The following is a 71,844-nucleotide window of genomic DNA, read 5'->3' on the forward strand; positions in this document are numbered from 1 at the left end:
GTTGACGATTTTTGTTGTAAATGACTCTGCGGCAAAAAAATTGTTGCTTAACCACTTTTTTACTATTGTAGATACATGATTTTTTGTTGTAATCATTTGTGATTTTTGTAAAAATCATTTGTATTTTTTGTTGTTAATCAATTTTGTGACAAAAAAATGTTCTTTAGCTACATTTATTGTAGCATTATTGTTTTACTGGCCTGAGCCACTTTAACAACATCTATCTATGTACACTTAGAAGTCAAATTTTCCTGTGTACAGTTAGAAGTAGCTCACTTTTCGTTTTTTTGCTAATGTATACGAGTTACCTATGTAGAGTCTTGGATAGCAATGGGTATTTTACTACCACGCCGGACCAGCTAGGCAGGTAGCAACAACTAGCATGCATGTCTACGGGCAGGAGATTCACATGCTTGCATGCAAAGGAGAGGTCAGCAGCACCAGTGGCAGCATGGTTGCGGGGTCCACCCACTTGGCCAACGGCAGCACAGCATGGTGGAAGGCAGTCTAACCTCAAGTGGTCCCGCCTGAGTAGTGCAACAGTGTGATGTGACGCGAGTACGTTTTATAACCGTGTGATGCCGATCCGACGGACACAGTACGACCGATTTTAGCTCAGGAATCCGCCGACCGACGCCTAGCACGTCCCTTTGTTGAAACTGACCAAACGGTCGTAGCTGTCAAGTTTTGTCCGCCGCCGCGCGAAGCAAGGAAATGGCACGTACCGGTGAACCAAGTGCAGGGCGCGCGGTGGACTCTCCGTACGCGGGGGCAGTGTAACTGACCGGTCAACGAAACTCTCCTGCTCCGCTCCGAGCGATCCAAGGAAATGATGGGCGCACGCGAGTACTGTAGCACGCGGCACGCCCTTCCCTTCCATTAATCTCACCTCCAGGCAAAATCGCACGCGTTCCCTTCAATTATCCTACCAGGTGAGAAAAAAAAAAAGCATCTCTTTATCGAAAAAACAAAATATCGCTACCATCTGCGCGGGCACGCGGACGGTTCGCTTTGCTGCTTAATTACACCAACTTGCGCGCACATATGAATATGTCATACGGTGGTGGATTGAATCTGCCCATTTCATCTAATCAAATACACCTACGTTGCCAAACTTGATGGCTCCTTCCTTGCGCTCTCTCGACTTAATTAATACTTCATATATTTTGGGGTTCGACATAAATTCATATGACCCATTATAACACAAAGACACAATAAAGTCACATCGAATCATCCTGTTCGACGAATATATAGGGGTGGATGGTGAGGGTCCCACGGAACAAGATTTTGCCTCGTATTGCGTGGTGAAGGGTTAAAACTCCTCCTCTCTTGCACGGGGTCTTGATATGGATATTTAGTGGTGGTGTAAATAAGAAAAGGCATAAAGTGGTACCACCTACCCAAACAAGAGTAGCCCACATGAAGTTTTTTGGAATTAACATAAGAAATTGAAATATTTTTTGGTCCTTTCATATTTCTATGACCTATTGTACCATGAAAAATAGGAACTCACACATGGTATCAGCACTTCCGATAGAAATCCTTGTGTAGTCATCGAACAGGGTTTCGCCTGAAATTGTGCGAGCAAGGGTTAAAAATCTTCCTTTCTTGCATGGGTTGTTGGTGTAAGCAGGAAAAACCAATAAACCACTTCAAAATGACACCAACTTCATAAATATGAGTATTTATGAAGGTTTTGCCTCAAATTGCGCAAGGAGGGGTCAAAACTCTTCCCGTTTTGAATGGCTCCTCATATTGGTATTGAAGGGTAGTGTAAACATAGAAAAATATTGCACAAAACTTTAAAGTGTTACCTGCTTCATAAACATGACTATCCCGCACTAAGATTGTAGACTTACAATGCGAAACCCCCACTTCAAAGAGAGTGATAACTTATAAAAGTAATCGGCCTCTTTTGTGGTTTGTCATGTTCCTATCGCCAATTATAACACCAAGAAAAAAGAAAGACACATAAAATCACCACTTTCGATGAAAATTTAAGGCCGGGGCCTACAGAATAGAGGAATAAATTAAATCTTCATAGAGAGCCTGGTGAGAACACGCAGTTCACTCAAAAGAAGCTAAAAATATGTATTAAATTTTTTAGTCAAAAGTTAAACTCACCATAGTATGTCTCTTACTTGTCGAGTTCCTTCCTGCAAATACATGAGATGTAGAGCCTAAGGCACGTGGTTGCATGGATCAAAACGAGCCAGGCAGGCTTCGCAACGATGGCTACCATTAGACATAGATATCAATATTGTGACCACCGCCGCAACAACTCGAGGTGACCCTGGCGCACAAGACTAACAACAATCACAACAAAGATGTACGGCCTTGCTAGTGGCGATGAAGAATGGGGTCGATTAGGGGCATCTAGCGGCTAGGGTTCAAGACGCCATGGTGTTGCCTAGGAGGACAAGAGAGCGAGTCTTTCAAAATGGAGAATCCATAATGTGCAGATCTCTTCATAGGGAGCCTCATGGGAACCTAAATTTTAGTCAAAAGTAACTGAAAAATATGAATTATAAGTTTTAGTCAAATGGTATACTCATCATTTTGTGTCTTTACTTCGCCGAGTTCCTCCCCTGGCATGCACCTGCAAGACCTTCTCGTGCAAGGTCGGTATGGATAAAAATATATAATTGGTGGGGAAGAAGGATTTTATACATAGAGAATTCACATGAAAAACCATACTGTATATGCGTAGTGCACGGATAAGTACTTGAAGCCTATAGGTTGGCGGCTAGTCCCGTATTAATTAAGCAAACTATATAACAAAGTACATGTGTCCGCGTTGAGGGCAACCCGATCTTTTCGATAAAGGGAATATATTAATATCGATAAATACCAATTACACCTAACCTTGAGGCAACGCATACCCTAATAGTAGTACGGATGCACAGAACAAAAAAAACAAAAACTAAGAAAAGAAAATTCCCGCTACGGTATTCTAGCTCTAGTAGCAACAATACATCCACCACCAAGACAACACCCGAACTCCAGACTCTCCAAAAGAGACGCCTCAAACAAAGGAACTGTGCACAAGCGCCGTCGTCGCCCGATCAAAGATCTTAGGTTTTCATTCTGAAGATAGTCCTCGCTCTCAAAACAATGCCTTCAGCAAGATCATTGTCAGGCACAACCAATTAAGGTCAGATCTTGGATTTTCACCCCGAAAGGTAAGACTCTAAACTTCACATGTACTGCCACCCCCCATTTGCATACTGCTCTTGCGAAACTCGGAACACCAAGAAAGTTCCTCAACAGCACAGAGACTCGAACCTCCATTACTAGTCCTCTAATTTGTCCTTCATGATATTCTTCGCCTCTGATTTCGCCATGGACCCTAATGGCAATACAGAACAGAGCTTCGCGCCGCTCCCTCCAGAACCAAACAGTCGTAATAAAAGCATGGGTGCGCACGACCGAATACCACCCGAACAAGCAAACTCTAGGCATAAGGTGCACTGTTACATTCGCCGATGGAGCCTTTCAGAACTCAACACTTCGGCTAGATTAAGAAGGACCGGTCTCAGGAAAGTCTCCATCTTCTCATAAGAGGAACCACATGACAACCACCTTTATTGAAAACCGCACCAGCAGCTCCGATGCCACCGGTCGGCGGACGAGGAGGAGACGAGACGATAAAAAAGCCGAACAACGAGCGCCCAACCGCCAGACAAAGCAGATCATCGGCAGGAGGAGGCACGACCCAAAACCAGAGCCCAGCCGCGCCACCGCCACCAGGGTTCTACCCGTAGATCGAGAAGCATGTGCGCCGCCCCAGGATCCCGATGCCCAGCGCCGCCATGCCTCGTGGCCAGCCCGGAACGAATCCACCCGCGCAGACGTCGCCGGCGCCCCTCCTAGCCGCACCACCGCGCCGCCACGGTCGCTCCACGTCGCACCCCCTCCTACGCCGCGAGTGCACGCACTGATGACGCCACCCCAACGCCCCCAAACCTCCGCCCTCCGCGCGAAGGACTAGCCACCGAGCGCCCCTCTCCTCCTGCCCAACTTCAACGGTGGGCGCCGCCAGCACCAACGATGGTGACGGCCAAGACATCAGGTGAAGGACGGCGGCAATTAGGGTTGGAGCCTCCGGAGTTGCCCGCGCCATGGTGGTGATCTCACCGTGATCATAGAGTAATGGGATCGCTATGCTCAATGTCAAAAGTAAAGCTGCACTAAATTGGTCGATATACACGTCCATGTGAAGACAGTCATGCATGCATTATGCCATGCGAACCATGTACTAGCTGATAGAAAAACGAGATCCATTCTCTCCGCGATTGGAGCAGATGAATTAAAGCGAATCAATGTATATCAATGCTAATCAATGAAGATCTGCAACTACCTAATCCCGTGTGTATGTCCCCAATTCCTCCCTATCCAATCCAATGGCTGATGGCTCGCCTCGCGCTCTGTCACACGGATCAGTCTCCCATCCGTCGTCTCTCCACGTTCCCCGCTCCTCCTCTCCGCTCGCCGCTGCCCATGCTCGTTCTCTATAAATTCCCTACATCGCTCTGGTCTTCTCCTCAATTGACGCCCCATCCTTCCTCAGCCTTCACCACAAGGCACCGTCGCCATCACCGTATGAATGTCATGAAGTATCTTCCATGCATGGTTCCGGCGAGCAGTCCTGCCGGCGAGACGTGTCGGCGTGGGCTGGACAGTACAGTCGGCCACGGAAGGTTGTTCATGGTGAGGCAATAATGGGCGCACGCCATTGTTGTGTCTGTGTAATTGGAAGTTGGAAGTATATATCTGGCGGCTACCTGTTAAAAATGCTCGTCTCAAGCGCCCTAAAAACTCATTCTTCATCTAACCTGAGCACAGTTGTGGTGTTTTCAATTTACAGTCAGACTTGTTTTGCTATGGTTAATTACCGCCTTGTGTTCCAGCGGTGGGAGATATGGTGATTGCTGCAGGGGTGGAAACGAAGATGCCTGATGCAGGTTCATGTGCCTAGTCTTTGCCTTCTTATTCTCTCCTTATCTCAATACTCATCTTTCAGTAATTATGCTTTCTTGGATAGAGCTCCGTTCTCTATTATTTTTATATGTCTCTTAATTTTTCTCAGTTGACTTGATTGGATTTTGAGGTTCAGCTATGTAGCAGATGAGATTGCATCGATATGTTTGAGGGATCTTGATGAGGCATCAGTAAACAAATAGAAATAAGATGAAAAATTGTACTCCGTAGTACTCCACATCAAACTGAACTTTGATCGCTGAACTTTTAACTCAGTAACCACGATGTCTCGATTTGTAAAGTAGTAATTACATACTCACTTTTCAACTCAAATTAAGTTCCCATGTTGGAAATGGTGGCCAAAAAAAGCATTGCAGCCAAACTATTCTATCGTGCTTTATGATCCAGCTTTTAACTGTATACGATTACAATCCGTGTATCCTCAAATTTTAAACTGGACTAGTTCTGTTCCTTTTTTAAGGCGGGTGAGATGAGTACGCAGCTAACTCACACCCTGTAACATTGGCTAGATGTACAGCAAACTGAACTTTGTAGCTCTGAAACCTGGTTGTCTATCTTTTTAAAGTAGTAAATACACAATTAGTTTTCAATAGCAAATAAGTACTCCAGCAAATTTTTCAGGCCAACCAATTTACAACTCATCAGCTTTTAATCTCTACACGACTACAGTTGTGTGTCCATCAATTTAATTCTCATACTGCATAAAGTCATGTTCCTTTGTAACCCTTGCAAATCTGTAACATGGGTGAGATGTACTGAACTTCAATATATGATGAATCTCCAGTTTTTTTCTGTAGCATAGGTGAGATGTACTGAACTTCAATATATGATGAATCTCCAGTTTTTTTTTCCTTTCTGGAAAGGCCGAATCTCTGAACTTCGTAGAAAAAAGGAATCCAGGAATCCGAAGTTAAAAAAATACGCAGCACAGGTGTTGAATCCGCGATTTGTCCGGCCACTTGATTTTTCTTTCTCTCCTGAAAATAAAGGCGTGTTATTTTTATCAATTTTCTAGAAATGAAGCTCTGATTTTTATTATGTCTCCGTCACCTAATCAGCCAATAGATTAGTTGTTTTATGCTTTTACCTGTCGAGCATCCTTCTTTCCACGGGCATACATGTTGCAGGCTATTATTTTTTTAGCCGTGTGGGCTGCCATACTGCTTTTGCTGTGGGCTGCTCGCTTTGCTTGTTGGCCATTGTAGCATGTGGATTCTTTTGGGATTTGAAAAGGAAAGATAATTGCATTGAAATTATTATCATGGCTGGGGATTATGTCCGATTCGTGCTAGGGTAGCAAGTTGCAAATTGGTTGTAGCTGAGATTTTTCCAGTTGCATGTGGGTTGCAACTGAGATTTTCCAGCTGCATCTGAGATATTTCCAATTCTACGTGGTGTGTAACGGATTTTTTTTTTTCAATTGCACATGGGTTGCAACTGAAATCTTTTCAGTTGCACGTGGGTTGCAACTGAGTCTTTTCCGGTTGCACCTTCATTGCAACTAAGATTTTTCTTGTTGTTTAGAGCAAAGGACCAACCCCGATTTAATTAATCAAACCAAACTAAGATTTTTCTAGTGTCATACATGGTAGCACCAGCATTTTTCTAGGGAAAAAAGCCAGTATGAAGCTTCGCTGTTATTCCTTTATACTCTCTATGCTGACGTTAACATTTCATACTAATGTACATCTCTTCATGCCAGGCAGTCAGCTCTCCGCAGGGCATGCAAGCAAGGCAGTTGCGATCAATGCTTCGGACGCTGCACGCAGATTTTAGAGCAACACACAAGCAAGCAATATTGGTCAGATGCAGACTGACGCGACTACTTACTTCAGCCACCGAGCAACCAATCCACGATGGGTTAATAAGGTACTGATGGCAGTGAATTTCAGTTGACTGATTTCCATACGCTCCTTATATTTTTCATAACGAATATTGAGTTTGCTACAAAAATTTATTAATATGGAGTTTGCTACAAGAATTTATTGGGCTAACAATCCAGAGGTAATATAGGGCCAACCTGGGCCATATCCGGCCCACTTGGAAAGCAAAAACGTCATCCACAATGGTACGAATTCTCCTCCCATCTCAGTTATCTGTTCGGTTCTTCAAAAAAAAAAAAAAAAAACTCAGTCTCCAGATTTCTCTCGCGATTCAGCATCCGCCGCCGCCCGGCCTGGCCGGCGCGTCAAACTCCGCCGCCGTCTTGCCTCCCCCAGCCCCATACCTTCTCGCTTCCGCCACTCATGCGTCAGATCGGCGCCTCCGCCACAGCCTCTCCGATGGGAGAGGCAGCGCGCCCAGGAGCCATGCCGTCGCGGCGGCTTGTTCGACGGCGTGCGCGTGCACCGTTAAGATGGTGCGCGGTGCCCCGTCGAACTCGCTGCGCGCGTCGCGCACATGTCCGATGTTGTGCGGTAGGGTTCTGCAGGCCGGCGAGGGGGCGCCGTCCTACAGGACGCGAGCCACTGAGGGCCATCGTCTGCCACGCGCTAGCTGCAAGGAGGAGCCGGCGTGGCGAGTGGAGACTGTCTCCTCCTCGAACCCGTCGGACCTAGCTAGGTGCCTTCTCCCGTGTTCCTCTCAGTAGCGCCGGTCTTCGTTGAACCTGTGATATTGGTGTGTTCTTCCTGCAGGTGATGTCGCGGTCAATTCTTTGATTGCATCAGATAAGGGGATTGGTTCAATCATGCTCATTTTTTCATTAGCTATGGACCCGACAAATGGGCTGCTATGGGAGCTTTAATCATAGCCTGAATTTCTTATGTTTGACTCTATCAGAGATAGCCAAACTGATTGGAGTTTTGAACCAGCTGGCTGGCTGGCTGGAGTTCTCTGATTTTGTCGCCAGCATGCCACTCGCCGCCATGCTCGCTACGGGGTGCTACCTGCACTAGGGAGTGGATGCAAGTAGTAATCCTTTGAGTTGTGAATTTCCTCCACCGTCACGCGTGAACCAAGTTGTTCTTGCTTGTTTGCAAACTTTTTACTGATTCATATTTACATCAGAGTGCACCCTATTGTATCATGAGATCTATTTCCAAAAATGTTTTCTTTTTTTACAATTGGTCCACACTGTTAAATCTGTTAATTGCATTGCTACAGATCTAAGGCATTTCATGCTTCTGCCCTTCTCTAGGAGTACGTGATCAATCTTTGACTTTCGAACATGTATTGTAGAGTTATATCTATTTTTGCAAGGGAAGTTTCTGAACATTACAAGTTCCTAATTTACTACCTTGGATCCTTGTGTGCGTCTGTCAGCCAGGTGGCATCACTGGCAATTGTAGAGAAGAATTCTTGCGTTGAAGCATTAAAATTACAATTTATAAATATACTTGTTAAATTTATTTCAACTTAATTTTTACACTAAACCCAAATTTCTTATTTTGTCTGCTTTGACTTTCAGGTAAAGAAGAAATGGCCAGGCCATGTGCTCCATTGGCACACCGACATATCTTGTGCAGCCTGGCTTATCTAGACGTCTCTCTCTCTCTCTCTCTCTCTCTCTCTCTCTCTCTCTCTTGAGTATACACGCTAGGTGCTCAGGAAAATTCCCAGCGTCTGTGAAACCAAGTCAATGGCTCCAGCATGCTACGGATGATGATGCCAATGGATGTGGCTTCGCCTCCCCCACATGCCCCGCTTGGCATCTTGATCTGTGCTGGACTATAATTGGGAGGCCGATGATTTCTCCCCTCTCCGCACCAATACCATGGTGAGCGACAAGGAGTTAAAGAATTTAGAAATGAACCTGATCGTTACTCTCTCTCGGTTTTGCTGCACATCAAATGGAGTTGGTTCATGCTGAACTTGTCCTTGTTAATTGTGGATGCACCTGTTCCTTTTCTTTCCGCGATGGTGTTGATGCAGTACATGATGGCCTTGCTGTGCCTATCGATGGTGGGAGCCTCTGCATTTCGGTGCATCCTGAAGAAGAGTCCCATCTAGACTGAAACACTAAAGCACCAAACCGGCTTGAACGAGCTACATATAATGCAAGTCATCGACTAGTCGATCTACACTATAAGGCTCTAATATAGTGCTTTTCGTATTTTTCTTAATGATGCTTTGATTTTGAAAACCTCTGTTTTCTGCTGTCTGCTGAAATAATTTATTGCAGCCCAATGCAGCTGGTGTTTGGTTTTGGTTTTCTTGTCAGCACTAGGTGTATATATTCAGTCCAACTCTGTTTTATTTGGATGCACAACTATGCTTAATTAGACTAATAGAAAGATTTTGGTGTTTGGTAATTAAACCTAACGCTTGATTTGTACCTAAATAGTTGATATGCCTTACATATTTACAGTGTTAGCTCATGAAGTCTACTCTCCTTTGTTCTCTAATATTTGCTCACAAACCAGGGAGCAAATATTAAAAGGAAAGTAGACTCGATGAGTTATGTTTTCCTTCCAGGACCTTGAATGAATCAGATGTACATGTTTATGTCCAGCCAGGATTCTCTTCATTAATAATTTTATTTTCCTATGCAATTGAAATGAAGCACTAGTATTTTGTAAAGTGTGTGTGAAATGATGACCTGTAAAGAGATGGGAGTGTTCTTATCTACAATTTCTCTATTTTTATTGAGCCCTATTGGAGGGTCAAATTCTTCATTTAGGATTTATTTCTTTCCAGATCATATTTTTACTATCCTGGAATGACTCTCTGAGGTGACTGACTACTTCTTTCCTCTTTTCATTGGCTAATTGAGAATCTTTTTCGGCTTTGTCTCTCTAGGTTGCATGATAAGGTCCCTATGGTTGAGAAAATGCTATCAAGAAAAGGTTGTCGATTGATGCCACTGCCTTAGCCTCACCGATGAGGCTTTGCTTGCAAATGTTCTTGCTTTGATCATAACCTTGTGTTTTTTTTCTTCTGGGTTGCAATACCATCCGTGTGTGCCACTTTTTGTCTTTCTTTGAGTTATTGTTTGTGACTTTGCTTGCTCTTTTTAGTACTCTAGTCGGTTCACATTATTCTAATATTTTCCTGATATGATTGGCCTCAGAAATAGTTGTCACATATTGATAGGAACCTGATTATTGTGATTAAGTTCCGTCTTGTTAATGCATAGCTAATTTATTTGAAGTTGATTTGATACTCGGAAAAGATGGCAATGATGATAAATTTAAGGCTTGTTTCTCAAAATATTCTGAGTTGTTGCCTAAGAGCTTTCACTGCCAGGCTTGAGAGCTAATGCTGCTTATTCCTTCCTTGTATGTGTTAGCATTTTTTATTCTCCCTAGTTCGTATTGTCTGTTCTAGATAAAAAAATTGTAGTCTTCATAGTATGTTCAATCGGCCCTTGCATTGCAAATGAAGATGAAATCACTCAAAACGTTCGCAGTTGTCGCATCGTGGTTGAAAAGGTAGTCAGATTTAGTCCCTGCTTGAGTTATATGCATGTAGAACTTCTGACTGATCTTTACAAGCAAGTATTATTTATCTTTACCAAGTTGCATAATGACATGGTGTTAACTTGTTGCAGGATTATCTACTGAATGCATAGAAGCTTCGGTTCCTGTTCATCTACATTAATTCTACTTAGATGACTATACTCATGAGGTATGAACGCAAATTTACTGATTCTATTGTGTGCTTCATTCATCGAGTACAAAGTTGTGTATATGTGCCGCGCCCGTGTAATAAACCCGCTCATACATTAGCTACAATTGGTAAGGCTGTGGTGCAAAATGACCACCACTAGTGGTTTCAGCAATGAAAAAGAAAATCCAAGATTAATGGGATGCCAGTGTTCAATTCAATGAAAAAAAATCCAGCAGCTGTATCTTATTTCACTCCCAATGTATGTTGACTAACATCCTCATCTTGGTAGAGTTAGATTATTAATTTTCAAATTCTTAAATCAGAGAAGTACAGATATAAGCCAAAAAATCCCATCGGCTGTGATGATTCTAGTACATTATTGTTGTTACTCGCCCATTTTATGTCCCTGCTACAGATGTATGCATGTTCTTTTGATTGGCCTTTACCTCCAAGTATTGTTAAACTTTGCCAAGTTGTATAATGACACAATATTCTATTGCATTACTGTTTTTACTCACCCATTTTAAGTCCCTGCTTGAGACATATGCATGTTCTTTTGATTGACCTTTATCTACCTACAAGTATTATTAAACTTTCCCAAGTTTTCTAATGGCACAGTATTTAAGTTGCTGCAGGATATGTACTGAGTAATGAGTACGCATAGATAGCTTCGGTTCCTGGCCATCTACATTCTACTTAGAAGACTATAACTCACAAGGTATGCACATGCCCAATGTATGTTGACTGGTAGAGTGAGATTAATTTATTTCATATTGTGAAATCAGAGAACTACAGATATAAGGAAAAAAAACCGAAATCCCAGTAGTATTGATTGACGGTCATTACTGGTTTTTCCTCCTATTGCTCCCTTGGGTGCAAAGACAAGTTTTGAGCATCTCCATAGTCAAACCTTGAATCTTTTGTAGAGCATAAACCAAACCTCAATTGTTAGTACTGGTTGTTTATCTTGATTTCATAAGTAAATTGGAAAAAACCATGTCCTATGTATTCATGTCTATTGTACCTTATAATGAACGATTTGCTGACTGATCTTATTCTGTAAATCGTCACATAATCATGTGTTGAGTTGAACTTATCTATATAGCCAGTCCTTCATCTCTCGTTGTTTTTAGCACACCTAGATGTGATTTTTAACACACTCCTCTCATAGGTCGCACCTATCATCACTCATCACTTTATACACAGTTCATGTCATCCTTCCATGATTTTGTTGTCATGTATTGTAGCAGAGAAGGTGGCCATTTTGCATTTCAGTTTTATTATGTAAAGTTGTTGGTAAGTCATTTGGTGGATAGCAAACCTTGTTTTCTTGGATCTAGTGGTGTTGCTAATCATTTGGTGGTGTTAGCAACTCTGTTTTCTAGCTGGCAAAATGGTGTCTTTGCCATGCCATATATTGTGATCTCGGTTACAATGAACCGTCTTTCTTGTGTATAGCGGTATGCTACTCATTTATGCAATGTCCCATGCAGTGGCTTTTAAGCACTAGGAATCGGAGGTCCCATATTTGTCACTGAAACCTCTTATTTATTAATATACATCCCTCAGGATTTATTTGTTTCTAGATATGATCTTTATAACTTTTTTTTGTAGAAAACACTTTGCGTTTCATTTTATTGAAAAGATAGAAGTTATTACACGCCTCCTAAGATGTTTACACAGAATTTATTACGGATTGGGGAGTGCAGTCAACATCCCAGGATGTTGGCAAGACACCGCTTAGCCCTTTTGCGCCTGCAGTAACCCATGTTTTTTGCTTCCTCTTTGATCTTGGCACACAGGTCTCGAGTTGAAGGTTGCACTCCCTCTAAGACACAGTCATTGCGATGCTTCCAAAATCATCCATGACACCAGCAGCGTCGCAGTCGCCAGCCCCTTGTGCATCGACTTCGGGGTGTGTTGTCTTGCGGCATGCCACCAATCAAAGAGGTTGGCTTCGTCTCTGAAATGATTCGATGTGGTGAAGGATTACTTTCCTCTTTCCTTGTTTCATGGTTTAACTGAGATTTTGTTTCTGCTATGTGTGTTCAGGTTGCAAGATAAGGTCCTCCGGTATCTGAGAGCGTGAGGGCGACCATGCTGGGCATCCTTTGCTTGGCCAAAACGTGGGGTGGCCACAGATGCCTCGGTAGAGCGAGGAGGTATCCATGCTCAGAAATTAAGGTATGCACAGTTCTTGATTTCCCTTTCTACTGTTGTTTTGGCCGTAGGCATCATATACATCTCGCTATATCAAAAAAATGATGTCAATATATGTTTGTCTTTGATGGATTACTCATAGACACTTTTGATGCCAAAGTGTGATAAACTAGGCTATGATATTTGTACCCCACTGGTATCTATCCAACGGTTCCTTTTGGCTTTGTTTCCATTGGCCTACAAACAGGAAGTTGCATGTAGTTACCTGCTAGCCTTGCTGGAGCAATTTGGCATGAACGAATGGATTGCCAGATTTTGCATGTGTGCTTGAACTTGAGTCCTCGTATAGGCACCAAGCGAATCCTGAATATGTCTGTCTTTAGTTATAATCTATTATTGCGTCTCCTGAAATCTGAGATGGTCAACGAAATATTATCTACCATAATACTCCACGGAGTACATGCAATCATGTGGCTTGTTCCTTGCATCTATAGATTTGTTGCTCATATTGTGTTTTTTATAAATATGTACTGCTTGATGAAAGCTTTTCGATTCGCTTCCTAACAATAAACTGAAGCGTAGGATTTTGTATACTAAAATTCGTTATTTTTAAATGTATAGGTCTGCAGAAGCCTTTATATAATGCATCGTAGCAGGTACTCTGAGATATGTTACAAGAGAAACTTATTTGTTGGGTATTCTCAGATTTATCTTTTGTATTGTCAGTTCACTTGTGTTTCCTCCTCCAACTAGGACTAGCATCATAGCTGATAAATTTACTTCAGTTTTTCAATCATGGACATGTACATTTCACATTCTGTACCACGTTACGTTTTGGAGGAAGGAAAAGGGGCGGGTGGCTAGAGATGGTCATCTCGTCATGTGACAAGGACTTCTTCCTACTCGCCATCTCTCTGCAACCAGGACCTCGGGTGCGGTCTCATCCCTTTCACGACTTCAGGTTGTCATTGCTCGTTGCTATTGGTGAGATTCCCCCGTCCCTGCTATTCCCATGTCTTCCTACTACATGCGTGTTGCCAAGTGATTGGAATTTCCTTACTTATATTCTTTACAATGTTAGGTTTCCTCTCGTTTGATAGTTGGATGATGCTCCATCCCTTGATCTAATATGTAGTCTGCGTTGCAGAGCGTTGCTACCTGCATATATTATATTTCTCTACTAAAAGAATTATAATTCGGTGTTTGATCCTTTAATATATTGGTAGGGTGTGGACCTACATACACACAATTATCATCGACAATGTTGTTGCACTACCTTAGTTGATGCTACATGATAATCCCCCTGTCAAGTGCTTAGGGAAGCTTTTCTTTGGTCGAGACAAAGTACTATTGAGTTGGTTTATCCATTGAGTTGGTTTAGATTTTAGTGGTAGTGGGATGGTTTCTAGGACATGGTGATGACATGATCTTGCTATTCAGCTGCCTAATGTTCTGGCTCTATAGTAGTCTCTGGAGCTAAATTACCCATACTAAATAATTGCCTAAGTTCGGTATTTTATTATTCTAATTTGGATGGTCATGATTAGAATTTGAAACTCTGTTATTATTATCTATCACTCTCTTCCAATGTTTGGAATGATCTGTATTATATTCTTGCAGCCATCACATGTTACTAGTACATGAAGTCATGAGTACCTATTACTATTCTTTCTTGAATAAGTAGTTGTGTTGGTACAGAAATCAAGTTCAAGTAAGATCATAGAGTGACAAGCCCTCTGCTATATGCACACATTATCTTGCTGGTCCAATTCATAGGCATGTGGTTGAATTATGCTGCTTGTTCCAGAAACAGAAAACAGAAGCAGCTTCTGATGGGGTGCCTTGTTCATTTTCCAGATTACATGTTTTTCCCCAATGGGTGCTTCCTCCACGAAGACATGCCTAAGGAGTTGAGGTGCAACATGAACCACTAGGTGGCTATTTATATCACCATACAACAGACATGTATGTTGTAGTTTCTGCATCTTGCCAATTTTCATTTGAGCATTCGTTTTCCTTTCAGTTGAAGACTGTAAAGCAGATAGCCTTTTCTTGGGCCTACATATTCCAGCATGTGTCGTTAAGCACAGACACCTAATTTTTCAGGAATTGTTAGTTGGAAATTAAACCACTGCATTAGCTGAACTAAAACATTGTCACTATCACATGTTTGGACTCCTGTACGCAAGATGAAAAGGACTTGCAACCCTCGATTGCTCGAGATGATGATCAAGGTTAGAAGATGTGGAGACTCAACCAGTGAATGGTACCCTAGAAGCATTGCTAATACCTGCTAGTGCTTTCCCACAGTGTCATCTATCACCTACTGTTCACAGCTTTTCCCACAACATGTATGCCTTGCTGACATATTGAATAGTGGACCGATAAGTTCCTCTAAGGTATCATTCAAGGAGAGGAGTGGAATGAGCTTGAGTTATCCGCTCGTGGCAGGAGCGTGATGAGTTGACAAGCAGATGTCGAGAGATGCATAGGGTGGGAAGCCCACTACCGGGAGTCTGATGATGGAGACCACAACCTGGATACTGAACAATGGTTGATCACTTCCATGTTTCGCCTGATGATGGAGAAGGCACTACATGGAGCTTGAAGTTGTTTGTACTAGTTAAATGTTTTAAGGTTTGCATCTTTGCTGGGCACTCCGTAGCTCTATTTAGTAGTTTGCAATCTGGTGAATTTTCCCCTGGAGTGGGTTGCTCTGTAGTAGTAGAGAAGGGAGTGAGCATATGTGTCACTAGCTAGGAGTTGGTGTGTGTAGGGACCTGGGTGTGTATGCCACAGTTTGAGAAATGAAATCAAACTGCTACTTAATTCAAGAAAACAACATCTACTGGTATATGTTTGTTTCCAATCATTGGTATCTAACTTTCAGTCGCTGACGTCAATTGCAATGTTTTTGATGTATTTATTTGAGAGAATGTGCTGCTATTTTTTGAGAGCGTTTTGTAGCTCTATATGGTATATGTTTGTTTCCAATCACTGAAATGGCCCAACTTTCATTCGTCGATGTCAAGTGCAATGTTTGTGATATATTCATTTGAGAGAATAGGCTGCTATGTTTGGAGAGCGTTCTGTACCTCTAATTGGTAGCTTGCAATTTGCTGTGCTTTCCCCTGGAGTGGGTCGCAATGTAGTAGTAGTAGTAGAAGAAGAAGAATACGAAGTTAATAGCTGAGTTGTGTGTATGGAACCTGGGTATATAAGCCACCGTTTGAAAATCAAAATTAACTACTCGTTAACCAAAAAAAAATAGTAGCATGATCAAGAATTTAGTTCTGGATTTCAATTGAAATGCTTGTGAAATATTTGTTTTGAGAGTTTTTGGTGCCTACTCAGGCGGAGAAAACGAGTGAGAATCTGCCTACTCAGGCTTCAATCATACATATATTCTAATAGTCCGTAACGAATAAAGCAAATCAAAATAATTTGCTCCGGCTCCCTCAAGAGGCAATAGGGAAACAGATAATTTCCAATCTGTAATCACTCAATTAAGCAGAACTACGAATAAGCGCTCACAGTGGTTTTCTCCATCCTCTGTAAATCTACTGTAAATCTAGGTACTTCCTCAATCAGCGTTACATCCTTTCATACAACTAAATGGATTGCCTAGTATGTCCTCACATCGGTAAATGCAGAATGTTTGGTATCTCAGTGCCACCTTATCGATCTATGGGAGTGGGTATCTTAGAAAAAACAGATCGATAGATAATTCCCGCCCTACTTTTTCTCCCTCAAAATTCGAACCTACCCTCCCTCTAACCTATTGGCTCTATATATATAGGGAGGGGTGGATCTTACGCGTGCGCTGCGTGTGAATTAGATTTTTTTAAACTATGTACAACCTTATATTTTCTTGAGAGGATTTATATTTAATCGCTCATGCGTGGGCATGCAAGGTCTAGCGCTTCAAACCTTTCCTGTAATATGAACCTTCTTTTTCCATGCGTTTCTGTCCAAGAAACAAATCACTAATGATTTTAGAAAAGAGATCCAAATTAGTAGCAGTATTTGATCTAACGTTTGTTCTTGGTATACTTGAGGCAGCAATCCCTTATCTAACAGAAAAGAAACTAGGCTGGACAATACATGAGAATTCCTTATATAGTTGACGTCTATTTTTGGTATAATTCAGGCCGCAATCTCTCATGTCACAGAAAAAACTAGTTTTCAACAACACATAAAGGAAATTATCAAACAAATTGCATATTTTGCTCTGGCACCGATCCAATGTAACAAAGGAAGTAGATAATCACCATTCCATAATTTACTCCCTGCTATTAGCGCTCTGGGCCGAGTATGCCTCCAAAAAACTGACTCCATAATTAGCTCTGGCTGGGCCGAGTACTACCGAAGGAAGTAGATCATCACCAACATGTAATCAACTCCCCGCTAGAAACTAGCGGTGTGGCCGGTTGGATGCCTTCCGATAATCAACCCGTGATTTCAGCACACTATTAAATGGTGCATTACTCTCGTCATCTCAGTAAATTACATGGATGGGTTTTCCAGCGCCACCTCATTGATCCGCGAGAGTTGGCACTCAGCCCTCCATTGATCACTCACCACCGCCATCCGATCGATAGTTCCCATGCCAGCTCTCTCCTCCCTAAGATTCCGAGCCTTCTTTTTCCTCCAACCTGACTCTATAAGTATTAGCAATGGTCTACTCTACGCGTGCGTCGCGTGTGACTTAGACTTTGACTCTTGCTCGGAGAGGAGAGGAGAGAAGTTCTACTCCGTCGTCCAACAGATTCGATTGTTGATTCGGTCGCCCTCTGGTATAATCCCCCTCAGTTTATGTCTTTTTCTCTGTTGGTTGGATCATCCAACCCGCTCATGATCGATTTCTTTCTTTTGCTGTGATGGAAGCAGTACTCATAGGGATGTTGCCTTTGGTTTTAAACCGGGGTGCCGGCGGATGGGAGGTTCTGTGGCGGGGTAGCGTAGACGAATTGAAGGAAGAAGGTTTTGCACCGGTCGGTAGTTTCTTACCTTTTCGTGTTTTGAATCTCGTACGTACACTACATGTATGAATCCTTTTTCTTGCCGACTTAGGATCTAGTAATCTGGAAATTAAACACGCGCGAAAGGACGCACTTTGATGTGTCCAGCAGAGCAGATCTAGGAAAAGGAAGATAGAATGATGTTAATCCAGCAGATCAGAGCAGAGTAGTTATACCCGGGTAGTTTTCAGCTCGAGGCACGGCCAAATAAATATCACAAATAGAGAGAAGTTTTTACCTGGGCGATGTAGCCTTAGGAGCAGTACAACTATCTTCGTCGGTCTATATAGCTTCAGCTTGCTTAACAACATGCTTGACTGATGAACCAGAAACTTATAGTGGACCTGCATTGGATAAAGACTGGCCTTCCGCTCGTCGTAGGTCAGCTTCTTGAGGTTGTTCCTGAAAGAAAATAGTCCAGTTAAAATGCAATCACGTTAATCTACTTTACATGCTCCAGAGGGATAAAAACACCTTTAAATCACTCGGACAGTGCAGTTGTATAACTATAGTATACCATGGGCCACGCGAGAACATCTTGGAATTCTTTGAATCTTTTGGATTCCGATGTCCTGAGAGGAAAGGAGTTGCTGATTTGGCATTATCTACTTTGATGCGTTGTTAAGCACCATGTCCAAAAAGTCCATGCTGAATGTGCAATGCCTAGGTGTGGTTCCTTCTCCATTTTGGCGTCAGTAGCTGGGCAGTTTTCAGCTCTAGGAACGGAGAAATCCAGGCCCAAATGCAACCTAGCCTGCTCGTCACGGTTCATTGTTATACCGCATATCACAATCTCACATCCTAATTCACTGGATCACTGGAACTAAAAATAGTACCGAGCACAAGTTAACAGTTTCATGTACCTTTTTCAAATAAACCTTTTCCATTTCCCGATCATATCTTAAACACTTGTGTTGTTGTTGTGTTCTCAGCTTATTCAACATGTCGGGTCCGAGATGGAAGAAGGGCAAAGACGGCAAGTATTTCTCAGCTCTAGCAGCAGCTAGCCCCATGTCAAGCATTGTTGCCGACCTCCAGTCTTCGCTGAAACGCTCTAGACCCGTGGCAACTATATCTAGCCATGGCGAGGACGCGGTTCTTGGAGTGAGTCCACATCAAGCTATCCTTCTGAACCAAGCTGCCTTTGGCCGGTTTGTGGAAAATGCCGGAGCAGAGAAACAGTGGTTCCAGCTGGGCGCCGAGGAGGTCTTCTACCTTTGCCATGCTTTGAAGTGCGTTGTGGTTGAGTCGGAGAGGGGGAAGCAGATGAGTGAAGGGGAGCTGTGGGATCTCTTGTGCTCCGCATCGGACTCGTTTCCTGAGATGTACAAGGCATACTCACATCTCAGATCGAAGAACTGGGTAGTGCGGTCAGGTTTGCAGTATGGTGCAGATTTTGTAGCTTACCGTCATCACCCAGCGCTAGTCCACTCGGAGTTTGCCGTGGTTGTGGTTCCGGAAGGAGCGCAGTTTGGCGGTAGGTGTGGCCGCCTGAAGGTGTGGTCCGATCTACTGTGTGCACTCCGAGCTTCTGGCAGTGTGGCCAAGACACTGCTGGTTCTGACCATCTCCTGTAGTATCTGTGAACTGGGGTCGCCAGATTGTTTGGAGCAGCTGGTTGTTCATGAGAGGACGATTACAAGGTGGATAGCGCAGCAGTGCCGAGAGCAGAGATGTGAACCGTGCAGAGTACAACCAAATAAGGAAGAACAAGGTCACACAAGAGAAACTGTAGTCTCAAACTATTGGGGTGTAATACTAGGCTTCACGGTTCTTTCTACCCTACTTGTATACAAGCTGAGATTCTCCCAATAAAGCTTAATATTTCTCAGTACTTCTGTTGGTTCTGGTACTCTTGTGAGTCTTGTTAGATTTCTAACAATGGTCCATTCAAGTATTTGACATTCATATTATGATATGGGGTTAAATCTTCTATAGATCTTAAAGACAGCTCCGACGAGGCATTTATGTACTTTACAGCACTGGAAACTTCAGCCTCCTAATGGCCACCATACTCTAGCCTATTGAAGAAAAGAGGTACAATGGACACATTTTCTTCAAATATTGTTTTCCCTATATACTTCCAGTGTTCAGTACTTCAATACATTCAGGTCTTCAGTCTACATCTTGTAGCATCAGTCATACAAAAGGACTGAACAGACTATTTCCATAGTAAAGCAAGTATGATCATAGACAATGGGGGCACCATGAAGTCTGTAAATAGACATATTATATCATGTATATATTCAATAATTTGACCTGATTTGTCTCTGAAGTAATAAATCTGCGTGTGGTAAATAATTCAATCAGCATAAGTAGATGATCATTAGATCATCTTGAAGGCAACTGTGGGAATAACAGCAAGCACAATGGTAGCTATTGATTCTTTCTTCCTATTTGAGACTCCCATCTTTACATGCACATTGCCTACTCTATCTGGTAATGCACTGTGTGATCCTTGCATGCACCACATTCGAGGTACTTCTTGTATATGCTAGCCTCGCTGTCATAGCTTACTGAAAGGACTGCTTAGCTCCTTGTTCTGTAGAGTCCCTTTGCAAAAATAGGAACATGTAAAAAATGTAAATAAATGCTGCATTGCAGTATTAATATATGCTTCTGTGTTAGAGCATCAATGTTTTATTTCAGTTCTTACAGGTGTAATTTTTCAGACAAATGAATTCTGAATGTACTTGTAAACTGAAATTAGGTAAGAGATTTTAGGATCACATCGTCAGTTTGCACCTCCAGAAGATGGAGATCAGACCATGCTCCCAGTCGGGATCACAACCGGTGTTTGGCAGCATATCTTTATCTTACCTTGTGGTGTCAGTCATTGGCTCTCAACTATATCCTTCTCTGCAACTTCATTATTACCATGCTTCCTAAGAAGTACCCTGAATTTTTTACTGAGGCGAATCGCCTACAAGAAATGCTCGGGGATATGAAAAATTATCTGCATTGCATTCCATGAGTAACTTCTTAGTATATTGAATGGTCCCTAGAACAGAGTAACTTGCAGTCATGTATTATATACTCCTGCTTGCTTCTAAGGCATTTCATGCTTCTGCCCTTCTCTAGGAGTACGTGATCAATCTTTGACTTTCGAACATGTATTGTAGAGTTATATCTATTTTTGCAAGGGAAGTTTCTGAACATTACAAGTTCCTAATTTACTACCTTGGATCCTTGTGTGCGTACGTCACCGGGTGGCATCACTGGCAATTGTAGAGAAGAATTCTTGCGTTGAAGCATTAAAATTACAATTTATAAATATACTTGTTAAATTTATTTCAACTTAATTTTTACACTAAACCCAAATTTCTTATTTTGTCTGCTTTGACTTTCAGGTAAAGAAGAAATGGCCAGGCCATGTGCTCCATTGGCACACCGACATATCTTGTGCAGCCTGGCTTATCTCTCTCTCTCTCTCTCTTGAGTATACACGCTAGGTGCTCAGGAAAATTCCCAGCGTCTGTGAAACCAAGTCAATGGCTCCAGCATGCTACGGATGATGATGCCAATGGATGTGGCTTCGCCTCCCCCACATGCCCCGCTTGGCATCTTGATCTGTGCTGGACTATAATTGGGAGGCCGATGATTTCTCCCCTCTCCGCACCAATACCATGGTGAGCGACAAGGAGTTAAAGAATTTAGAAATGAACCTGATCGTTACTCTCTCTCGGTTTTGCTGCACATCAAATGGAGTTGGTTCATGCTGAACTTGTCCTTGTTAATTGTGGATGCACCTGTTCCTTTTCTTCCCGCGATGGTGTTGATGCAGTACATGATGGCCTTGCTGTGCCTATCGATGGTGGGAGCCTCTGCATTTCGGTGCATCCTGAAGAAGAGTCCCATCTAGACTGAAACACTAAAGCACCAAACCGGCTTGAACGAGCTACATATAATGCAAGTCATCGACTAGTCGATCTACACTATAAGGCTCTAATATAGTGCTTTTCGTATTTTTCTTAATGATGCTTTGATTTTGAAAACCTCTGTTTTCTCTTTGTCTGCTGAAATAATTTATTGCAGCCCAATGCAGCTGGTGTTTGGTTTTGGTTTTCTTGTCAGCACTAGGTGTATATATTCAGTCCAACTCTGTTTTATTTGGATGCACAACTATGCTTAATTAGACTAATAGAAAGATTTTGGTGTTTGGTAATTAAACCTAACGCTTGATTTGTACCTAAATAGTTGATATGCCTTACATATTTACAGTGTTAGCTCATGAAGTCTACTCTCCTTTGTTCTCTAATATTTGCTCACAAACCAGGGAGCAAATATTAAAAGGAAAGTAGACTCGATGAGTTATGTTTTCCTTCCAGGACCTTGAATGAATCAGATGTACATGTTTATGTCCAGCCAGGATTCTCTTCATTAATAATTTTATTTTCCTATGCAATTGAAATGAAGCACTAGTATTTTGTAAAGTGTGTGTGAAATGATGACCTGTAAAGAGATGGGAGTGTTCTTATCTACAATTTCTCTATTTTTATTGAGCCCTATTGGAGGGTCAAATTCTTCATTTAGGATTTATTTCTTTCCAGATCATATTTTTACTATCCCGGAATGACTCTCTCGAGGTGATTGACTACTTCTTTCCTCTTTTCATTGGCTAATTGAGAATCTTTTTCGGCTTTGTCTCTCTAGGTTGCATGATAAGGTCCCTATGGTTGAGAAAATGCTATCAAGAAAAGGTTGTCGATTGATGCCACTGCCTTAGCCTCACCGATGAGGCTTTGCTTGCAAATGTTCTTGCTTTGATCATAACCTTGTGTTTTTTTCTTACGGGTTGCAATACCATCCGTGTGTGCCACTTTTTGTCTTTCTTTGAGTTATTGTTTGTGACTTTGCTTGCTCTTTTTAGTACTCTAGTCGGTTCACATTATTCTAATATTTTCCTAATATGATTGGCCTCGAAATAGTTGTCACATATTGATAGGAACCTGATTATTGTGATTAAGTTCCGTCTTGTTAATGCATAGCTAATTTATTTGAAGTTGATTTGATACTCGGAAAAGATGGCAATGATGATAAATTTAAGGCTTGTTTCTCAAAATATTCTGAGTTGTTGCCTAAGAGCTTTCACGCTGTGCTTGAGAGCTAATCTCGCTTATTCCTTCCTTGTATGTGTTAGCATTTTTTATTCTCCCTAGTTCGTATTGTCTGTTCTAGATAAAAAAATTGTAGTCTTCATAGTATGTTCAATCGGCCCTTGCATTGCAAATGAAGATGAAATCACTCAAAACGTTCGCAGCTTGTCGCATCGTGGTTGAAAAGGTAGTCAGATTTAGTCCCCGCTTGAGTTGTATGCATGTAGAACTTCGACTGATCTTTACAAGCAAGTATTATTTATCTTTACCAAGTTGCATAATGACATGGTGTTAACTTGTTGCAGGATTATCTACTGAATGCATAGAAGCTTCGGTTCCTGTTCATCTACATTAATTCTACTTAGATGACTATACTCATGAGGTATGAACGCAAATTTACTGATTCTATTGTGTGCTTCATTCATCGAGTACAAAGTTGTGTATATGTGCCGCGCCGTGTAATAAACCCGCTCATACATTAGCTACAATTGGTAAGGCTGTGGTGCAAAATGACCACCACTAGTGGTTTCGGCAATGAAAAAGAAAATCCAAGATTATGGGATGCCGGTTGTTCAATTCAATGAAAAAATCCAGCAATTGTATCTTATTTCACTCCCAATGTATGTTGACTAACATCCTCATCTTGGTAGAGTTAGATTATTAATTTTCAAATTCTTAAATCAGAGAAGTACAGATATAAGCCAAAAAATCCCATCATTTGTGATGATTCTAGTACATTATTGTTGTTACTCGCCCATTTTATGTCCCTGCTACAGATGTATGCATGTTCTTTTGATTGGCCTTTACCTCCAAGTATTGTTAAACTTTGCCAAGTTGTATAATGACACAATATTCTATTGCATTACTGTTTTTACTCACCCATTTTAAGTCCCTGCTTGAGACATATGCATGTTCTTTTGATTGACCTTTATCTACCTACAAGTATTATTAAACTTTCCCAAGTTTTCTAATGGCACATTATTTAAGTTGCTGCAGGATATGTACTGAGTAATGAGTACGCATAGATAGCTTCGGTTCCTGGCCATCTACAGTCTACTTAGAATACTATTACTCACCAGGTATGGACATGCCCAATGTATGTTGAATGGTAGATTGAGATTAATTTTTTTCATATTGTGAAATCAGAGAACTACAGATATAAGGAAAAAAAACCGAAATCCCAGTAGTATTGATTGACGGTCATTACTGGTTTTTCCTCCTATTGCTCCCTTGGGTGCAAAGACAAGTTTTGAGCATCTCCATAGTCAAACCTTGAATCTTTTGTAGAGCATAAACCAAACCTCAATTGTTAGTACTGGTTGTTTATCTTGATTTCATAAGTAAATTGGAAAAAACCATGTCCTATGTATTCATGTCTATTGTACCTTATAATGAACGATTTGTCGATTGATCTTATTCTCGTAAATCGTCACATAATCATGTGTTGAGTTGAACTTATCTATATAGCCAGTCCTTCATCTCTCGTTGTTTTTAGCACACCTAGATGTGATTTTTAACACACTCCTCTCATAGGTCGCACCTATCATCACTCATCACTTTATACACAGTTCATGTCATCCTTCCATGATTTTGTTGTCATGTATTGTAGCGAGAGAAGGTGGCCATTTTGCATTTCAGTTTTATTATGTAAAGTTGTTGGTAAGTCATTTGGTGGATAGCAAACCTTGTTTTCTTGGATCTAGTGGTGTTGCTAATCATTTGGTGGTGTTAGCAACTCTGTTTTCTAGCTGGCAAAATGGTGTCTTTGCCATGCCATATATTGTGATCTCGGTTACAATGAACCGTCTTTCTTGTGTATAGCAGTATGCTACTCATTTATGCAATGTCCCATGCAGTGGCTTTTAAGCACTAGGAATCGGAGGTCCCATATTTGTCACTGAAACCTCTTATTTATTAATATACATCCCTCGGGATTTATTTGTTTCTAGATATGATCTTTATAACTTTTTTTGTAGAAAACACTTTGCGTTTCATTTTATTGAAAAGATAGAAGTTATTACACGCCTCCTAAGATGTTTACACAGAATTTATTACGGATTGGGAGTGCGGTCAACATCCCAGGATGTTGGCAAGACACCGCTTAGCCCTTTTGCGCTGCGATAACCCATGTTTTTTGCTTCCTCTTTGATCTTGGCACACGGGTCTCGAGTTGAAGGTTGCACTCCCTCTAAGACACGGTCATTGCGATGCTTCCAAAATCATCCATGACACCAGCTGTCATGATCGCCAGCCCCTTGTGCATCGACTTCGGGGTGTGTTGTCTTGCGGCATGCCACCAATCAAAGAGGTTGGCTTCGTCTCTGAAACGATTCGATGTGGTGAAGGATTACTTTCCTCTTTCCTTGTTTCATGGTTTAAGCGAGATTTTGTTTTTACGCTATGTGTGTTCAGGTTGCAAGATAAGGTCCTCCGGTATCTGAGAGCGTGAGGGCGACCATGCTGGGCATCCTTTGCTTGGCCAAAACGTGGGGTGGCCACAGATGCCTCGGTAGAGCGAGGAGGTATCCATGCTCAGAAATTAAGGTATGCACAGTTCTTGATTTCCCTTTCTACTGTTGTTTTGGCCGTAGGCATCATATACATCTCGCTATATCAAAAAAATGATGTCAATATATGTTTGTCTTTGATGGATTACTCATAGACACTTTTGATGCCAAAGTGTGATAAACTAGGCTATGATATTTGTACTCCACTGGTATCTATCCAACGGTTCCTTTTGGCTTTGTTTCCATTGGCCTACAAACAGGAAGTTGCATGTAGTTACCTGCTAGCCTTGCTGGAGCAATTTGGCATGAACGAATGGATTGCCAGATTTTGCATGTGTGCTTGAACTTGAGTCCTCGTATAGGCACCAAGCGAATCCTGAATATGTCTGTCTTTAGTTATAATCTATTATTGCATCTCCTGAAATCTGAGATGGTCAACGAAATATTATCTACCATAATACTCCACGGAGTACATGCAATCATGTGGCTTGTTCCTTGCATCTATAGATTTGTTGCTCATATTGTGTTTTTTATAAATATGTACTGCTTGATGAAAGCTTTTCGATTCGCTTCCTAACAATAAACTGAAGCGTAGGATTTTGTATACTAAAATTCGTTATTTTTAAATGTATAGGTCTGCAGAAGCCTTTATATAATGCATCGTAGCAGGTACTACGAGATATGTTACAAGAGAAACTTATTTGTTGGGTATTCTCAGATTTATCTTTTGTATTGTCAGTTCACTTGTGTTTCCTCCTCCAACTAGGACTAGCATCATAGCTGATAAATTTACTTCAGTTTTTCAATCATGGACATGTACATTTCACATTCTGTACCACGTTACGTTTTGGAGGAAGGAAAAGGGGCGGGTGGCTAGAGATGGTCATCTCGTCATGTGACAAGGACTTCTTCCTACTCGCCATCTCTCTGCAACCAGGACCTCGGGTGCGGTCTCGTCCCTTTCACGACTTCAGGTTGTCATTGCTCGTTGCTATTGGTGAGATTCCCCCGTCCCTGCTATTCCCATGTCTTCCTACTACATGCGTGTTGCCAAGTGATTGGAATTTCCTTACTTATATTCTTTACAATGTTAGGTTTCCTCTCGTTTGATAGTTGGATGATGCTCCATCCCTTGATCTAATATGTAGTCTGCGTTGCAGAGCGTTGCTACCTGCATATATTATATTTCTCTACTAAAATAATTATAATTCGGTGTTTGATCCTTTAATATATTGGTAGGGTGTGGACCTACATACACACAATTATCATCGACAATGTTGTTGCACTACCTTAGTTGATGCTACATGATAATCCCCCTGTCAAGTGCTTAGGGAAGCTTTTCTTTGGTCGAGACAAAGTACTATTGAGTTGGTTTATCCATTGAGTTGGTTTAGATTTTAGTGGTAGTGGGATGGTTTCTAGGACATGGTGATGACATGATCTTGCTATTCAGCTGCCTAATGTTACGGCTCTATAGTAGTCTCTGGAGCTAAATTACCCATACTAAATAATTGCCTAAGTTCGGTATTTTATTATTCTAATTTGGATGGTCATGATTAGAATTTGAAACTCTGTTATTATTATCTATCACTCTCTTCCAATGTTTGGAATGATCTGTATTATATTCTTGCAGCCATCACATGTTACTAGTACATGAAGTCATGAGTACCTATTACTATTCTTTCTTGAATAAGTAGTTGTGTTGGTACAGAAATCAAGTTCAAGTAAGATCATAGAGTGACAAGCCCTCTGCTATATGCACACAGTATCTTGCTGGTCCAATTCATAGGCATGTGGTTGAATTATGCTGCTTGTTCCAGACAAAGAAGCAGCTTACGATGGGGTGCCTTGTTCATTTTCCAGATTACATGTTTTTCCCCAATGGGTGCTTCCTCCACGAAGACATGCCTAAGGAGTTGAGGTGCAACATGAACCACTAGGTGGCTATTTATATCACCATACAACAGACATGTATGTTGTAGTTTCTGCATCTTGCCAATTTTCATTTGAGCATTCGTTTTCCTTTCAGTTGAAGACTCTAAAGCAGATAGCCTTTTCTTGGGCCTACATATTCCAGCATGTGTCGTTAAGCACAGACACCTAATTTTTCAGGAATTGTTAGTTGGAAATTAAACCACTGCATTAGCTGAACTAAAACATTGTCACTATCACATGTTTGGACTCCTGTACGCAAGATGAAAAGGACTTGCAACCCTCGATTGCTCGAGATGATGATCAAGGTTAGAAGATGTGGAGACTCAACCAGTGAATGGTACCCTAGAAGCATTGCTAATACCTGCTAGTGCTTTCCCACAGTGTCATCTATCACCTACTGTTCACAGCTTTTCCCACAACATGTATGCCTTGCTGACATATTGAATAGTGGACCGATAAGTTCCTCTAAGGTATCATTCAAGGAGAGGAGTGGAATGAGCCTGAGTTATCCGCTCGTGGCAGGAGCATGATGAGTTGACAAGCAGATGTCGAGAGATGCATAGGGTGGGAAGCCCACTACCGGGAGTCTGATGATGGAGACCACAACCTGGATACTGAACAATGGTTGATCACTTCCATGTTTCGCCTGATGATGGAGAAGGCACTACATGGAGCTTGAAGTTGTTTGTACTAGTTAAATGTTTTAAGGTTTGCATCTTTCTTTGGGCACTCCGTAGCTCTATTTAGTAGTTTGCAATCTGGTGAATTTTCCCCTGGAGTGGGTTGCTCTGTAGTAGTAGAGAAGGGAGTGAGCATATGTGTCACTAGCTAGGAGTTGGTGTGTGTAGGGACCTGGGTGTGTATGCCACAGTTTGAGAAATGAAATCAAACTGCTACTTAATTCAAGAAAACAACATCTACTGGTATATGTTTGTTTCCAATCATTGGTATCTAACTTTCAGTCGCTGACGTCAATTGCAATGTTTTTGATGTATTTATTTGAGAGAATGTGCTGCTATTTTTTGAGAGCGTTTTGTAGCTCTATATGGTATATGTTTGTTTCCAATCACTGAAATGGCCCAACTTTCATTCGTCGATGTCAAGTGCAATGTTTGTGATATATTCATTTGAGAGAATAGGCTGCTATGTTTGGAGAGCGTTCTGTACCTCTAATTGGTAGCTTGCAATTTGCTGTGCTTTCCCCTGGAGTGGGTCGCAATGTAGTAGTAGTAGTAGAAGAAGAAGAATACGAAGTTAATAGCTGAGTTGTGTGTATGGAACCTGGGTATATAAGCCACCGTTTGAAAATCAAAATTAACTACTCGTTAACCAAAAAAAAATAGTAGCATGATCAAGAATTTAGTTCTGGATTTCAATTGAAATGCTTGTGAAATATTTGTTTTGAGAGTTTTTGGTGCCTACTCAGGCGGAGAAAACGAGTGAGAATCTGCCTACTCAGGCTTCAATCATACATATATTCTAATAGTCCGTAACGAATAAAGCAAATCAAAATAATTTGCTCCGGCTCCCTCAAGAGGCAATAGGGAAACAGATAATTTCCAATCTGTAATCACTCAATTAAGCAGAACTACGAATAAGCGCTCACAGTGGTTTTCTCCATCCTCTGTAAATCTACTGTAAATCTAGGTACTTCCTCAATCAGCGTTACATCCTTTCATACAACTAAATGGATTGCCTAGTATGTCCTCACATCGGTAAATGCAGAATGTTTGGTATCTCAGTGCCACCTTATCGATCTATGGGAGTGGGTATCTTAGAAAAAACAGATCGATAGATAATTCCCGCCCTACTTTTTCTCCCTCAAAATTCGAACCTACCCTCCCTCTAACCTATTGGCTCTATATATATAGGGAGGGGTGGATCTTACGCGTGCGCTGCGTGTGAATTAGATTTTTTTAAACTATGTACAACCTTATATTTTCTTGAGAGGATTTATATTTAATCGCTCATGCGTGGGCATGCAAGGTCTAGCGCTTCAAACCTTTCCTGTAATATGAACCTTCTTTTTCCATGCGTTTCTGTCCAAGAAACAAATCACTAATGATTTTAGAAAAGAGATCCAAATTAGTAGCAGTATTTGATCTAACGTTTGTTCTTGGTATACTTGAGGCAGCAATCCCTTATCTAACAGAAAAGAAACTAGGCTGGACAATACATGAGAATTCCTTATATAGTTGACGTCTATTTTTGGTATAATTCAGGCCGCAATCTCTCATGTCACAGAAAAAACTAGTTTTCAACAACACATAAAGGAAATTATCAAACAAATTGCATATTTTGCTCTGGCACCGATCCAATGTAACGAAGGAAGTAGATAATCACCATTCCATAATTTACTCCCTGCTATTAGCGCTCTGGGCCGAGTATGCCTCCAAAAAACTGACTCCATAATTAGCTCTGGCTGGGCCGAGTACTACCGAAGGAAGTAGATCATCACCAACATGTAATCAACTCCCCGCTAGAAACTAGCGGTGTGGCCGGTTGGATGCCTTCCGATAATCAACCCGTGATTTCAGCACACTATTAAATGGTGCATTACTCTCGTCATCTCAGTAAATTACATGGATGGGTTTTCCAGCGCCACCTCATTGATCCGCGAGAGTTGGCACTCAGCCCTCCATTGATCACTCACCACCGCCATCCGATCGATAGTTCCCATGCCAGCTCTCTCCTCCCTAAGATTCCGAGCCTTCTTTTTCCTCCAACCTGACTCTATAAGTATTAGCAATGGTCTACTCTACGCGTGCGTCGCGTGTGACTTAGACTTTGACTCTTGCTCGGAGAGGAGAGGAGAGAAGTTCTACTCCGTCGTCCAACGGATTCGATTGTTGATTCGGTCGCCCTCTGGTATAATCCCCCTCAGTTTATGTCTTTTTCTCTGTTGGTTGGATCATCCAACCCGCTCATGATCGATTTCTTTCTTTTGCTGTGATGGAAGCAGTACTCATAGGGATGTTGCCTTTGGTTTTAAACCGGGGTGCCGGCGGATGGGAGGTTCTGTGGCGGGGTAGCGTAGACGAATTGAAGGAAGAAGGTTTTGCACCGGTCGGTAGTTTCTCACCTTTTCGTGTTTTGAATCTCGTACGTACACTACATGTATGAATCCTTTTTCTTGCCGACTTAGGATCTAGTAATCTGGAAATTAAACACGCGCGAAAGGACGCACTTTGATGTGTCCAGCAGAGCAGATCTAGGAAAAGGAAGATAGAATGATGTTAATCCAGCAGATCAGAGCAGAGTAGTTATACCCGGGTAGTTTTCAGCTCGAGGCACGGCCAAATAAATATCACAAATAGAGAGAAGTTTTTACCTGGGCGATGTAGCCTTAGGAGCAGTACAACTATCTTCGTCGGTCTATATAGCTTCAGCTTGCTTAACAACATGCTTGACTGATGAACCAGAAACTTATAGTGGACCTGCATTGGATAAAGACTGGCCTTCCGCTCGTCGTAGGTCAGCTTCTTGAGGTTGTTCCTGAAAGAAAATAGTCCAGTTAAAATGCAATCACGTTAATCTACTTTACATGCTCCAGAGGGATAAAAACACCTTTAAATCACTCGGACAGTGCAGTTGTATAACTATAGTATACCATGGGCCACGCGAGAACATCTTGGAATTCTTTGAATCTTTTGGATTCCGATGTCCTGAGAGGAAAGGAGTTGCTGATTTGGCATTATCTACTTTGATGCGTTGTTAAGCACCATGTCCAAAAAGTCCATGCTGAATGTGCAATGCCTAGGTGTGGTTCCTTCTCCATTTTGGCGTCAGTAGCTGGGCAGTTTTCAGCTCTAGGAACGGAGAAATCCAGGCCCAAATGCAACCTAGCCTGCTCGTCACGGTTCAATGTTATACCGCATATCACAATCTCACATCCTAATTCACTGGATCACTGGAACTAAAAATAGTACCGAGCACAAGTTAACAGTTTCATGTACCTTTTTCAAATAAACCTTTTCCATTTCCCGATCATATCTTAAACACTTGTGTTGTTGTTGTGTTCTCAGCTTATTCAACATGTCGGGTCCGAGATGGAAGAAGGGCAAAGACGGCAAGTATTTCTCAGCTCTAGCAGCAGCTAGCCCCATGTCAAGCATTGTTGCCGACCTCCAGTCTTCGCTGAAACGCTCTAGACCCGTGGCAACTATATCTAGCCATGGCGAGGACGCGGTTCTTGGAGTGAGTCCACATCAAGCTATCCTTCTGAACCAAGCTGCCTTTGACCGGTTTGTGGAAAATGCCGGAGCAGAGAAACAGTGGTTCCAGCTGGGCGCCGAGGAGGTCTTCTACCTTTGCCATGCTTTGAAGTGCGTTGTGGTTGAGTCGGAGAGGGGGAAGCAGATGAGTGAAGGGGAGCTGTGGGATCTCTTGTGCTCCGCATCGGACTCGTTTCCTGAGATGTACAAGGCATACTCACATCTCAGATCGAAGAACTGGGTAGTGCGGTCAGGTTTGCAGTATGGTGCAGATTTTGCAGCTTACCGTCATCACCCAGCGCTAGTCCACTCGGAGTTTGCCGTGGTTGTGGTTCTGGAAGGAGCGCAGTTTGGCGGTAGGTGTGGCCGCCTGAAGGTGTGGTCCGATCTACTGTGTGCACTCCGAGCTTCTGGCAGTGTGGCCAAGACACTGCTGGTTCTGACCATCTCCTGTAGTATCTGTGAACTGGGGTCACCAGATTGTTTGGAGCAGCTGGTTGTTCATGAGAGGACGATTACAAGGTGGATAGCGCAGCAGTGCCGAGAGCAGAGATGTGAACCGTGCAGAGTACAACCAAATAAGGAAGAACAAGGTCACACAAGAGAAACTGTAGTCTCAAACTATTGGGGTGTAATACTAGGCTTCACGGTTCTTTCTACCCTACTTGTATACAAGCTGAGATTCTCCCAATAAAGCTTAATATTTCTCAGTACTTCTGTTGGTTCTGGTACTCTTGTGAGTCTTGTTAGATTTCTAACAATGGTCCATACAAGTATTTGACATTCATATTATGATATGGGGTTAAATCTTCTATAGATCTTAAAGACAGCTCCGACGAGGCATTTATGTACTTTACAGCACTGGAAACTTCAGCCTCCTAATGGCCACCATACTCTAGCCTATTGAAGAAAAGAGGTACAATGGACACATTTTCTTCAAATATTGTTTTCCCTATATACTTCCAGTGTTCAGTACTTCAATACATTCAGGTCTTCAGTCTACATCTTGTAGCATTGATGCGTGTGGTTGGCACGTCCGTTGGGAACCCCAAGAGGAAGGTGTGATGCGCACAGCGGCAAGTTTCCCTCAGTAAGAAACCAAGGATTAATCAGACCAGTAGGAGTCAAGAAGCACGTTGAAGGTTGATGGCGGCGAGATGTAGTGCGGCGCAACACCAGGGATTCCGGCGCCAACGTGGAACCTGCACAACACAACCAAAGTACTTTGCCCCAACGAAACAGTGAGGTTGTCAATCTCACCGGCTTGCTGTAACAAAGGATTAACCGTATTGTGTGGAAGATGATTGTTTGCAGAAAACAGTAGAACAAGTATTGCAGTAGGTTGTATTTCAGTAAAGAGAATTGGACCGGGGTCCACAGTTCACTAGAGGTGTCTCTCCCATAAGACGAACAGCATGTTGGGTGAACAAATTACAGTTGGGCAATTGACAAATAAAGAGAGCATGACCATGCACATACATATCATGATGAGTATAGTGAGATTTAATTGGGCATTACGACAAAGTACATAGACCGCCATCCAACTGCATCTATGCCTAAAAAGTCCACCTTCAGGTTATCATCCGAACCCCCTCCAGTATTAAGTTGCTAACAACAGACAATTGCATTAAGTATTGCGCGTAATGTAACTAATGACTACATCCTTGAACATAGCACTAATGTTTTATCCCTAGTGGCAACAGCACATCCATAACCTTAGAGGTTCTTGTCACCCCTCCAGATTCACGGAGACATGAACCCACTATCGAGCATAAATACTCCCTCTTGGAGTTACTAGCATCAACTTGGCCAGAGCATCTACTAATAACGGAGAGCATGCAAGATCATAAACAACACATAGATATAACTTTGATAATCAACATAACAAGTATTCTCTATTCATCGGATCCCAACAAACGCAACATATAGAATTACAGATAGATGATCTTGATCATGTTAGGCAGCTCACAAGATCCGACAATGATAGCACAATGGGGAGAAGACAACCATCTAGCTACTGCTATGGACCCATAGTCCAGGGGTAGACTACTCACACATCACACCGGAGGCGACCATGGCGGCGTAGAGTCCTCCGGAGATGATTCCCCTCTCCGGCAGGGTGCCGGAGGCGATCTCTGGATCCCCCGAGATGGGATCGGCGTTGGCGGCGTCTACGGAAGGTTTTCCGTATCGTGGCTCTCGGTGCGGGGGTTTCGTCACGGAGGCTATTTGTAGGCGGAAGGGCAGGTCAAGAGGCGGCACGGGGGCCCCACACCACAGGGCCGCGCGGCCAAGGGGGGGCCGCGCCGCCCTAGGGTGTGGCCCCCTCGTGGCCCCTCTTCGTCTCTCCTTCGGACTTCTGGAAGCTTCGTGGAAAAATAGGCCCCTGGGCTTTGATTTCGTCCAATTCCGAGAATATTTCCTTACTAGGATTTCTGAAACCAAAAACAGCAGAAAACAGAATCGGCACTTCGGCATCTTGTTAATAGGTTAGTTCCGAGAAAATGCACGAATATGACATAAAGTGTGCATAAAACATGTAGATAACATCAATAATGTGGCATGGCCCATAAGAAATTCTCGATAAGTCGGAGACGTCTCAGCATAGCCAGGCTTAGTTCTTCGCCTCCCGAGCGTGTAAAACGATAACACGATAATTTACGGAGTGACATGCCATCATAATCTTGATCATACTATTTGTAAAGCATATGTAGTGAATGCAGCGATCAAAACAATGTATATGACATGAGTAAACAAGTGAACCATAAAGCAAAGACTTTTCATGAATAGCACTTCAAGACAAGCATCAATAAGTCTTGCATAAGAGTTAACTCATAAAGCAATAATTCAAAGTAAAGGCATTGAAGCAACACAAAAGAAGATTAAGTTTCAGCGGTTGCTTTCAACTTGTAACATGTATATCTCATGGATATTGTCAACATAGAGTAATATAATAAGTGTAATAAGCAAGTATGTAGGAATCAATGCACAGTTCACACAAGTGTTTGCTTCTTGAGGTGGAGGGAAATAGGTGAACTGACTCAACATTGAAAGTAAAAGAATGGTCCTCCATAGAGGAAAAGCATCGATTGCTATATTTGTGCTAGAGCTTTGATTTTGAAAACATGAAACAATTTTGTCAACGGTAGTAATAAAGCATATGCATCATGTAAATTATGTCTTATAAGTTGCAAGCCTCATGCATAGTGTACTAATAGTGCCCGCACCTTGTCCTAATTAGCTTGGACTACCGGATCATCACAATGCACTGTTTTAACCAAGTGTCACAAAGGGGTACCTCTATGCCGCCTGTACAAAGGTCTAAGGAGAAAGCTCGCATTGGATTTCTCGCTATTGATTATTCTTCAACTTAGACATCCATACCGGGACAACATAGACAACAGATAATGGACTCCTCTTTTATGCATAAGCATATAACAACAATTAATAATTTTCTCATTTGAGATTTGAGGATTGTTGTCCAAAACTGAAACTTCCACCATGGATCATGGCTTTAGTTAGCGGCCCAATGTTCTTCTCTAACATATGCATGCTTAACCATAAGGTGGTAGATCTCTCTTACTTCAGACAAGACGGACATGCATAGCAACTCACATGAAATTCAACAATGAATAGTTGATGGCGTCCCCAGTGAACATGGTTATCGCACAACAAGCAACTTAATAAGAGATAAAGTGCATAATTACATATTCAATACCACAATAGTTTTTAAGCTATTTGTCCCATGAGCTATATATTGCAAAGGTGAATGATGGAATTTTAAAGGTAGCACTCAAGCAATTTACTTTGGAATGGCGGAAAATACCATGTAGTAGGTAGGTATGGTGGACACAAATGGCATAGTGGTTGGCTCAAGTATTTTGGATGCATGAGAAGTATTCCCTCTCGATACAAGGTTTAGGCTAGCAAGGCTTATTTGAAACAAACACAAGGATGAACCGGTGCAGCAAAACTCACATAAAAGACATATTGAAAACATTATAAGACTCTACACCGTCTTCCTTGTTGTTCAAACTCAATACTAGAAATTATCTAGACCTTAGAGAAACCAAATATGCAAACCAAATTTTAGCATGCTCTATGTATTTCTTCATTAATGGATGCAAAGCATATAATGCAAGAGCTTAAACATGAGCACAACAATTGCCAAGTATCACATTACCCAAGACATTTATAGCAATTACTACATGTATCATTTTCCAATTCCAACCATATAACAATTTAACGAAGGAGAAACTTCGCCATGAATACTATGAGTAGAAACCAAGGACATACTTGTCCATATGCTACAGCGGAGCGTGTCTCTCTACCATAAAGTGAATGCTAGGATCCATTTTATTCAAACAAATAAAAAAACAAAAACAAACCGACGCTCCAAGAAAAAGCACATAAGATGTGATGGAATAAAAATATAGTTTCAGGGGAGGAACCTGATAATGTTGTCGATGAAGAAGGGGATGCCTTGGGCATCCCCAAGCTTAGACGCTTGAGTCTTCTTAATATATGCAGGGGTGAACCACCGGGGCATCCCCAAGCTTAGAGCTTTCACTCTCCTTGATCATGTTGCATCATACTCCTCTCTTGATCCTTGAAAACTTCCTCCACACCAAACTCGAAACAACTCATTAGAGGGTTAGTGCACAATATAAATTGACATATTCAGAGGTGACACAATCATTCTTAACACTTCTGGACATTGCATAATGCTACTGGACATTAGTGGATCAAAGAAATTCATCCAACATAGCAAAAGAGGCAATGCGAAATAAAAGGCAGAATCTGTCAAAACAGAACAGTTCGTATTGACGAATTTTAAAATGGCACCAGACTTGCTCAGATGAAAATGCTCAAATTGAATGAAAGTTGCGTACATATCTGAGGATCATGCACGTAAATTGGCTTAATTTTCTGAGCTACCTACAGGGAGGTGGACCCAGATTCGTGACAGCAAAGAAATCTGGAACTGTGCAGTAATCCAAATCTAGTACTTACTTTTCTATCAACGGCTTAACTTGGCACAACAAAACACAAAACTAAGATAAGGAGAGGTTGCTACAGTAGTAAACAACTTCCAAGACACAAAATAAAAACAAAGTACTATAGGTAAAAACATGGGTTGTCTCCCATAAGCGCTTTTCTTTAACGCCTTTCAGCTAGGCGCAGAAAGTGTGTATCAAGTATTATCAAAGGATGGTGCATCGGCATTCTTGCCAAGGGTGTTACTCTTACCTTTCTTACTCTTATTCCTACTCTTTGGTCTAGGCACTTTAGAGACATACATAAACTTTTGCTCCTTACCTACATAAGCTTTCTCCTTATATTTAAGAGAAGAAAATGTTGAACCCAAGGTTCCCATAGCTTTTTCAAGTTCGTCAATCCTATTGATTTGATCATCATGGACAGCATTAGTTTCTAGGACACTAATTCTTTCATCAATTCCTCCTAAGGATTTATCAAGTTCATCAGTTTTATCAAGTAATATTTCCAATTTAGCTTCAATACTTGGAAAAATTTTCTCTATGGTTTCCAATTTTTTCATAACATCTTCAAGAGAGATTTCAGCTTTAACTTTATCAACAGGGGGTGTTCCAAATAAACTCTCAATAATGCAACTAGCTTCTAATGCAGGAGTACTTAAGAAGTCACCTTTTGCGAGACTATCAAGAACATATCTATTCCAGCTAGAGATACCAACATAAAAATTCCTGAGTAAAATAATGGTGGAGTGTTTCTTAGTGCATCTATTATGGGCATCACTAATTCTATACCAAGCATCTCTCAAACATTCTCCCCCTCGTTGTTTAAATGTACGAACTTCAACTTCAGGGTTACTCATTTTAGTAGTAGTAAATAAAGCAAACTAGATAAAGTAAATGCAAGTAACTAATTTTTTTTTTGTGTTTTTGATATAGCAAACAAGATAGCAAATAAAGTAAAACTAGCAACTAATTTTTTTTGTATTTTGATTTAGTGCAGCAAACAAAGTAGTAAATAAAACTAAGCAAGACAAAAACAAAGTAAAGAGATTGAGAAGTGGAGACTCCCCTTGCAGCGTGTCTTGATCTCCCCGGCAACGGCGCCAGAAATTTGCTTGATGCGTGTGGTTGGCACGTCCGTTGGGAACCCCAAGAGGAAGGTGTGATGCGCACAGCGGCAAGTTTCCCTCAGTAAGAAACCAAGGTTTAATCGGACCAGTAGGAGTCAAGAAGCACGTTGAAGGTTGATGGCGGCGAGATGTAGTGCGGCGCAACACCAGGGATTCCGGCGCCAACGTGGAACCTGCACAACACAACCAAAGTACTTTGCCCCAACGAAACAGTGAGGTTGTCAATCTCATCGGCTTGCTGTAACAAAGGATTAACCGTATTGTGTGGAAGATGATTGTTTGCAGAAAACAGTAGAACAAGTATTGCAGTAGGTTGTATTTCAGTAAAGAGAATTGGACCGGGGTCCACAGTTCACTAGAGGTGTCTCTCCCATAAGACGAACAGCATGTTGGGTGAACAAATTACAGTTGGGCAATTAACAAATAAAGAGAGCATGACCATGCACATACATATCATGATGAGTATAGTGAGATTTAATTGGGCATTACGACAAAGTACATAGACCGCCATCCAACTGCATCTATGCCTAAAAAGTCCACCTTCAGGTTATCATCCGAACCCCCTCCAGTATTAAGTTGCTAACAACAGACAATTGCATTAAGTATTGCGCGTAATGTAACTAATGACTACATCCTTGAACATAGCACTAATGTTTTATCCCTAGTGGCAACAGCACATCCATAACCTTAGAGGTTCTTGTCACCCCTCCAGATTCACGGAGACATGAACCCACTATCGAGCATAAATACTCCCTCTTGGAGTTACTAGCATCAACTTGGCCAGAGCATCTACTAATAACGGAGAGCATGCAAGATCATAAACAACACATAGATATAACTTTGATAATCAACATAACAAGTATTCTCTATTCATCGGATCCCAACAAACGCAACATATAGAATTACAGATAGATGATCTTGATCATGTTAGGCAGCTCACAAGATCCGACAATGATAGCACAATGGGGAGAAGACAACCATCTAGCTACTGCTATGGACCCATAGTCCAGGGGTAGACTACTCACACATCACACCGGAGGCGACCATGGCGGCGTAGAGTCCTCCGGGAGATGATTCCCCTCTCCGGCAGGGTGCCGGAGGCGATCTCCTGGATCCCCCGAGATGGGATCGGCGTTGGCGGCGTCTCTGGAAGGTTTTCCGTATCGTGGCTCTCGGTACTGGGGGTTTCGTCACGGAGGCTATTTGTAGGCGGAAGGGCAGGTCAAGAGGCGGCACGGGGGCCCCACACCACAGGGCCGCGCGGCCAAGGGGGGGGGGCTGATGGCGTGTATTTCACACGTTCGTTGGGCAACCCCAAGAGGAAGGTATGATGCGCACAGCAGCAAGTTTTCCCTCAGAAAGAAACCAAGGTTTATCGAACCAGGAGGAGCCAAGAAGCACGTTGAAGGTTGATGGCGGCGGGATGTAGTGCGGCACAACACCAGAGACTCCGGCGCCAACGTGGAACCTGCACAACACAACCAAAGTACTTTGCCCCAACGAAACAATGAGGTTGTCAATCTCACCGGTTTGCTGTAACAAAGGATTAACCGTATTGTGTGGAAGATGATTGTTTGCAGAAAACAGAGAACGATTGCGGTAGATTGTATTTCAAGAAAGAGAATTGGACCGGGGTCCACAGTTCACTAGAGGTGTCTCTCCCATAAGACGAACAGCATGTTGGGTGAACAAATTACAGTTGGGCAATTGACAAATAAAGAGAGCATGACCATGCACATACATATCATGATGAGTATAGTGAGATTTAATTGGGCATTACGACAAAGTACATAGACCGTCATCCAACTGCATCTATGCCTAAAAAGTCCACCTTCAGGTTATCATCCGAACCCCCTCCAGTATTAAGTTGCTAACAACAGACAATTGCATTAAGTATTGCGCGTAATGTAACTAGTGACTACATCCTTGAACATAGCACTAATGTTTTATCCCTAGTGGCAACAGCACATCCATAACCTTAGTGGTTCTTGTCACTCCTCCAGATTCACAGAGGCATGAACCCACTATCGAGCATAAATACTCCCTCTTGGAGTTACTAGCATCAACTTGGCCAGAGCATCTACTAATAACGGAGAGCATGCAAGATCATAAACAACACATAAGCATAGCCTTGATAATCAACATAACAAGTATTCTCTATTCATCGGATCCCAACAAACGCAACATATAGAATTACAGATAGATGATCTTGATCATGTTAGGCAGCTCACAAGATCCGACAATGATAGCACAATGGGGAGAAGACAACCATCTAGCTACTGCTATGGACCCATAGTCCAGGGGTAGACTACTCACACATCACACCGGAGGCGACCATGGCGGCGTAGAGTCCTCCGGGAGATGATTCCCCTCTCCGGCAGGTGCCGGAGGCGATCTCTGGATCCCCGAGATGGGATCGGCGGCGGCGGCGTCTCCGGGAAGGTTTTCCGTATCGTGGTTCTCGACCGGGGGTTTCGTCACGGAGACTTTTATAGGCGAAAGGGCAGGTCAAGAGGCGGCACGGGGCCCCACACCACGGGGCCGCGCGGCCAAGGGGGCCGCGCCGCCCTAGGGTGTGGCCCCTCCGTGGCCCCTCTTCGTCTCTCCTTCGGACTTCTGGAAGCTTCGTGAGAAAATAGGCCCCTGGTCTTTGATTTCGTCCAATTCCGAGAATATTTCCTTACTAGGATTTCTGAAACCAAAAACAGCAGTAAACAAGCGGCACTTCGGCATCTTGTTAATAGGTTAGTTCCGAGAAAATGCACGAATATGACATAAAGTGTGCATAAAACATGTAGATAACATCAATAATGTGGCATGGAACATAAGAAATTATCGATACGTCGGAGACGTATCAGCATCCCCAAGCTTAGTTCTGCTCGTCCCGAGCGAGGTAAAACGATAACACAGATAATTTCTGGAGTGACATGCCATCATAATCTTGATCATACTATTTGTAAAGCATATGTAGTGAATGCAGCGATCAAAACAATGTATATGACATGAGTAAACAAGTGAATCATATAGTAAAGACTTTTCATGAATAGCACTTCAAGACAAGCATCAATAAGTCTTGCATAAGAGTTAACTCATAAAGCAATAATTCAAAGTAAAGGTATTGAAGCAACACAAAAGAAGATTAAGTTTCAGCGGTTGCTTTCAACTTGTAACATGTATATCTCATGGATATTGTCAACATAGAGTAATATAATAAGTGCAATAAGCAAGTATGTAGGAATCAATGCACAGTTCACACAAGTGTTTGCTTCTTGAGGTGGAGAGAAATAGGTGAACTGACTCAACATTGAAAGTAAAAGAATGGTCCTCCATAGAGGAAAAGCATCGATTGCTATATTTGTGCTAGAGCTTTGATTTTGAAAACATGAAACAATTTTGTCAACGGTAGTAATAAAGCTTATGTATCATGTAAATTATATCTTACAAGTTGCAAGCCTCATGCATAGTATACTAATAGTGCCCGCACCTTGTCCTAATTAGCTTGGACTACCGGATCATCACAATGCATTGTTTTTACCAAGTGTCACAAAGGGGTACCTCTATGCCGCCTGTACAAAGGTCTAAGGAGAAAGCTCGCATTGGATTTCTCGCTATTGATTATTCTTCAACTTAGACATCCATACCGGGACAACATAGACAACAGATAATGGACTCCTCTTTTATGCATAAGCATATAACAACAATTAATAATTTTCTCATTTGAGATTTGAGGATTGTTGTCCAAAACTGAAACTTCCACCATGGAACATGGCTTTAGTTAGCGGCCCAATGTTCTTCTCTAACATATGCATGCTTAACCATATGGTGGTAGATCTCTCTTACTTCAGACAAGACGAACATGCATAGCAACTCACATGAAATTCAACAAAGAGTAGTTGATGGCGTCCCCAGTAAACATGGTTATCGCACAACAAGCAACTTAATAAGAGATAAAGTGCATAATTACATATTCAATACCACAATAGTTTAAAGCTATTTGTCCCATGAGCTATATATTGCAAAGGTGAATGATGGAATTTTAAAGGTAGCACTCAAGCAATTTACTTTGGAATGGCGGAAAATACCATGTAGTAGGTAGGTATGGTGGACACAAATGGCATAGTGGTTGGCTCAAGTATTTTGGATGCATGAGAAGTATTCCCTCTCGATACAAGGTTTAGGCTAGCAAGGCTTATTTGAAACAAACACAAGGATGAACCGGTGCAGCAAAACTCACATAAAAGACATATTGAAAACATTATAAGACTCTACACCGTCTTCCTTGTTGTTCAAACTCAATACTAGAAATTATCTAGACCTTAGAGAAACCAAATATGCAAACCAAATTTTAGCATGCTCTATGTATTTCTTCATTAATGGGTGCAAAGCATATGATGCAAGAGCTTAATCATGAGCACAACAATTGCCAAGTATCACATTACCCAAGACATTTATAGCAATTACTACATGTATCATTTTCCAATTCCAACCATATAACAATTTAACGAAGGAGAAACTTCGCCATGAATACTATGAGTAGAAACCAAGGACATACTTGTCCATATGCTACAGCGGAGCGTGTATCTCTCCCATAAAGTGAATGCTAGGATCCATTTTATTCAAACAAAACAAAAAACAAAAACAAACCGACGCTCCAAGAAAAAGCACATAAGATGTGATGGAATAAAAATATAGTTTCAGGGGGAGGAACCTGATAATGTTGTCAATGAAGAAGGGGATGCCTTGGGCATCCCCAAGCTTAGACGCTTGAGTCTTCTTGATATATGCAGGGGTGAACCACCGGGTGCATCCCCAAGCTTAGAGCTTTCACTCTCCTTGATCATGTTGCATCATACTCCTCTCTTGATCCTTGAAAACTTCCTCCACACCAAACTCGAAACAACTCATTAGAGGGTTAGTGCACATTATAAATTGACATATTCAGAGGTGACACAATCATTCTTAACACTTCTGGACATTGCATAATGCTACTGGACATTAGTGGATCAAAGAAATTCATCCAACATAGCGAAAGAGGCAATGCGAAATAAAAGGCAGAATCTGTCAAAACAGAACAGTTCGTATTGACGAATTTTAAAATGGCACCAGACTTGCTCAAATGAAAATTCTCAAATTGAATGAAAGTTGCGTACATATCTGAGGATCATGCACGTAAATTGGCTTAATTTTCTGAGTTACCTACAGGGAGGTGGACCCAGATTCGTGACAGCAAAGAAATCTGGAACTGTGCAGTAATCCAAATCTAGTACTTACTTTTCTATCAACGGCTTAACTTGGCACAACAAAACACAAAACTAAGATAAGGAGAGGTTGCTACAGTAGTAAACAACTTCCAAGACACAAAATAAAAACAAAGTACTGTAGGTAAAAACATGGGTTGTCTCCCATAAGCGCTTTTCTTTAACGCCTTTCAGCTAGGCGCAGAAAGTGTGTATCAAGTATTATCGAAGGGTGATGCATTCTCAGCGGGGTGTGGAGTTTTCTCAACTAGGCATAGTATATTGGATACATAAGTTTCAGCATCTCCCTTTTCATTAGTCTTAGGCGTGCTACTCTCATCAAACAAATTTTCAGGAACTAGCCAAGCATAGTTATTTTCTAATGCATCATTCATAGCTAAGAGCTTACATGGTATTGGTGCTTTTATCTCCCCTCCATCATCAATATTATTAGTGTATCTTATTCTATCCATATCCATCTTTTCAAGGAGACTAACAAAATTAGTAGGAGAACCAAGCATATTAAACTTAGCAAACACCTTTCTAGCTTCTCTTGCTAGACCACCAAATTCTCTAAGAAGGGTTTCTAGTACAAAATCTTTCTTTTCCCCTTCTTCCATATCGCCAAGTGTGAAGAACATGTGTTGGATTATAGGATTAAGATTAACAAATTTAGTTTCCAACAGGCGAACTAAATGTGCAGCAGCAATTTCATAAGTAGGCGCAAGGTCTACCAAGTGTCTATCTTCAAAATTTTCAATAGTACTAACATGATTGAAAAATTCTTCTATATTATTTCTCCCAACTATAGACCCACGTCCTACCGGTATGTCTTTTGTGGTAAAATTAAAAGGAAACATGATGAAATAAGTAAAGTAAATGCAAGTAAACTAATTTTTTTGTGTTTTTGATATGGCAAACAAGATAGCAAGTAAAGTAAAACTAGCAACTAATTTTTTTGTATTTTGATTTAGTGCAGCAAACAGAGTAGTAAATAAAACTAAGCAAGACAAAAACAAAGTAAAGAGATTGAGAAGTGGAGACTCCCCTTGCAGCGCGTCTTGATCTCCCCGGCAATGGCGCCAGAAAATATTGTTGCTGGCGGAAAGTTGACGTGGGAGTTAGAGATCTCTGTGGTGTAACTTTTCTTCAGTTCCCCGGCAACGGCGCCAGAAAATATGCTTGATGGCGTGTATTTCACACGTTCGTTGGGCAACCCCAAGAGGAAGGTATGATGCGCACAGCAGCAAGTTTTCCCTCAGAAAGAAACCAAGGTTTATCGAACCAGGAGGAGCCAAGAAGCACGTTGAAGGTTGATGGCGGCGGGATGTAGTGCGGCGCAACACCAGAGATTCCGGCGCCAACGTGGAACCTGCACAACACAACCAAAGTACTTTGCCCCAACGAAACAATGAGGTTGTCAATCTCACCGGCTTGCTGTAACAAAGGATTAACCGTATTGTGTGGAAGATGATTGTTTGCAGAAAACAGTAGAACAGTATTGCAGTAGATTGTATTTCAGTAAAGAGAATTGGACCGGGGTCCACAGTTCACTAGAGGTGTCTCTCCCATAAGACGAACAGCATGTTGGGTGAACAAATTACAGTTGGGCAATTGACAAATAAAGAGAGCATGACCATGCACATACATATCATGATGAGTATAGTGAGATTTAATTGGGCATTACGACAAAGTACATAGACCGTCAACCAACTGAATATATGCCTAAAAAGTCCACCTTCGGGTTATCATCCGAACCCCCTCCGGTATTAAGTTGCTAACAACAGACAATTGCATTAAGTATTGCGCGTAATGTAACTAGTGACTACATCCTTGAACATAGCACTAATGTTTTATCCCTAGTGGCAACAGCACATCCATAACCTTAGTGGTTCTTGTCACTCCTCCAGATTCACAGAGGCATGAACCCACTATCGAGCATAAATACTCCCTCTTGGAGTTACTAGCATCAACTTGGCCAGAGCATCTACTAATAACGGAGAGCATGCAAGATCATAAACAACACATAAGCATAGCTTTGATAATCAACATAACAAGTATTCTCTATTCATCGGATCCCAACAAACGCAACATATAGAATTACAGATAGATGATCTTGATCATGTTAGGCAGCTCACAAGATCCGACAATGATAGCACAATGGGGAGAAGACAACCATCTAGCTACTGCTATGGACCCATAGTCCAGGGGTAGACTACTCACACATCACACCGGAGGCGACCATGGCGGCGTAGAGTCCTCCGGGAGATGATTCCCCTCTCCGGCAGGGTGCCGGAGGCGATCTCCTGGATCCCCCGAGATGGGATCGGCGGCGGCGGCGTCTCTGGAAGGTTTTCCGTATCGTGGTTCTCGGTCCTGGGGGTTTCGTCACGGAGACTTTTTATAGGCGAAAGGGCAGGTCAAGAGGCGGCACGGGGGCCCCACACCACAGGGCCGCGCGGCCAAGGGGGGGCCGCGCCGCCCTAGGGTGTGGCCCCTCCGTGGCCCCACTACGTCTCTCCTTCGGACTTGGAAGCTTCGTGAGAAAATAGGCCCCCGGGCTTTGATTTCGTCCAATTCCGAGAATATTTCCTTACTAGGATTTCTGAAACCAAAAACAGTGACGAAACAAAGAATCGGCACTTTGGCATCTTGTTAATAGGTTAGTTCCAGAAAATGCACGAATATGACATAAAGTGTGCATAAAACATGTAGATAACATCAATAATGTGGCATGGAACATAAGAAATTATCGATACGTCGGAGACGTATCAGGGGCCGCGCCGCCCTAGGGTGTGGCCCCCTCGTGGCCCCTCTTCGTCTCTCCTTCGGACTTCTGGAAGCTTCGTGGAAAAATAGGCCCCTGGGCTTTGATTTCGTCCAATTCCGAGAATATTTCCTTATTAGGATTTCTGAAACCAAAAACAGCAGAAAACAGCAACTGGCACTTCGGCATCTTGTTAATAGGTTAGTTCCAGAAAATGCACGAATATGACATAAAGTGTGCATAAAACATGTAGATAACATCAATAATGTGGCATGGAACATAAGAAATTATCGATACGTCGGAGACGTATCAAGCATCAGTCATACAAAAGGACTGAACAGACTATTTCCATAGTAAAGCAAGTATGATCATAGACAATGGGGGCACCATGAAGTCTGTAAATAGACATATTATATCATGTATATATTCAATAATTTGACCTGATTTGTCTCTGAAGTAATAAATCTGCGTGTGGTAAATAATTCAATCAGCATAAGTAGATGATCATTAGATCATCTTGAAGGCAACTGTGGGAATAACAGCAAGCACAATGGTAGCTATTGATTCTTTCTTCCTATTTGAGACTCCCATCTTTACATGCACATTGCCTACTCTATCCGGTAATGCACTGTGTGATCCTTGCATGCACCACATTCGAGGTACTTCTTGTATATGCTAGCCTCGCTGTCATAGCTTACTGAAAGGACTGCTTAGCTCCTTGTTCTGTAGAGTCCCTTTGCAAAAATAGGAACATGTAAAAAATGTAAATAAATGCTGCATTGCAGTATTAATATATGCTTCTGTGTTAGAGCATCAATGTTTTATTTCAGTTCTTACAGGTGTAATTTTTCAGACAAATGAATTCTGAATGTACTTGTAAACTGAAATTAGGTAAGAGATTTTAGGATCACATCGTCAGTTTGCACCTCCAGAAGATGGAGATCAGACCATGCTCCCAGTCTGTTGGTCAGGAACAAAGTCAACACAAAACTCAATTACCTCCTCATTTCCATAGCCCTTGGCGATGCTTCCTTCTGGCCTAGCACGGTTACGAACATATTTCTTTAATATTCCCATGAACCTCTCGAAGGGGAACATATTGTGTAGAAATACAGGACCGAGAATGGAAATCTCATCGACTAGGTGAACCAGGAGGTGCGTCATAATATTGAAGAAGGATGGCGGGAACACCAACTTGAAACTGACAAGACATTGGATCACATCGTTCTGTAACCGTGGTAGAACTTCTGGATTGATTACCTTCCGAGAGATTGCATTGAGGAATGCACATAGCTTCACAATGGCTACTCGAACATTTTCCGGCAGGAGCCCCCTCAAATCAATCGGAAGCAATTGCATCATAATCACGTGGCAGTCGTGAGACTTCAGGTTTTGGAACTTTTTCTCCGCCATGTTTATTATTCCCTTTATATTGGACGAGAATCCTGACGGGACCTTCATACTGCTCAGGCATTCAAAAAAGATGACCTTCTCTTCTTTGGTCAGAGCGTAGCTGGCATGACCTTGAAACCGTTCCGGATGCCGGTCATCAGGGTCTTTCAAACTTTGCTGGTCCTGCCGTGCTTCCTTTGTATCATTTGACTTCCCATACACGCCCAAGAAGCTTAGGATGTTCACGCAAATATTCTTCGTAACGTGCATCACGTCGATTGCAGAGCGGACTTCTAGGACTTTCCAATATTCTAGCTCCCAGAATATAGATTTCTTCTTCCACATGGCTGCGTGCCCGTCAGCTCCCTTCGGAACTGATTGTCCGCCAGGACCCTTTCCAAAGATGACTTTCAAATCCTTGACCATATCAAATACCTCAGCACCAGTGTGTTCCGCAGGCTTCGGCCAGTGATCTGCCTTGCCGTTGTAATGCTTGCCTTTCTTTCTTACTGGATGACCTTTCGGAAGAAATCGACGATGCCCAAGGTACACGTTCTTCTTACAATTTGGCAAATGTACACTTTCAGTCTCATATAAGCAGTGCGTGCATGCATTGTATCCCTTATTTGATAGTCCCGAAAGGTTACTAAGAGCAGGCCAATCGTTGATGGTTACGAAAAGCAACGCTCGTAGGTCAAATTCCTCTTCTTTGTGCTCATCCCACACACGGACACCAGGTCTGCCCCACAGCTGTAAAAGTTCATCAACTAATGGCCTTAGGTACACATCGATGTCGTTGCCGGGTTGCTTCGGACCTTGGATGAGCACTGGCATCATAATGAACTTCCGCTTCATGCACAACCAAGGAGGAAGGTTGTAAATGCATAGAGTCACGGGCCAGGTACTATGGCTGGAGCTCTGCTCGCCAAAAGGATTCATGCCATCCGTACTTAGACCAAATCTTATGTTCCTTGCGTCAGCTGCAAAATCTTTGAACTCTCTGTCGATCTTTCTCCATTGCGTTCCATCTGCGGGGTGTCTCAACTCCCCGTCCGACTTACGGTCCTCTTTGTGCCATCGCAACAACTTGGCATGCTCTTTGTTCTGAACAGGACGTTTCAACCGTGGTATTATAGGAGCATACCACATCACCTTGGCGGGAACCCTCTTCCTGGGTTTCTGGCCCTCAACTTCGTCACCAGGGTCATCGCCTCTGATCTTATAACGCAATGCAGTGCATACCGGGCATTCATTCAAATTCTCGTATTCACCGCGGTAGAGGATGCAGTCGTTGATGCATGCATGTATCTTCGTAACCTCTAAACCTAGAGGGCAGACAACCTTCTTTGCTTAAATGCGTCTTGGCGGGCAACTCGTTATTCTTTGGAAACATATTCTTCAACATTTTCAGCAAGTTTTCAAATGCCGAGTCAGCTACACCTGCTGTGCCTTCCATTTCAGCAAATCCAGTGTGCAGCCCAGCTTTTTCAGACCATCATCGCATCCGGGGTGGCGCCTTCTGTGATCCTCTAACATGCGATCCAAATTCTCCCTCTCTTTTTCAGTTTCACAGCGTCTCCGTGCATCAGCAATGGTCCGACCAAGATCATCAACGGGATCATCACGTGCCTCTTCTTCACCTTCCCCTTCACCTTCCCCTTCACCTTCAGCATCCTCCATGAAAGTATCACCGAAATGAGCAAGATAGCTTTCATCGATGAAATCATCCCCTTCTTCATCTTCTTCCATTATAACCCCTCTTTCTCCATGCTTGGTCCAACAATTATAGCTTGGCATGAAACCGTGCCGAAGCAGGTGCATGTGAACATCTCTTGAGGAAGAGTAACCCTTCTGATTCTTACAGTTAACACATGGACAGATAACAAAACCCCCCTGCTTGTTCGCATTAGCCACTACGAGGAAATCTTTCAAACCCGTACTGAACTCGCCGGAGAGTCGGTTACCGTACATCCATTGTCGATTCATCTGCATTATTATAATATAAAATATATAATTAACCATCATGCATTTGTTAAACTAACTAGCTACAAACAATATAAATTAAACAATGAACTACACACATGCATATTTTATCAATGACACATCAAAGTTTCAAGTTGCTAACCGCGATCGAGGAGGAAAAAATAAATGAGAAAGCTCAAGTGTGGCTCCAACAGTTCATATCATGTTTGTTTCATGCTCTTGGGGCATTTCATCAAACACCTTATGTGCATAAGAGGAACCAAAAGCAAACCTAACACCCACTTGTGAAGTTTGTGAAGAGAATGGCTCCAAATGGCTAAGTGTTGGCTGCTGGATGGGTATATATAGGGGAGGGGCTTTAGTCCCGGTTGGCCTGGCCCCTTTAGTCGCGGTTGGCCAGGCCAACCGCGACTAAAGCCCCCCACGTGCACCAGCTGGCCACCGAGCGCCCTGGGCCCAGGCCTTTGGTCGCGGTTCGCCTCCCGAACCGCGACTAAAGGTCCCATTAGTCGCGGTTCCTATAGCTTCGCGACTTATGGGGCTGGACGGAACCCTGTTTTTCTACCAGTGAAGGAGGTACTTGACATGGCTTGCATGTTGCTTTCTCACCACACCTTTTCCAGCTCAAGAATCCCTATGATCCTTAGCTTTGGTGCAGTAAAAATAAAATTCAGTAAAAGTCACCCCGGTGGACATCCAATTTTTTTGGTCGATACCAATGTTCTTCAAGGATTTATCAAACAACAGCATCCTGTGCATTTTTATTTCTGGGGCACGCTGAGAGTTCTATCATCTAGGGTGTCAATTGGGCATGGAGTAGTTATTTGCCAAGGGCTGTCTAGCCTTGCGTTGGACAACACATGGAGCCATAGTGAGACGAGTTCTCAGGCTGCCCCTTTGGCCGGTTTGACACATGGACCATGACATTCCTGGTTAGATCAGCTAGTGTAAGGGTGAAGCCATTGTACTCATCAGTTTATTTTGCCACTTGAGTTGCAACTTTCAGTGGTCCCTTGTAGCCCTGCACAATACGCATTATGTGGATCATGCTTAATTGTGGAGGGGCAATGCTATGTTTTCAGGCTCTACAGGTCCGAGCGACCATTCCAAACTTTCAGGGCAAACCGGAAGATTTGTGGCTGGTTGTCTGGCTGCCATTGCTGAAGCAGGAGAGGAAAGGTTTCGATTCGATCATTATGCTCGTTAGCAAGAATATCTGAAAACAAGATTCTTTGGTATCTTGAATAACACACGTACGGCGCACAGGCCAGCGGCATTTATTTTGGATGAAATTGAGGAGAGGTGGGTGTTGTGAGTAGCTCGGTTGAGTTATATGGAGGGGTATTCTCTTCTCTGAAATTCAGCAGCAGAAAGATTTGTGAGTAGCTTGGTTGGTTTACTCGTTCGACAACGAGTCTGTTTCCAAGTCAAATCTTAGACGTACGAGAGCACGCCTCGTCCCCGTGTTTACCTGACCAGTCTCGCCTCCAAGGAAAAGCCAAAATTCCAGGCCCTAGCTTAACCACCGCGAAGCGGTCATATGCGCACACATGCTTCTTCTCCCAAGAGCCAGCAGCAAGCCCCTGCATGATCGATGCCACGCTCCGTTTCATGCCGTGGGACGGGCCGTTAGGCTCCGGATGCGTCCTTGATCACCGCAACGGGCTCCTTCTGTACATCAACGTGAGTAGTAGCTTGCGGTATGTGTGCAACCCAGCGACGCGGCGCTGGATAGAGCTTCCCGCAATGCCCTTCGCTGCCCTGCGTCTGCGTGGCTCCGAGCATCTCGTGTTCGACCCAATCGTGTCGCTGCACTACGACGTGCTCTTCTTCCCCGAGCCACCTCGTGAACACGGACGCAGCATCACAAAACACGCCTTTGAGAGGCTCTTCCAAGAGTGCCCTTCTTTGGGAGAAGACTAGGGGGAGCACGGCCGGGTAAGCAACTATGCCTTGGCGTTCATGGCGTGGCCACCGGTCTCGTACCCGGTGCAAGTGTTCTCGTCGAGGACCGGCCAGTGGGAGGAGAAGCGCTTTATCCGGGAAGACGATACAGCGGTTACCGTGTCAGACGTTTGGTCGGATCCCTTGGGATGGATGGGAAATATGGTAAGCTATAGGGTTGGACGGTACCATGCCGTGTATTGGAGGGAGGCCTTATACCTCCATTGCTTTGGTGGCTTCATCCTAAGGTATGTGCTCTAGTACTACAATGCTATGGAGATTATAACTAGCTACTGTATTTTTCTCTTGTTCATATTAGGTAGGCAATTAATTTAGCTACATGTTATTAATCAATTAACAATATTTGGCTTCATGTACAGATTCTCATTGCAAAAGGAGACGTATTTAGTTATCAAAACACCAAAGTTAGTTTGCCGTCCAAGGTCATTACATTCTGATGAGAGCAAGAAGGTTACTGTATGGCGTGTGTACCTTGGAAAATCACATCAAGGAATCTACTACACCGCGCTATCCAAGAATCAACTCCGAGTGTGGGTACTTCGTGAAGCAGCAGATTCACGTGCAGTGCCGGAGTGGGAGCTAATTCATCATGCTGACCTCAAGCCTTCTTTTTCACAGCACTATGCACATCGACGTATAGAAGAGAAAATTGATGAGTCATGGAACTTCGACTGTGCTGATCAGAAAGGGTGCACAGAGGATAGAGGAGGCAATGAATGGGACTCCGATAATGATAGTGCCGTCGATATAGGAGGTGGGGAGGATGGAGAAGGAGTAGGGTCAATATCAGATTACTGGGATCAGTGTGCAAAAGTGAGGACAGACTTGTTGGGATTCCATCCTCACAAGGAGATTGCTTTCTTCGGAAAACGTTTTGACGGATTTGCTTACTACTTGAATAGCTCCAAGTTGCAGTACTTGGGATCATTTCGACCAGACGGATGTTATCACAAAGGGGCGGGGACATATAGGTCATTCATCTATACTCCTTGCATGTATGATATGCTTCCTTTACGGGAAGAAGAAAAAAACCAAGATGAGGATGATGAAGATGACGATGATGACAACGACAAGGATGATGATTATGGAAAGAACTATGACAATGAGGAGGATGATGGTGAGGAGGAGGAGGACGACGAGGACATACATTGGATCTGACCACATGTCACATGCGGTAAGCTACCTTGAAAAATACAAAATAATATTATCGGATGTGGTACTCTATTTTTGTAAGACAAAGGCCAACAATATATTCCATTGCCACTTGTTTTCATATTCATTTGGCCTCTACATAACATTCTGCATTTAACGGTCATTCTGTTAGGAGACCGCGGGCTTATTATTGACTTAAACCATAGTGCTACAATCTTTCATAAAATATATTCAGATACGAGTGTGCGGATTACTTGATGTAGGCGGTGGAATGACAATGGCGTGTTACCTTGCAAGAGCCCTGATTGAAATATCCCATTAACCGGAAACCTCAATGGATCAATTCATGCCAGCATTCGGCTTAAGTCTAGTAGTAAGTTTGTTGATCAGGATGATTTCTGTTCTCGGCTGCTGATCAGGATGCTCAACAAAAAGCAGTGATCGAGCAGACCACCGACAAAAGGCAAAGTCACACAAAAATAAATCCATGCCAACGGTTGCCCGTTCTTTTCGTGGACAGCAACTTCTAGGTCCCCAAATTAATGCAATGACAAGACAGATGAACATGGGGATGCTGATTTTGATTTGTATCGATTTTCTTTGGGAGTAGTTACAACAACGAGATGTCACTGCTGCTAGAAAGGTGCTTCCCTTTTTGTTACTTTGCGCTGCAGTACGTCCAAGGATTTTCCACGGGAAGATGAGGTTTTGTTCCAGGATCAAGGAAGTTGGCTGTGTGAAGCTAAAAGGAGAGCTTTGCCAAACTGAATTAAATCTGGCCCGGTCATGCTTGCCAAACTGAATTAGTGCGAGTCATGTATTCAGCTGCTGAGTGCTGACTTTGGTGACGTCAAGCTCCACGAATATTCATTTCCCCTACCCGTCTTGAGAAATAGTGGTAACGAAATGCAACTATACGTTATCAACTCGAACGACCGCCTTCTCTCCAATGATGTAGGACTTCCAGATTTTGTACCTCCGTCTAGCTCGGCTGGCTCTTTTTGTTTTGATCCCTAGAATCGATGACCAAGCGCGCGTTGTTCGTGATTATTATTATTGTTAACACAAGAATACTACAATGAAAATAAAGTGTAACGTTAGCAACATTGTGTACTAATTCAAAGATAGTTGCTCATCACTGAAGATAAACGTATGCATCCAATATATATGGAATATGAGAAGATTATGGATCAATTTATCTAGATAAATTGGTCGCATGCATAGCACACGTTCTAATTTCTTACGTGTGAATCAATTAATTTGAGGCGTAAACACTGAGCGGCTCTAGGGTTTCGATGTAGTTCAGCGTCCGGTACCAGTCCCCATCAAAGTAGTCATAGTGGCCTATCATCTTTGCATCCAATATATATGTAGCATGAGAAGATTATGGATCAACTAATCTAGATGAATTGGTCGCATGCATAGCACAAATTCCAATTTCTTACGTGTGAATCAATTAATTTGAGGCGTAAACACTGAGCAGCTCTAGGGTTTCGACGTAGTTGAGCGTCCGGTACCAGTCCCCATCAAAGTAGTCATAGCGGCCTATCATCTTTGCGACCAGTGTCCCATGGTCTCCATGCTCGACCCGTACCACGCCTTCCCGTTCTATCTTCCAGCTCGACGGCGGTGTGCTCTTTGGCCTATGTCCAAAGAATCCCAACCCGTTGCGCCTTGTAAGGACGCAATCTGCAAAGACGAAATGCGGCCGTGGGACACCTACATGAAGCTTGTACCGAAGGCTCCATGGTTGCGGCCCCGGCTCCAAAACCCACACGTCGGGCAGGATGACAAAACCCAGCCTCCCGTGCATCTCCGTCAGGTGGTATTTCCTATACTTGTCGGGCAGACGGGGCAGCGGCGTGGCGGCGGAGGCGAAACACTCGGCGTCGAGATCAAACGACACAATCCTAGTGTCACCGCCGACGTTTACCCAGTGCGTTACGCCGTCGACGCTAACGACGCCGGCGGCGAGATCGCACCTCGCGCCACCGGCGGGGGGCGGCACCTCCCGCCACGCCGTCTCCCCCAGTGTGAGCACCTGCACGGTCGTGAAGTCGCAGAGCCGGTCATAGCTGCAGGGAACGTGCACCACCTTGTACCTCCCCGTGGTCGGGTGGTACGCGAAGCTGTACGCCGCGTCCCACCGCTCGTAGCCGCGGCGGCCGGCGAATACGCCGGCGCACGGCAGCGGCGGGAGACGCATCGTGTCGCCGGTGGCCGGGTTGGCCACGGTGAGGGCGCCGCCGGCCCGCGCCTCGTTGTAGCAGATGCAGAGCAGGCCGTTGCAGGTGCCAACCGGGTAGGAGCGGTGGCTGGCGGTGGGTAGCTTCGTCCTCCAGAGCGACTCTGACGAGAGGTCGCGGATAACGTAGGCCACCCCGTCGCCCCAGATCAGGGGCATGGGTCGGCTCTCCATCTCCGTGGTGCGCTCGTTGACGGCGTCTCGCCAGCGCCGGCAGACGAGGCGTGCCCGCCGGCGGCTGCTTGGCGGCAGCTTCCGTATGATCTCCACCAGCACGTCCGTGGAGAAGCTCTGCTCCGTCGCCATGGCTTGGTCGTGTCTCTTGTTAGTTTCTTTGATTTGACGATTCCCGTGGTTAATTCTCGTGTCCTTTTTAGGTACGGTAGAACTGTAGAAGATGCCAAGATGGGATCAGAGTCCCGATCGACTTGGTTGCCATGTTGTTTGGTATTTTTTGTTGGAACTAACCTAACGTAGCTGATAAGTTTTCCATGAGGTTGGGGTGTAAGTCGAGACCGTGATGGATACGACTGGCACTCTAGTTTTTTTCCTGTGAGGCTTTTTTGGTGTGTTTTCAAAACTGATATGAACATTCACTCACATAACCTCTATGAGGACCAACAAGAAAGTGAGTTGGCTGATCTTTGGATACACGAAGTCATTACAGATGTCTCGCTATCAACAAAAATGTCATCTACCACTGAAAGAATATTTCATATTTATAAGACACCAAAGTGCCAAACATAACCGAAACATACAATGCTACACAAGATCGTGCTAAATCCATTATGGGCTCAAATCTTGCACCGGGCACGCCTGTCTGCAACCTGTGGGAGCGGCGTCATATAAATCTCAGTGGCTCTATGGTCTCGACATACGATGCACGACAATGTTCCAGAGGAGGGCCTTGGGCTTGACAAAGAGGCCAGCACATGGCGTGGATAGTAGCGGGACATGCAGGGCAGCGTCTCGCCGATGGCTGGGTTCACCATCCTGATGGTGCGGCGCCGCTAGGTACCTACTCGGTGTTGCTTGCACAAGCAGCGCAACCCATTATTCGTCATCGCTGGTTTAGTATTATTATTATTATTTAGCTAGGGAGGTCCCAAAAAATCTAGAGCTGCTTTATATTCCAAGATGTGGAGATTTACATCGAGGCCCCTAATAAAGTAAAAGAAGTAGAAACCAGGACCTGGAGTTTTACATAAAGGACCTAGCAATACAAATTTAAAAAGAAATCAGGGATGAACGAGTTGTGCACTACGGAGACAAAGTGCACACGACGTCTAAGCCTGTCCTGCCGCTACTAGGGACAAACCACTTGGAGCACTGTTACACGCTAGGACGGAATGGACGAAGATCCTCCGCATCGGCCTTTCGCCTGGATGAAGTGCATCCAACATCCCGTGGCTAAGGACAGTGGCTAGGTGACAACGGCCATCACAAGTCCCATGTTGATCTTCTCCAAGGAACAGTAACAACTCAAAGACCTTGCCATCTTCTAGCACCGATGCATACCGAGACTCTCTCTTCTTCCCCTTCTCTTATTGCAACTCATAGAGTATCAAACCATGATTGCATACCATCTCTTAGACTAGCTTTAGCTCTCTTCATTGTTAAAGAAAATAAATACTTAAATCTAGCCATGCGCCTATTAACATCTTGATCATTCTTATTAAAAATATCATCATTTTTTGGTCCCACAAGCTCCAACATCCTGTGATGAGTATCTCCATAAAGAAACCCATGGAGGTATCTTATTTTGGCTTCTTGTATTTTATCATGAATATGCATATCTGAGTTCCATTCAAATTCAATGGCCCACCAGAAACTTTTCCTGAAGCTGCATTCAAAGAACAAGTGCATAATGGTTTCTTCACGGTAGTTGTCGCAGAGGATGCAATCATGAAATTCGAAGAATTTTTTTTTCTGTTTCATAAGTTCATTGGTATTGAGTATTTATTTTAACAAAAGTTTTGCAAAAAGTTGAAGTCTTGGCAGGTTGCATGATTTCCATATGTTTAGAATTTCTTCAAGAGTCTCATGTTGTCCAATTAATTTCTTGTATACTTTCTTCGTCGAGAAATAACTACCCCAACTTAATGTCATGACTTTCATTAATATTGAGGTCTTGAAGTTCTTCTTGAAGGCCATGCATTTCATCCGAGAAATGTTCTCGCTATTATTAGAGCATGCTTTTCAACAGTATCATTCTGGTATTTTGCAAAGGAATATAGATGTGGGTATTGATCTTCTTGTTGGATATGGTGCCCTAAAGCCAAATAATAAAGAATATTTATTATTATATATCAATAGTTCATAATATTTTTTATGCCATGCTATAACTGTATCAGCCGGAAACATTGGTACACATGTGATATGTAAACAAACCAGTGTTCCTAGCAAGATTTATACGAACTAGCTCATTGTGGCCAAACATGATTGAGGTTTCACGGTCATGGATATTTATGTCAATTGGTAATGAGATCATATAATTGGATGAATGATATGATAAACATTCTCAATTTAAGTATTGCAACACGATCAAGTAACAAAGTTCATCGTTGCGATATTTATGAAGGGATTTCTATTTTCGTGCCCTCAGTTCCTTAGTTGTGCTCAGTTTTCCCCAGCTCCTTAGTTTTTCCTCAGTTTTCCCCAAGTTCTTGTTTGAAACCCGCAGAAGCAGCTCAGACGGCAGGATTCCCGTTAAGTTGACCGTTCCGTGCTGTGCTGACGTGTGGGCCGCGTCGTGTGGGCCCTCGTCGCGTGGAGCTGGTAGAAAGGGACCGCGTGGGACAGGACGAGATAGCGTTTGGTTGCACGTGAGCAGGAGCTCAGTTTTGTCTCTCTCGGCCCAAATTGGCATTTTCCCTTTTAAGAGCACCTTTTCCCCTCTTTCTCTCTCTATCTTTTTCACCAAATTAGTATCAAATCTAGAGAAGCTTCTCTATTTCTACCTTTCGACCCTTGTTTTTTGCCCAATATGGCAGGAAATCTAGAAGCTAGTATATGATAAATTCACAGCAGCATAATCAGAAAACTAAGTATAATACATAAACTGCATACAGCAGTCAAAAGCAGCCAATAACATTGTTAATGTTCACGACAAACTAAGATGAAAAAAAATACAAGACGCACGCAATGTATGGCCAGCTAGAAGATTCCTCATTGCTCATATATTTCTTCGTCGCCCCATCCGTGCATTATCCCAAGGAAATATTCATTGAACTCCTTCCGTTTGCAGTGTGCGGCCAATACATCCTCCAGACGGTATGGCCTGTGTTCATTTCTCAGACTGTAGTTTCCCATTCTATCCACATATCGTGGCCACTCATCCTAGGCCTTTGTATCATGAATGTACTCTCTGATATAACCCAAATCGGGTAGTAGATGCAGCCAGGTAGAAGTGTCGGGTGCACTCTGGTGTCGATGGAGATACACCGGATATAATGCACGAAGAAGGCATGACTGCCAATGTTACTGACCGGATGGAGAGAGCGGCTCTGAGTGTCCACACGGTACACCAATGGTTGGTCCTCCAAAAGCATGTTGTCCAACAACACAAGCAGCAGATCACCATCCGACTTCACAAGATAAAACTTGTCATTTCCAAGTTGTGGAAATGAAATTAGTGTCTCCATCTTGACAGTGCTCGCGCGCTGCTGCAACTGTACATTGGTGCACACTATTCTTCCGGACTCAAAATTATCCATAGCTATTGCATACAGTTCACCATTGAACGGGGTAATGCAACGCAAACTATGGTTCTCCATCGAAAAACTACCATCTCCCCAATCTTCATATATATCCTTAGTTGGAGTGCTCTCATCGACCCAACTAATTTCGTTCGGGTAATGTGTGCAAACGAAGACCATAGTCGGGGATTTGATTACAGCGACTGAATTCAGAAAAACAGATGGCATCTGCGCCTCAAACATAGTGTTCGATGCCTTTGTGAGTGGGTTCAGAAGCCGTATCTTGTGCGGCGGGTTCTTCTGGGCAAGCACGATGACACCACGGCAAAAGCCGACGAAGTAGTATCTAAAATATATTGATGAAGATAACATTCAACACTAAGATTGAAAATAAGAATATATTAACCCTATAGATATGGAGGAATTTGAACCTTGCACGAACTTTCGATAGATCTATGGTGACGTAGCGGGATGTGCCGAGTTGGAGGAAGGTGAACTCAGCGGCGCGTGGAAGGGCGTGGTCTACCATGATCCATTCGTGCAGGTGCACGTCGGGCTCAGGTAAACCTGAGCGCCAATTTCTACAGACTTGCCTCATAGCAGAGTAGGCGTCCACGTACTCCTCATTCGCCAGTAAGCATTCGCCGATCTTGTGAAGTGGTCCGTCACCCACGAGAGAGGCCCAGCTCACGGAGGCGCCGCGCTTGGATGCGCCGCCCTCGGAGGCGACGGGCTTGGAGGCGACGGGCTCGGCGGCGACGCGCTTGGAGGCGATGGGCTCGGAGGCGATGAGCTCGGAGGCGACGGGCTCGGAGGCGACGGGCTCGGCGGCGACGGGCTCGACGGCGACGGGCTCGGATGCGACGGGCTCAGATGCGACGGGCTCGGATGCGACGGGCTCGGCGGCGACGGGCTCGGAGGCGACGGGCTCGGGGGCGATGGCCGCCGGCGCATTCTTCTTCTCCATCGCCGGTAGGGCTCGTACGGCGGTTGGGGTTTTTTCCTTCGATTTGGAGAAGTTGATGGGACGTGAGAGGCGTGGTTTCGTGCGTGAGCGAGAATGAGACGTACTGTGTGCAGAGGGAGGGAGAGAGGGGCTTACGCGTCCAAAATGCGACCCGCGTCCACTAGTGCACGTTTGCACCGCGACACGCGTCAACAATGGCACGTCTTCCACTTCTGCACCGCAACACGCGTCCTCGAGTCTAACCTTGAAAATTTAGATATACTCAGGTATACCCTCGAGTCATATACTAGCATTTTTTGTGTGCTCAGTTTTCCCCTTGGGTGATAATACTGGCTAGTGCAATATACTCAGTTTTACCCTCAAGTGGCTGGTCAACAGAGAGTCAACAAATGGGATTAACCAATTAAATGAGTTATTTAATGTGCAAAAAATTCCGAAAAAGAGTGGCACTTACTCATGGAGTCTTTACCACAAGTTGCCACTTCTCAAATCATAGATAAATCATAGATAAATCAAGTTTTACCACAAATTGCCACTTCTCAAATCACCTAGTAGCTATGAAGGTGCATGGTTTTCCACAATAAGCCCTAGCCAAAACAGCTTTCCCCAAAACATACTTTATCTGAATGAGGCCATAATTTTCACACTCATGTATATTTGTATTGCAAATAGTTTGAGGTAGGCCAAGATGGGTTTCGTTGTACAAAACACGCATTTTTCATTTTTTAAATCTCATATTTGAATCCCTTAGTTTGTTTACTACTCACTTGCCCTTGGTTTCTTGATACTACTCAGTTTTGCCCTCTCCCTTCACAAATTCTGTTGACCACCAAAACCCACCGGCGAGCAGCGACGGGCAACACGTAGAGCCGGGAGGCTCCTAGGACTGCTGGTGGGCCCTGGTCCCTCGGGCGACGGCCCGCAATGCTCCGGCACGCACGTCCGATGCTGGTGCAAGGGCGTGCCACCTAACCTATACCTGGTCAGGAAGGTGATGGATTGCTTCGACTAGTTTCCTGCATGGCATACACGTAAACATTAAATACGAGCCTCGATCGGCTCTCAGGTTATCCTGTGAATCGGCTCATGGAGCCGATCCACCCATGATTCGTATTGGATCTACGATAACATGGTGGTCCTGCTTGATCAATACTAAGCTAAAACGATCTACGACGATTTAGGGTTTTCACCACATAACCGGAACGTCTTGCACGTAATTGAGCCTGGCGGGTACGAAAGATGACGGAAAATCAACCCTAGAAAAGGCCTAAAAACCAACATGAAGTTGATCCTCGGAACATCCCTTCTAGGATCAGCAAACCGTACCTCACGCCCTACTGGATCCTTCAACCTGTTTGCAAGGCCTAACCATATGGATATTAAACTAATCCTTGAAGAACAAGGAACAACCGTAACAGATCGAATCTACCAAATAAAGACTAAGCAAGGTGCTGCCCATACACCTAAGATAGATGTAAGGACAGCTAGATATCTAGGGATAGCACAACTAAGCAAATACATCAAGAAAGTACCGATGCTAACCCTAAAGTATCTACGATAACGGTGTTGCTCGCCATCAAAAAGGCTTCAGTACAAGCAACACATGAACAACGAATAAATAAGATACTGCCTAGATCGCAAGATGCTATCTAGGCAGCATAGCGCTTACCCGGAAGAAACCCTCGAAACAAGGGATGGCGATGCGCCTAGATTGGTTTGTTGTGAACGTGATCGTCCTCTTTCTCAATAACCCTAGATACATATTTATAGTCCGTAGACTTTCTAACTTAGGAATAATCCCAACCGTGCACGAGCTAAACTCTATCTTTTAATTCTAACCGACACGTAACCTACTATAATTTACAGATACACGGACAATCTAGCCCAAACTCTTGCACGAGGCCGATTAATGAATATTTCCCGTGTATATTCTCCAAGCCTATCTCAATCACGGCCCACCTCCTGACTTGGTTAAAATCTGGTGATAACACATGCCCCCCTGGTTTTGGCAATGATAATTCCAAAACCACTCTGTTTTTCTTCGTAGGGTCATGTCGTGGCAGAGCAGAATCGTCGCAGTATCCTTTCATCATGATGCCTTGCCTTCTCAACTTCTCTGCACGATTTGACAGTTTTTTGGCACCACTTCCTCGGAAACTGCTATAGCATTAAATCTCCACTATATCCCCTTTATTTAACCGTGCCGAACAGTTCGCCTCTTCATCCCTTTGCTCTGTACTAGCCATCGGCAAAAAACCCCTTCCTCTGTAGCAATGTCTTCCTCTTCCTCCTCCTCCGCCTCGTCGGGTCTCTCTTTCCAATCCTCCTCCTCCAGCGAGCCGATACCAGAACACGACCTGATGGCGCAATACGAGAAGGAGGCTCCCAAGCATTGGGACGATGAGGAGTGGGACTTCACCGTCAGGGTGAACGATGACCTACCCCTGGCCGCCGTCGGGTAAGATGACGACCTACCCCTGACCGACGGGAAGGCGGACCTCCGGTTCCTCGTTGACGGGGAATTGGAGGGAGAGAGCGAAGACGACCTCTACTCCTGGGACAGCTTCACCTCCTACGACGAGGAGGAGGAAGAGGAGGAGGATGACTCCTCCTCCGACGAGTACCCGCCGGCAAAGCGCTTCCGCGCTTGGTCGGAGGACGACGACGACGATGATGATGAGGAGGAAGAAGCCCCGGCCGAGGGCTACGGCAGCAGCGACGAGGAGCTCGCCGGAAGCAGCGCCGATGACAGCTACGACGGCGACGACGAGGCCAGCGACGGCCCTTAGAATAGGAACTACTAGTATAGGACTAGTAGTAGTTCTTGAGCAATCGGCTCTTCTTTTGTTCTTCCTTTCTTGAGCAATCGGCTCTTCGTTGTAAAAAACCCCCTTTATTAATGAAGAAGTGTTTCCAATTGATCTTGCCGATAGTCAAAGTCAGTCAACTCTCAAAGAGCCGATGGCATCGCATCAGCCTTTACCATAAAACGCGAGTGATGTCTACGGGTGCTTCTATTCTTGTAGACAGTGTTGGGCCTCCAAGAGCAGAGGTTTGTAGAACAGCAGCAAGTTTTCCCTTAAGTGGATCACCCAAGGTTTATCGAACTCAGGGAGGAAGAGGTCAAAGATATCCCTCTCATGCAACCCTGCAACCACAAAGCAAGAAGTCTCTTGTGTCCCCAACACACCAAATAGGTGCACTAGTTTGGCGAAGAGATAGTGAAATACAGGTGGTATGAATAAATATGAGCAGTAGCAACGCAGCAGTAGTAACGCAGTAAAACAGTAAACAAGCAGCGATAGCAGTATTTAGGAACAAGGCCTAGGGATCATACTTTCACTAGTGGACACTCTCAACTTTGATCACATAACAGAATAGATAAATGCATACTCTACACTCTCTTGTTGGATGATGAACACCATTGCGTAGGATTACACGAACCCTCAATGCCGGAGTTAACAAGCTCCACAATATTCAATGTTCATATTTAAATAACCTTAGAGTGCATGACAGATCAACACAACTAAACCAAGTACTAACATAGCATGCACACTACTACCATCACACTATGAAAGGAGGAATAGATCACATCAATACCATCATAGTAATAGTTAACTTCATAATCTACAAGAGATCACAATCATATACTACGCCAAGTACTACATGATGCACACACTGTCCACTTTACATCATGCAGGAGGAATAGAATACTTTAATAACATCACTAGAGTAGCACATAGATGAATTGTGAGACAAAACTCATATGAATCTCAATCATGTAAGGCAGCTCATGAGATCATTGTATTGAAGTACATGGGAGAGAGATTAACCACATAGCTACCGGTACAGCCCCGAGCCTCGATGGAGAACTACTCCCTCCTCATGGGAGACAACAGCGTTGATGAAGATGGCGGTGGTGTCGATGGAGGAGCCTTCCGGGGGCACTTCCCCGCCCCGGCGGCGTGCCGAAACAGGGACTCCTGTCCCCCAGATCTTGGCTTCGCGATGGCGGCGGCTCTGGATGGTTTCTCGTACCGTGGCTTTTCCGTATCGAGGTTTTAGGTCGAGGGGCTTCTTATAGACGAAGAGGCGGCGTCACAAGGTCAACGAGGCGACGACACCATAGGGGGGCGCGGGCCACCCCGAGGCCGCGCCGGCCTATGGTCTGGTGGGCCTGTGGCCCCCCTCTGACGACTCTCGGGTGTTCTGGATGCTTCCGGGCAAAATAGGACCCTGGGCGTTGATTTCGTCCAATTCCGAGAATATTTCCTTACTAGGATTTCTGAAACCAAAAACAGCAGAAAATAGCAACTGGCCCTTCGGCATCTCGTCAATAGGTTAGTTCCGGAAAACGCATAAATATGACATAAAGTGTGCATAAAACATGTAGATATCATCAACAATGTGGCATGGAACATAAGAAATTATCGATACGTCGGAGACGTATCAGCATCCCCAAGCTTAGTTCCTGCTCGTCCCGAGCAGGTAAACGATAAAAAGATAATTTCTGAAGTGACATGCTACCAACATAATCTTGATCATCCTATTGTAAATCATATGAGATGAATGCAGCGATTCGAAGCAATGTTAATGCAATGAGTAAACAATTGAATCATATAGCAAAGACTTTTCATGAATAGTACTTTCAAGACAAGCATCAATGAGTCTTGCATAAGAGTTAACTCATAAAGCAATAATTTCATAGTATAGGTATCGAAGCAACACAAAGGAAGATTAAGTTTCAGCGGTTGCTTTCAACTTGTAACATGTATATCTCATGGAACCGAAGTATGAGTGCCTTTTACCTTTCCTCCCCGGCAACGGCGCCAGAAAATAGCTTGATGGCGCGTGGTTGACGAGGGAGGAAATGGTGTAGCTTTCCTTCGTTCCCCGGCAACGGCGCCAGAAAATAGCTTGATGTCTACGGGTGCTTCTATTCTTGTAGACAGTGTTGGGCCTCCAAGAGCAGAGGTTTGTAGAACAGCAGCAAGTTTTCCCTTAAGTGGATCACCCAAGGTTTATCGAACTCAGGGAGGAAGAGGTCAAAGATATCCCTCTCATGCAACCCTGCAACCACAAAGCAAGAAGTCTCTTGTGTCCCCAACACACCAAATAGGTGCACTAGTTCGGCGAAGAGATAGTGAAATACAGGTGGTATGAATAAATATGAGCAGTAGCAACGCAGCAGTAGTAACGCAGTAAAACAGTAAACAAGCAGCGATAGCAGTATTTAGGAACAAGGCCTAGGGATCATACTTTCACTAGTGGACACTCTCAACTTTGATCACATAACAGAATAGATAAATGCATACTCTACACTCTCTTGTTGGATGATGAACACCATTGCGTAGGATTACACGAACCCTCAATGCCGGAGTTAACAAGCTCCACAATATTCAATGTTCATATTTAAATAACCTTAGAGTGCATGGCAGATCAACACAACTAAACCAAGTACTAACATAGCATGCACACTACTACCATCACACTATGAAAGGAGGAATAGATCACATCAATACCATCATAGTAATAGTTAACTTCATAATCTACAAGAGATCACAATCATATACTACGCCAAGTACTACATGATGCACACACTGTCCACTTTACATCATGCAGGAGGAATAGAATACTTTAATAACATCACTAGAGTAGCACATAGATGAATTGTGATACAAAACTCATATGAATCTCAATCATGTAAGGCAGCTCATGAGATCATTGTATTGAAGTACATGGGAGAGAGATTAACCACATAGCTACCGGTACAGCCCCGAGCCTCGATGGAGAACTACTCCCTCCTCATGGGAGACAACAGCGTTGATGAAGATGGCGGTGGTGTCGATGGAGGAGCCTTCCGGGGGCACTTCCCCGTCCCGGCGGCGTGCCGGAACAGAGACTCATGTCCCCCAGATCTTGGCTTCGCGATGGCGGTGGCTCTGGATGGTTTCTCGTACCGTGGCTTTTCCGTATCGAGGTTTTAGCTCGAGGGGCTTCTTATAGGCGAAGAGGCGGCGTCAGAAGGTCAACGAGGTGTGGCACCCCCGGGATCAGGGTTAGACAAATACCAGATCTTCGTCTGACATAAGCCTAACCTAGAGCTCGAGAGACTACAGTGAGAGAATCGGTAACACAACAGTGACTCTACGACTCAAAAAGTAATACAAGCTCATAACTGAGCGAAGAACCAAAGTATTACAAGCAGAGGTCACTGACCTGGCATACATAAATCAACGGAAGCAAAGTTATGCTATTAGACATAGCAAGATAGCAAAAGGCCTAAGAGGCCAGGAGCATAACGGCGACGTCCCAGCCCATAGATTCCAGGCTGCCACCTGGGAACCCCAAGCTACTCGTCGATGTCGACTAGAAACCACCATCTGTTGGAGAGACTTCGTCTGAAACAAAAGCATGCAAAGCTGAGTACAGGGACTCAGCAAGACTTAGTACAACCTTTTAGCAAAGCGGGTATGCGGGCTTTCTGTAGAGCTTCTTTTGCGTAAAGCCTATTTTCCTTTAATAAACAAGAGGGAGAAGAAGTTCGACTACTCAGAACCTTTTAAAAGAGATAAGTGAGCGATATCTCTAGCTCTACTGATCATCATATTGTATCCACCAATCTTCATCATCTCGAACCACTATCCTCGGATTACCCCCTCAACACCCGAAGAAGGTATCCGTAACACACATTGATTGCCAAGTTTTACGATTAGGTTAAAGTTCTCTATGATCTCCACGTCCGTTCCCAAGTCGTCCGTAACCGTGGACACGGCTTTTCGAAAAGATTTAACCCTGCAGGGGTGCACAACTTTACCCACACGTACCAGCCGACTCTTAATGCCAGATCATAAGCTCTCTTCCTTGGAAAGCCGGCAGAGGGTGGCTGACCACGACCTTTACCTTGCTGTCGCCGAGACCATGAGTCACGCGCTAAGGATTGTTCCGCCGTAACGGGTCAAGTCCCGAAGTCGGTCCTTAACGATGTGAGGCGAGGTGGGTTTCCCCAGGGGCCGCAACCCCCAGCCACCACGGCCACGCTTACCTACCTGTTATGTACCTTTTCCCCCAAAGCAGAATGCAATGCATATGTCCAGATAACGCGCAAACTATGTGACTCATGGAATCTACTAGGCAAGTTAGTGAGTCGAGAGGGTACCATAATAGGGCCTCGTGTGGTTGTACGCTCAGTCTTGGTTCAAGAGGCGAGAACTCGGTTCCTAGGGTCGGCAGAAACGAAACAACCCACCACATCCCAATGTGGCCTCTCGTCTGAGCCTTTAATCATGTTTATCATCATCTCTATACTTACCACGTCAACCTGTCATGCTAGATTCATTTCATTGTAAAGGCTCCAGTCCGAAGACCGGAGTAGCAGCGTAACAAACTAAGCATGGCTAAGCATAAAGAGATAAAGGCTCTAGCGACGCACACATGCCCAACCTAGTTATGCTAGGAGCAGTGGATCAGGTATTTGAGGCTACAAGGGTGGAACATGCAATAGATAGGAGAACTCTACCTATCGATAAAAGACGGTTGAATCGTGTGCACTATGTAGGAACCAGAAGTAAAAGCATTTCAAAAACAAATATGAACCAGGCTAGGGCTTGCCTTTGTCCCTGACAAACCGAAGTGGATCTTCGATAATCCTGTACTTGACTTGTTCGTCGGTGGACAAGTATTGATCTGCGTCATTGTCGGACTTCATCGTCTCGAACTCGTGCTCTATCGATCGCGAAGAAGCAAACACTAGAAATAAGAAATAACATTCAATACATGGCATCGATGCAATGCGCATACAAGGATGATGATATGTCATATTAATGTTATTGAAACTAACCCTAAGCCATCATTGTCAAATTAAATGGAATTCGAATGCATAAAACATTGCATTTCGATGACTTCCATAAAGTGGTATTTCATTGTTCTAACAAAATTGTTAATTGAAGTTGTTTAACTATGCATGATGATAGCATAAGTAGATAGGTTTCATTTTTATGAACATTTTGACATATTATACACCTTTTTCTGATTTAAAATGAAATAGCTATGAATTAAACAAGTTTTATCCATTTTCTGAAAATTAGGAAAATGAATTATGACGTGGGCATGACGTCATGATGACGTCAGCCACGCCATGAGCTCCCTGGGAGCTCGGGTTGAGCTCAAATCGGACGATTTGGCCCCCGATTGAGGGCGCGCGAGAGGGGAATAGATGCAGGGCGACGCGGGCGACCTTTTGGTGGTGGCGCCGCCCGCGGATGGTCGCCGGAGCCGGCCGGCGGCGAGCTTGCGCGGAGGCCGGGGTCGGGCGCACGTCGCGGCGGGGCTACGGAGGGGGAGAGGGCAAGACGAGGGCACCAGGAGGTGCGGTTTCTCACCCCGGTGACGATGGCGGTGATGGCGAGGCCGGAGGTGGCCGGACGGCGACGCCATGGTCGACGGAGGCCGTGGCCGGCCACGGGGAAGATGACGTCGGGGCGGCGATTCCGGCCCTCCCTCGCCGATTCCTTCTACGAGGGGCCTCGGGGAGTCGAGGCGGAGCGAGTGGCGGTCGTGGCTGGGCGCGGGGAGTTCGGTAACGGCGGCGCGAGGTGACGGCCGGAGCTAGGGTTAGCTCGGGCGCGTTACAGAGAGAGAGAGGAGGAGAGCGCCGGGGTGGGGAAAGGATGAGGACGAGAGGAGGGAGGGCGAGGAGGGGTCTCCAGGACGTCTCCTGCCCAGGCGGTGGCAAGCGGGGAGGTGGCGCCGGCGAGCGCCAGCGCTGCCAGTGCATTGCCTGCTGTCGAGGAGGAAGAAGACAACGGGAATTTTCTGAAAAACCCCATGCTCTTTTGGGATTTCTCTGGAAAAGCTAAAACAGGGCTAAAAACAATAGATTTTGTAATTTGGAAATCCTTTTGGAGTTCAAAAATAACTCTAGACTTTATGTAAAATACTTAGTGGTCCTTCTAATTATATTTGAGGGTCCAACTGTTTGGTTTGAAACATTTTGAGAGGATTTCAAACAGAGGGAAATTGCACACATTAGGGTTTCCACTTTATTTGAAAAGCAAATTTTTCTTAATGCATTTTATATGATGCTCATGATGCACAAACAACTCCTAATTAGGGTTTAGCAAAACAGGGATGTTACAACTCTATCCCCCTTACAAGAATCTCGTCCCCGAGATTCCTAAGGTAGAAACAGAGAAGGTAACAAGGACTACACCGATCTTCAACGAGTTTGTTGATACCACACCGATCTTCTTTGTTGAAGAACTTGATCCACGACACCATGAAGAAGTTGACCCACATCACCATGAAGAGGTTGATCTTTAACACTATGAAGAGCTCTTCATTTTGCTTTCTTCACTCTAAAGGAAAGAGGGAATAACTCTGGACGGTGGATCTTTACAAAGATCGAGTATCTCATGGTTAACTCATGGAAGGAGTGTTCGGAAACAACTCTTGAGCTAGGAAACATGAAACACATCAAGGTAACGAAGAGACAAAAGAAGTTTCAAATTTTTGGTAGACAATTGCTCCACGCTTAACAAAAACATGAAGGACAAGGTAGCGAGGAGTTAAACTGCCTTTGATACCATGACGAGACACTCTTAGAGAGGGTGACTCGTAGAAGCACAAAAGATTACCAACCAGAGAAACTTTGGATTTAAGAATCATAGTCACTCTTCGGGTAGGATACATGAAATGATTGTTGTCTACTCAAAAGGCTAGGGCCTAGATGACTGACGAATTCACACAACGTGTGAATTGATTAGAATTTCAGGTAATGACCAACGGAAAGGGAAGGGTACTGGCTAGAGAAGTGCCAAGGATCAGCGGTGAGTGAAATTTTTCCGAACGAAGTTGTTGTCACCGGAGAATGATTTCGAGGGATTGACCGAGAGACACTTAGCAACACTGCTTATGATGTTCTCCTTGATGTTCTAGACACCAATATTAGGCTATTGACTAGCCTTCAATAAGTCATCAAGCGGAGGTCGAGACTTCAGGATTTGAAAAGCATCATAAGGGCAACTCCTAGAATAAGTCATACAAGATCCTTATGGAGAATGGTTATTCTTGATGATTCAAGAGATTATGGCATTAGGCCTTCCGACTAATGTGTTAACCACGACATCAATCTTGTCGGATTTACAAAGAGACCTATGTCAAAATTCCTTGAGAAACACTAACCATCATTGCCGCTTGAGATTCAGTTTAGGTTAGGTGTAAGATATTTCAGACTCAGAATGTCCGATTAGAAAAATTGCAACAGTTACCACAAAGGTAAAGTCGCTAGACTCTCAAGTTATAGACTACAATATCAAGCTCCAAAAGATTGAGCCAGATTGCATAATCCATATGGTTACGACTGCCAAAGGCAATTGCGCGCATATGAACTTGCAATGTAACACCTTTGAGTCATTGTGGGGACATCAAAGAAGATATTGAAGCTATTCAGCTTCTTCTTTTTTTTTTTGAACAAACCAGTCAGTAGCTTAGTGTGCATAGAGGAATGTTTCAAGGAATGGAGGTAACAACCTTCCATATCAAGAATACTTCGCACATGCCTGACTGACTTGCGATGATTCCCGAGGAAAACAAAGGAAACTCGACTCAGATCCACGGCGACATCTTTCAGCATATGCACGTGAACAAAAGAAGGTCACTTCCAACATCCAGAACACATACTTCATGATAACACAAAGATGATTCTCATAAGTTTCCAATATTAGTGCCAACTATTCAATATGAATCTCTTTTAAACTTGGAGGAAATAAGAATGTCGTCGATGGGCTTAACAACAATCTTATCAAGATACTCCAATGAGGGACTCATATTCTATATGGACTCGACAGAAATATTGGTCAGACCAAAGGACATGAAGGTATACTCAGACGAGACACCATGAGTATAAAGATCATCAAGATAATCCTTGGAACTGGGTTTGATTTGACGATAGCCCAAGCTCAAACCAAATATGGGGAAGATGGAATATCCACAAAGGAGATACTTCCTTACTTCAACATGAACGAAACTAGACATCCCTTTAAGAAGAGTCAAGTCGGATAGAGCCCTTGTCTTTCAACTCTCCAAGTTATTGTTTAAGCTCAACCGACTAGTCCAGGATATCCAGTACGGTTTCTTGGAGAAATAGTGATTCAGAGAACCAACGTACTCACGACTTGATAACACGGTCATGTGACAACATGACGATACCTCTAGAAAGACATCCAGAATATCACGAACCACCGATATATCACTGAGTTAGAGAGGGGATCTTGCTTTACAAAGCAACCGATGGGGTCTTGAGAGCTTTGGCATAACCTAACTCTTTGACCAAATATGTGCGCCTGAACAAAAGGACTTAGCAGCACAAACAAACTTCGCTTAGTAATTGGCGAACCAATCATGCTAAGAATGACACAAACATCCTTGGATTTTGAAGCAATAAGAATTGATAAGAATCTCAGATGGCCACATCAATACGCACACCCCAACATTCCCAAGCATATACAGCTCGAGGAAAGGGTGAGTAAAGATATGTAAGAGCATCACTTCATCAATAAGGCCATGATACAAAGCACGACCTCATGATATATAAGAGGGTGATACTCCAAGGTAGAACAGAACAGAAGCTAACGAGGCCTCTTAATCTGCGGATTACAATTCTTTGACCAAGTCTTAGAAATGGACGAGGTACTGGAGTTTGTTTCTCCTGACATACTGAAGTGGAATGTCTTGACGAACCACAATAGTAACATGCACTAGAACACACCAATGCACATTTACATCTTGGCTGCTAACTAGCAGACAAAGGTTGGAAAGCAACTAAAGAGGAGGAACACAATCAGGATCAGAATTCTTGAGATGAAGATGCACAAGATAACACTTCGTCAAACTTATGCTGAAAAGGGGAGGTGTGGCAGAGTCACGAACATAGATGCGAGACTCACAAAGAGCACTCTTGTTGTGATCCATTTGATTCGATGAAAGAACTTCTGCGATAGCTAGTGGAAGGGAAAGATCTTTATTGCCGCAGTTCAACACGACAATAACCACAATCTTGAAGGCTAGCTTGATTTGGATTTAGCAATCTCGATGTAAAGTTTGAACATTAACACCAGTGTTCAATGGAATGGATCTTGGGTTAAAGGCCAGCTTCATGTACTAAGATTCGTATACTAGAATCCAGCACAATCGGGGACCTTAGGTTCAAGTCCAAGGGTTAGAACCCGAGAAAGGAGTAACTACTAGATGAGTGACACAAAGGACACTGCGATTTAGTAATCACGATGTAGCATCTAGAAGCCATAACTAGCTTCCGAAGTACCCAAGAAAATAAAAAGGAGGCATACAAGGTGAAAGGAAACCTCGAAGCCTAGAACAGAATTTTGTGGAACCCACAAAATAGAGAGATCATGATGGAAAGGAATCTCTCTGTTGAAACAAAACAAAACAAAGACGAAGCAAAGAACACACACGACTCTAGAGAACTCTTCAATAGGCCAACTGGTTTAGGAACATCATGCCCTTGAGGCACCTAAGTTTGAAAGACTGGAAGAGATAGAACAACTTTCAAATCAACACGAGGTAAGACACCTTGGAATTAGAGCGATACCAGATAAGGAGTAAAAAGAAGCCTAATCAGATTTTCGCAAATACTTTTAGCTTTCAAATAGTTTTCACAAACACTAGGCTCAACATCGACCAGTAGAAAGGGATTCCTACAGGCAGTCCTGCTCTAATACCAAAACCTGTGGCACCCCCGGGATCAGGGTTAGACAAATACCAGATCTTCGTCTGACATAAGCCTAACCTAGAGCTCGAGAGACTAC

At 43.5% G+C, this 71,844-nt stretch overlaps 4 protein-coding genes, 1 long non-coding RNA gene, 1 other non-coding gene and 1 pseudogene across 19 annotated transcripts; 5 read left to right on the top strand and 2 right to left on the bottom strand.

Annotated features, from left to right (window-relative positions):
• Positions 1-4,475: 4,475 nt before the first annotated feature.
• LOC127297624 (uncharacterized) lies at positions 4,476-15,614 on the top strand. Of its 12 annotated transcripts, XM_071819565.1 has the most exons (13): positions 4,476-4,710; positions 4,911-4,964; positions 6,708-6,870; positions 7,015-7,069; positions 8,411-8,719; positions 9,742-9,788; positions 10,493-10,569; positions 11,187-11,269; positions 12,354-12,501; positions 12,604-12,735; positions 13,333-13,695; positions 14,569-14,676; positions 14,818-15,614. In XM_071819565.1, exons 1-5 carry the CDS (start codon positions 4,626-4,628, stop codon positions 8,480-8,482), a joined length of 429 nt encoding a protein of 142 aa, XP_071675666.1. In that variant the 5' UTR covers positions 4,476-4,625; the 3' UTR covers positions 8,483-8,719; positions 9,742-9,788; positions 10,493-10,569; positions 11,187-11,269; positions 12,354-12,501; positions 12,604-12,735; positions 13,333-13,695; positions 14,569-14,676; positions 14,818-15,614. The 12 variants fall into 12 exon arrangements, 11 of the variants coding, with proteins under 11 accessions (XP_071675666.1, XP_071675670.1, XP_071675668.1 ...); XM_071819569.1 differs by having other exon boundaries at positions 8,411-10,569; positions 14,818-14,945; positions 15,022-15,614; XM_071819567.1 differs by having other exon boundaries at positions 8,411-10,569; positions 13,333-13,367; positions 13,465-13,695.
• Positions 10,116-10,234, top strand: LOC127297846 (small nucleolar RNA SNORD14). The gene has a single exon (XR_007849528.1). It is a non-coding gene; the product is annotated as a small nucleolar RNA SNORD14 (small nucleolar RNA).
• Positions 15,615-18,667: 3,053 nt separating the features above from the next.
• LOC127297621 (probable tRNA-splicing endonuclease subunit Sen2) lies at positions 18,668-19,563 on the top strand. The gene has a single exon (XM_071818342.1). The coding sequence runs from the start codon at positions 18,675-18,677 to the stop codon at positions 19,545-19,547; it is 873 nt and encodes a 290-aa protein (XP_071674443.1). The 5' UTR covers positions 18,668-18,674; the 3' UTR covers positions 19,548-19,563.
• Positions 19,564-20,159: 596 nt separating this feature from the next.
• Positions 20,160-50,026, bottom strand: LOC127297622 (uncharacterized; annotated as a pseudogene).
• Positions 25,072-28,245, top strand: LOC127297625 (uncharacterized). 3 transcript variants are annotated; one of them, XR_011744202.1, is made up of 6 exons: positions 25,072-25,136; positions 25,241-25,372; positions 25,970-26,004; positions 26,102-26,332; positions 27,199-27,306; positions 27,448-28,245. It is a non-coding gene; the product is annotated as an uncharacterized lncRNA (long non-coding RNA). The 3 variants fall into 3 exon arrangements; XR_011744203.1 differs by having other exon boundaries at positions 26,134-26,332; XR_011744201.1 differs by lacking the exons at positions 25,072-25,136; positions 25,241-25,372; positions 25,970-26,004 and having other exon boundaries at positions 26,018-26,332; positions 27,448-28,216.
• LOC127297620 (probable tRNA-splicing endonuclease subunit Sen2) lies at positions 31,299-32,194 on the top strand. The gene has a single exon (XM_051327935.2). It carries the CDS (start codon positions 31,306-31,308, stop codon positions 32,176-32,178), a length of 873 nt encoding a protein of 290 aa, XP_051183895.1. The 5' UTR covers positions 31,299-31,305; the 3' UTR covers positions 32,179-32,194.
• A 3,537-nt stretch (positions 50,027-53,563) lies between the features above and the next one.
• On the bottom strand, positions 53,564-54,658 carry LOC127348253 (F-box protein At1g11270-like). Its single transcript, XM_051374337.1, has one exon. The coding sequence runs from the start codon at positions 54,656-54,658 to the stop codon at positions 53,564-53,566; it is 1,095 nt and encodes a 364-aa protein (XP_051230297.1).
• Between the last annotated feature and the right edge of the window lie 17,186 nt (positions 54,659-71,844).

The sequence above is a fragment of the Lolium perenne genome, chromosome 4 (assembly GCF_019359855.2).
Source record: "Lolium perenne isolate Kyuss_39 chromosome 4, Kyuss_2.0, whole genome shotgun sequence".
Lineage (NCBI taxonomy): Eukaryota > Viridiplantae > Streptophyta > Magnoliopsida > Poales > Poaceae > Lolium > Lolium perenne.

Bases quoted from the DNA above. Each gene is read 5' to 3' on its own strand.
- LOC127297624 (XM_071819562.1), top strand. From the start codon at position 4,626: ATGCATGGTTCCGGCGAGCAGTCCTGCCGGCGAGACGTGTCGGCGTGG. The intron at 4,711-4,910 runs GTGAGGCAATAA...CTTGTGTTCCAG, and splicing joins GCCACGGAAGGTTGTTCATG to CGGTGGGAGATATGGTGATT. The intron at 6,871-7,014 runs GTACTGATGGCA...GAGGTAATATAG, and splicing joins ATCCACGATGGGTTAATAAG to GGCCAACCTGGGCCATATCC.
- LOC127297621 (XM_071818342.1), top strand. From the start codon at position 18,675: ATGTCGGGTCCGAGATGGAAGAAGGGCAAAGACGGCAAGTATTTCTCA.
- LOC127297620 (XM_051327935.2), top strand. From the start codon at position 31,306: ATGTCGGGTCCGAGATGGAAGAAGGGCAAAGACGGCAAGTATTTCTCA.
- LOC127348253 (XM_051374337.1), bottom strand. From the start codon at position 54,658: ATGGCGACGGAGCAGAGCTTCTCCACGGACGTGCTGGTGGAGATCATA.